This window comes from Spinacia oleracea, chromosome 3, assembly GCF_020520425.1.
Source record: "Spinacia oleracea cultivar Varoflay chromosome 3, BTI_SOV_V1, whole genome shotgun sequence".
NCBI lineage: Eukaryota > Viridiplantae > Streptophyta > Magnoliopsida > Caryophyllales > Amaranthaceae > Spinacia > Spinacia oleracea.
In genome coordinates, this window is record NC_079489.1 from 21,086,373 (window position 1) to 21,158,072 (window position 71,700).

The 71,700-nt window shown below is 35.3% G+C and overlaps 5 protein-coding genes and 1 long non-coding RNA gene across 11 annotated transcripts in view; 2 read left to right on the top strand and 4 right to left on the bottom strand.

Annotated features, from left to right (window-relative positions):
• Positions 1-476, bottom strand: part of LOC110792417 (aspartic proteinase) — a 4,340-nt gene extending 3,864 nt beyond the window's left edge. Inside the window, exon 1 of the mRNA XM_021997223.2 lies at positions 319-476. The gene's annotated coding sequence lies outside the window, so the exon portion shown is untranslated. The remainder of the gene's footprint in view (positions 1-318) is intronic.
• Positions 477-5,770: 5,294 nt separating this feature from the next.
• Positions 5,771-14,066, bottom strand: LOC110792416 (glutamine--tRNA ligase, cytoplasmic). The gene is made up of 24 exons (XM_021997222.2): positions 13,936-14,066; positions 13,082-13,239; positions 12,943-12,993; positions 12,564-12,635; positions 12,276-12,375; positions 12,071-12,166; positions 11,731-11,792; positions 11,522-11,623; positions 11,347-11,436; positions 10,601-10,753; positions 10,456-10,511; positions 9,997-10,087; positions 9,822-9,908; positions 9,415-9,612; positions 9,178-9,276; positions 8,196-8,327; positions 7,954-8,090; positions 7,574-7,673; positions 7,403-7,498; positions 7,165-7,265; positions 6,978-7,083; positions 6,789-6,878; positions 6,582-6,711; positions 5,771-6,144 (listed from the first exon to the last, which is right to left on the bottom strand). Exons 2-24 carry the CDS (start codon positions 13,214-13,216, stop codon positions 6,050-6,052), a joined length of 2,379 nt encoding a protein of 792 aa, XP_021852914.1. The 5' UTR covers positions 13,217-13,239; positions 13,936-14,066; the 3' UTR covers positions 5,771-6,049.
• Positions 14,067-20,239: 6,173 nt separating this feature from the next.
• LOC110792415 (uncharacterized) lies at positions 20,240-39,282 on the top strand. Of its 5 annotated transcripts, XM_056839860.1 has the most exons (24): positions 20,242-20,554; positions 22,839-22,896; positions 23,266-23,354; positions 23,437-23,492; positions 23,576-23,651; positions 23,907-23,973; positions 27,262-27,328; positions 27,505-27,571; positions 28,875-28,958; positions 29,283-29,324; positions 31,637-31,789; positions 35,419-35,496; positions 35,588-35,656; positions 35,753-35,818; positions 35,919-36,047; positions 36,604-36,660; positions 36,962-37,051; positions 37,174-37,239; positions 37,709-37,777; positions 38,031-38,135; positions 38,239-38,364; positions 38,533-38,591; positions 38,723-38,759; positions 38,875-39,282. In XM_056839860.1, the coding sequence occupies exons 1-24, from the start codon at positions 20,318-20,320 to the stop codon at positions 39,109-39,111; spliced, it is 2,184 nt and encodes a 727-aa protein (XP_056695838.1). In that variant the 5' UTR covers positions 20,242-20,317; the 3' UTR covers positions 39,112-39,282. The 5 variants fall into 5 exon arrangements, with proteins under 5 accessions (XP_056695839.1, XP_056695841.1, XP_056695840.1 ...); XM_056839861.1 differs by lacking the exon at positions 37,709-37,777 and having other exon boundaries at positions 20,240-20,554; XM_056839863.1 differs by lacking the exon at positions 31,637-31,789 and having other exon boundaries at positions 20,241-20,554.
• Positions 39,283-39,869: 587 nt separating this feature from the next.
• LOC110792414 (diacylglycerol O-acyltransferase 3-1) lies at positions 39,870-41,665 on the bottom strand. The gene is made up of 2 exons (XM_056839865.1): positions 41,149-41,665; positions 39,870-40,827 (listed from the first exon to the last, which is right to left on the bottom strand). The coding sequence occupies exons 1-2, from the start codon at positions 41,629-41,631 to the stop codon at positions 40,156-40,158; spliced, it is 1,155 nt and encodes a 384-aa protein (XP_056695843.1). The 5' UTR covers positions 41,632-41,665; the 3' UTR covers positions 39,870-40,155.
• A 12,536-nt stretch (positions 41,666-54,201) lies between these two features.
• LOC110792402 (uncharacterized) lies at positions 54,202-61,781 on the bottom strand. 2 transcript variants are annotated; one of them, XR_002534391.2, is made up of 10 exons: positions 61,508-61,781; positions 60,627-60,682; positions 59,624-59,726; positions 59,456-59,540; positions 58,668-58,781; positions 58,237-58,357; positions 57,963-58,026; positions 57,532-57,659; positions 57,202-57,306; positions 54,202-54,451 (listed from the first exon to the last, which is right to left on the bottom strand). It is a non-coding gene; the product is annotated as an uncharacterized lncRNA (long non-coding RNA). The 2 variants fall into 2 exon arrangements; XR_002534392.2 differs by lacking the exon at positions 60,627-60,682 and having other exon boundaries at positions 61,508-61,780.
• Positions 61,782-63,562: 1,781 nt separating this feature from the next.
• LOC110792412 (uncharacterized) overlaps positions 63,563-71,700 on the top strand; it is a 12,446-nt gene continuing 4,308 nt past the window's right edge. The window contains exons 1-8 of the mRNA XM_021997215.2: positions 63,563-64,290; positions 64,656-64,753; positions 66,125-66,244; positions 68,090-68,179; positions 68,301-68,416; positions 70,662-70,761; positions 71,422-71,493; positions 71,576-71,623. Coding sequence (XP_021852907.2) covers positions 64,035-64,290; positions 64,656-64,753; positions 66,125-66,244; positions 68,090-68,179; positions 68,301-68,416; positions 70,662-70,761; positions 71,422-71,493; positions 71,576-71,623 — 900 coding nt within the window. The 5' untranslated portion in view covers positions 63,563-64,034. The remainder of the gene's footprint in view (positions 64,291-64,655; positions 64,754-66,124; positions 66,245-68,089; positions 68,180-68,300; positions 68,417-70,661; positions 70,762-71,421; positions 71,494-71,575; positions 71,624-71,700) is intronic.

A 71,700-nucleotide genomic window follows, 5' to 3' on the forward strand; every position in this document is an offset into this window, starting at 1 on the left:
ATTTCTCCATTTCTACCGTTTCCCTTCCCATTTCCATTCTGCGCAAGATAGCATGGATTTCTTTTAAGGCTCCCACCTACGAGATTATTGTTTACGTACAGATGAAGCAAGTAATTTCTACTGAATGCAAGGGAAGAAATGACAATGGTAAGCTCGGAATTTATAACGAATTAGAAACACGTAAATTTGGCAATACATTTGATTATGAAAATTTGCCCAATAGTAGCAACATACTCAAATCAATTACAAACGGAGACTAACACTAACACAAACAACTAAAATTTGAGGAATAAAAAGAGATGGGGTTTAGTTACATACCTTCTAACCAGAAGCTAAAGGAATGGAAAGCTTTGAACTTGAAATACTGACCCATCAACTCTTTATACTGTCAACAAAACAGTACAGTTTATACTAAAATTTTGTTGTGTTGCTTCTCTAATTGAAGGTGATGAGCAAAAGAGTGAAGGTGAAGCCAATCTTTCATTTTCAGAAGATCTGTTGTGGAGAAATAACCAAGAAGTTTCCTTGGATTGTCTGAACTCTGAACTAAGCAGAGTACGAGTATCAGAAACTCCAAATTAGTACTTGTCAGAAAATTCAGATATCATCTACCAATCTGAGTTTCAGCTGTTACTGTCAGTCCTAAGTATCTGATATCCAATTAAATTTCCATGTGCTGCTGCTGGAACTACCGCTAATTCCAAAATGGTGATCACAACCAATTTAGTTCGTTAAACTGTTAAAAGTCTTGGTCGGAACAGAAGCCAACTTTAACTTGGGCCCCGATTGGTAGGGCGTAAAATATTTTCTCCTGGGAGTAAAATTGCTCTCCCAATGATGGAAAACCATTTTCCCTTCAAAATGAAGGGAATACTGTTTTCCTTCCTTTTCTTTATCTCTCTTGTACACTCCTCTCACTATCTGTTTCCTTTCCCTTTCATTTTCCTTTTTTTTCATCGTTTTTCTTACACAGAACCAAACAACTGTTTGAAATTTTATTTTCCATGAAAATTGTTTTACACCCAACCAAACGGCGCATTGATGTAAAATGTCGTCTACGTCATTTTTTGTTTTTTTTTTGGCTCTCTATAAAAACCAAAAAGATTTAGGAATATCATTGTGTCGATTCTCTAAAACGTTATGCATCTAAAACATCAAAGAAGAAAACAGAAGTTGTGTTAAGAGTATAATGCACATGTTAATATTGGACTAGCTAGTTATCTCACATTGGAGAAATAAAAAGAGATGACTAACATATAAGATAGGTAGGCTACTCCACCTACCACCAATTGATTTTAAGATAGAACCCCGTCCATCTATTTTTTTGTCCGAGCTTGTGTATGTATGGCCCAATGAGCTTTATCAAGCTGAGATAAACGAATCTTTGGGATACAATTCTATACGGGTAGGTTTGGTTCTAGTCATAATTTCTTTTTGGTGCAAGTAAGCCACAATGGCAACACAAATGAGGGTGGATGGATTCGAACTTGCACCCTCCATGCCAATATGCCACTAAGCCAAGACTAGCCATAATGACTGATGAGTCATTGGTTTAAAATTTAATATGCTTATGTCTTGACTAATGTCTTCTAAAAATTGAAATTTTATGAAAAATACTACTACTTCGTACTCTGTATTAGTCATCAAATGAAATTTCGGGTCATTATACTTCAAGTCAAGTTTCAAATAGTTCGAACAATCAGCCAAAAACCCATGTTACATGTGCTACTGTTGTCTTCTTTAGTCTCTCCTAGGAATCCACTCGAAAACAATTGTGACAAAAATTTTCATTGGAGGAGAGAGATTCAAATAAGAAACTTTCGTGATAAATAATCAAATTTAGGGGTTTAGGGAAGGGGATTCGATTATAGATAAGAACAGATTGAAGGTCGATAATGGAGGAGAGAGAAAACGATGGTGGGTGATGGCTCCTTGGAGGCGGCGGCGATGGCGGATCACCTTCGATTTTGCACGCATCACCGCCGTCGCCCGCCACCATCAGTCTGCTCGGCTTTTTCGTCGCTTCCCATCTCCGTGCGCTTCTGATCTCTGTCAATCATCGTCGTCGCCACCATCAGGTTTGCCCCTTTTCTTTTTCCTTTTTATTTCAATGTGTTTCATTCTTTTGGTTTTTTAATTATTGAATACTATAAGTTTGTGTTGCTGATTTGTTTCAATTTGGTGTTAATATTGATGACGAATATAAGTGTTTATTTTTTCTGTAATTGTAAACATGGTATATGGGTACGAAAATGAAAAATTACCTTCGGCTTCTCTTTAATTACTAAATTTTAATCACTTTATCTCTGAATTTTTGAATTAATTTGTGATTTTTTTGTGATTATTTTCTGAATTTATGAGTTAATTTCTGATTATTTGCTGAACTTATGAGTTAAATTGTAGTTATTTGATGAAGGTGGATCTGTAATGGGATGAGAATGGTGGAGAAATATGTAATAGTAAAAAATATTTTGAAATCTCAGGGCCTCTATTTGTGTTTTCTCTACTTATTCGAATTTAAGATGGATCTCAATCTATCTGATGTCTGCAGCCTCAAGCTTTTAATAGTTAGCCTGCTTTTCTATCGCCCTTACCACATCAGTGGCCGCCGCCACCACCACCAGTTTCGGTCAGTCTTTGTGTTTTACCATTCATCTTTAGTATGTTCTGAATTATTTTAATGTATCAATTTTTATTTTTGCATTTATCTTGCGTAAGAGGTGCTACTAACTGTTTACTATGTTGTTGTGATAGGAATTAATGTGGTTTAATCACTGAAATCAAATGTTGATTATTAGCCATAGACTGAATAAAATACACGGAAGAAAGAAAACAACTTTTTGAAACTCCCTAAGGGTATAAGAAGGGAGATGGAGGCTAGAGAATAGCTTCAATTCTGGCTTTGATCTGCAAAATGCTAGATAAGTGGTCATTCACTCATTGGTGTTTCACTCAAGTGTGTGTTAGGTCATTATTTCCCTTCGAATTGGATTCCAACTTGTGACCCTTTTTTTGAGATTTTAGTAATCGTACTGCTGTTTCCCTTAGTAAACATTTTTATTTATATTTTTTTCAATTGAAATGGGTTACAGGGGTGCAGAGCCTAAGCTACTGGCGTTTTCATCAGCTCTTATACTTACATTAGGAGTATTCCCAATATGTGGTATGTTGCATTCTTTGTCTGCATTTTTGTTGAGTTGATCATTTGAGTTGAAATTCTGCATTTTTGTTGCTGACTTGATAATTTGAGAAATTGGCATGAATGTTTTGTTGTAGGGTTATAACAATATCGAATTCGAGGGAGGTTAAAATTGATCAGCATTTATCTCAAGCATTTGTAGGTATCTCTTTTCTCTTTCTAATTTGTTGATTGATTTTATTGGTTGATTTTCTTATCCAAATGGTTAGTAAAATTTTGCAGCATTTCTTTTTTCCCTTTTAAAACGAACTATTTGAACTGTTTTCACCAAATTTCAGGAAAAAAGAGTTTTCAACCTTTAAGTGGGTTGGTTAAGGGCACTAAGATACAAATATCACTATGCTCTATTGCTTTTGGCTGTCAGTGAACTGACATTATTATTTATGTGATAACTTAGGCTAAATAATTAGTTTTCTCGCATGTGGCACAATCATTTGAATCCAAATACAAAGAACATGTGTCATTTAAGCATATGTTATGATTTTAAATATGACTTGATCTGACTCGCCAATGGCTATAATAGCTATTATACCTGAATTGGTTGTTTTATTTCAATTTTAGGGTTTTAATTCCAATTCCAATTAGTAATTATCTCTTATTTTTAGTTTTTTGGGTTTTATTTCAGTTTTTGGGTTTTATTTCTGTACGACCTCTCTGTGGATTAGTGAGCTATTTATATTCTGTATGTATCTCGATCATGTTTTATAGATGACTCATTCATTGAATTCAACATAAATGCATTATTTCTTTCAGTCCTATCATATACGGAGTATTATATATATATTTGTTTCAGTTAGTGTCAATGTCGTACACTTTGTTGCTGATGTATTGTAATTCTTTTACTATTGCAAAATTATTCATGTTGGTAATTTGATATTTAAGTTAAAAATGACTAAAAAATTCACTATTTTGTTGTAGAAATATGACAGGGGTGTTGTATTGATCGATATAAAGTTACCAATTTATTGGGTTTTTGGGGATTGAGCTTCGAAGCTGGTGGTGTTAAGGAGTATTTTCACTTTGTGTTTCTTTTAGTTAAGGAGTATTTCCATTTTGTGTTTCTTGAGCGAATGTGTTTCCGTAGACTTACAAAGATAGAAATGGAGTTTCCTGGGGAAAGAAAATTTGAAACAGGCTTCATTATCTGATTTCAATAGATATAACCAATAGGCTCCCTTAGTTCCATGTCCTATCATCCTTTGTTTGTTTTGGGATGGGGTGGGTGGGTGATGGAGCCATGGAGGTGTTGTTAAGATGGTTGTTGATGTTAGGTCTCGAAGCTATCATAAGGTTCATGTTGATGTTATTTCTATTTAAAAGACTTTTGATGTTGTCACCATCCACCAGTTGTCATGTATAAGCCGATACTTTGTGGATTTCTATGCATGAACCTTTTTTCATTTTCATCTTTATACAACCCAATTGTACATTCTTTGTTGGTGTACTCTGTGGTGTCCTCTGCAGTCCTGAATATCAGTTTTTTTATTTTTGCAGTATATTTAGCTAGAGCAGGCTGGGAGAGCACAGTCGCAAGCCTGGGATTTGGAGTAACATGCTTAACAACAGGGTTGGTAGTAATAGTATTTCAAACACCTCCAACTGCAGCAGGAGCAGGAGCTGAAGTTGGCACTCACTTTACTACTAGAAACTTATCTTCTAGCTGTTTTCGACACAAATAAAATGCAGCTTCAATCCACCTCGGGTGCACCAGAAACTTGCCTTCGTGGACTGCAAAAACAGATTTCTCCGTACTTGAACTTCAAAGCATTCACAAGTTTTTAAATCCCCAAGCAGTACTACCAGCGGTCTGAAATCCCCAAGCAAATTTGTCGCTTAAATATAATTCTTGGGATAGAACAATGTATGTGGAACGAACTTATCAGTTTGCTATCAAAAGGATCGGAGCTTCCTACAACTGATGAACCTTAATATTGGTTTATTCTGTGTATGATCCTCATTGCATTTCCTATTTGAATTCAAGGAATCCTTTAATTACCTTTTGTTGTCAGTAAACTGAATTATATCCCCTTTGCTTAGGTTTGCTTGATGGTTTGATTTGAGTGCTGAATGTTGCTAGAGATATTAAGTTACTAGATGATTTGGTGTGTTATTGTATAAAGATGATGTCCTAATTTTTCTTTACATGAACTTTACGGGATAAAAAATCTTGCCTTTTGTAGTGATTAGTTGCAGTCACTCAATTTTACGTTTTTTATATAACCCCGCACGCATCGCGTGCATATAAGACTAGTATGCCACTAAGCCAAGACTAGCCATAATGACTGATGAGTCATTGGTTTAAAATTTAATATGCTTATGTCTTGACTAATGTCTTCTAAAAATTGAAATTTTATGAAAAATACTACTACTTCGTACTCTGTATTAGTCATCAAATGAAATTTCGGGTCATTATACTTCAAGTCAAGTTTCAAATAGTTCGAACAATCAGCCAAAAACCCATGTTACATGTGCTACTGTTGTCTTCTTTAGTCTCTCCTAGGAATCCACTCGAAAACAATTGTGACAATCATGCTCTAACCATGCTTTGTAAAATATGAAACACAGCACGCATTCTGCTATAAAGACTCAAATTCAAATTTCCTCAAGTCAATCAATCCTCTTTACAGAACCTGTTCTTGCAACACAAAATCCACGAGTCGATTTTCGCGCATTATTCTTACAAGTTCCAAACGCTTAAAAAGTTTCAGGAGTCCACAAAATTTTTAAACAAAAATATCCCTTTCACTATCCTTGAACAGTCAGACATACACTCACATTACATCATCTACAAAATTTTAATCATATCAGATGTAAAATGTAAAGAAACACTCTCGCAGAGTCACGCATCGTCTACTTCCCACCCTTGGTATAGCTGTCTCTTAACGTGACTGTCCGGTTAAAAACCAATTTCTCAGGTGAAGAGTCCTTGTCTACAGCAAAGTAACCTAAACAGGAATCCAAAAGAACAATTAGATACAACAGGAAACAGATATATGAGAGACATATGAGCAAGAGAAAGGATTGTCGTTCAGAAAACGCAATATTTTGAAATTACATATTTATAATGTCATGGCTCAGTTGGGGGACAAATGTTGAGAATGATAGTGTTTTGCCAATACATTTAATGGATATTGTAAACAGAGTTGGGTAAACGAAGGGGAAGATGCTGCAGAAGACTCGAATTTCTGTTCTACAGGGAGAGATTTGTATGTGACAGATATGCCCAGCAACACCAAGTGACAAGTAAAAAACAAATAGCAGAAATAGTAATACTCATCATGAATGCAAAATGATACTTTTGGAATATAGAAAGATGGTCTTTTTGCCATTAGATTTCATTGTTTGCGCTAGATTTCAGCAACCCGGAAGTCATTAAACATACCTAAACGTTCAAACTGGAATCTGTCACTGAGTAGAGCATTTCGAAGTGAAGGAACTGCATATGCCTCAGGTATGACAACTTTTGAATTGGAGTTCAAATCACCAAGCCAATTATCAAGCTCAGCTGGGTTCTGAAATTTTTTTAAAATAATTAGTATTAATTATTGCTGGTTATTGTAATGAGGAAAAAAGTTCTGAATCTGCCTACCTCGGAAGAAAAAAGTCTGTCAAACAGCCTAACTTCCACTTTAAGTGGATCAACGCCCATAGAAGGCTCAGCAACCCAATGCAGGACACCCTGGAAAAGAAAGTACAAATTAATCAGCCTAATGCACTCATAAATTTGACATCAGAACAATATTTTCAAAACATGTAAATGTATAATGTGAGGACAAACCTTCGGTTTCAATTTCTTCTCAGGGTCATACTCAGCACGAATTTCAACAACCGTCTCATTGTCATCACCAAGTATTACGTCTGTGCACTTAATGGGATATGCATATCTGCATGTGGGCATAGACTTTAGAAATTTTGTCCTTTTGCAATAACACATTAACACTATAGATTCTTTCTCACAATCTTACCTCAGCAAGACAGACTTTCCAGGAGCAAGGCCATAATAATCTTTTGAGTCTTTCATCCGAAAATCAGATCTTTCAATGTACACAACATTAGAAAATGGCACCTGGGACGAAATCACAACACTTTCACTTGGGAACCAACCAGCAATAAGACATATAGAAAGACTTGAAGAGAGCTAAAAGAGGATATTATTTCCATATCAACGAAGGAAAAAATTTATGAAGAAAAATTAGGGCCGACCTTGTATAATGCTGAGGTGTCATCAGTTTGAGCATCTGGCCACTTCTTAGCATCGAGGTCAATTACTTTACCAGCTTCTAGATTGGTGATAACAACCTAAAATGGAGGTGCATATAAGACGCACAGACAGATATTTGGGCTTTAGGGAATTTATTGAATTAAAAATCATACCTTTAACGGATATAGGACCACCAATGTCCGAGCTGCAGTTCTATTTAGCTCTTCTCTGACATGATATTCAAAGCGATCTAAACGGATCAAACTACAATCACTGCAGCCAAAAAAACTGGGAGTCACGTAACAATGAAACAAAGTCGACATCTCTACCTCATATCTAAATGTCTTTCTCCTGTCCCCAAATGATTGCCCACATCCGTTGTCTAGAAAATACTTCCCTTTAAGTTATTTTAAAGTACACTAATAAACTGTGAGGGATTAATGTTGGCCAAAGTAGGAGTATGCACAACAAAATTCTGAATCCACAAAAAGAACAGATGCACAATCTCCAAGGGACAAAACAAGTACACACAAAGAAGCAGCAAAAGTCTCACCTTCTAGTGATTCCAATACCCCTAACAAAGGCATTAATTGCTGTTGGTGACACCCCCCTACGGCGCAAACCAGCAAGTGTCATCAATCGGGGATCATCCCACCCATCAACATACTTCTCAGTAACAAGACTATTAAGCTGTGGAACACATTTAAAATCAGTTTAATTCATGTGGCTAAAATTTTTTAGACATAAATCTGATGGATTGAATATATCAGGAATCACTAAATTGATTAACCATACTTTTCTCTTTGACATCACGGTGTTCGTTACATTCAACCTTGAATACTCCCACACATAAGGCATATACAGGTCAAGTGCATGCAATAACCAGTAATATGAAGCCCGCCGCGTCTCAAATTCCAATGTGCACAGCTGCATAATAAAAAAAATGAAGCTTATGTGAACTAAGTCATACCGTGCATTCAGGAAATAAATAAATAAGAGAGAGAGAGAGAGAGAGAGAGAGAGAGAGATAAGGTCAACATAATGTCCCGAAACGAATTCAAATGAAATTAAAGTAAATCACATATTGCATTTAAATTGAAGTTTACATACATTTAGCTACTTGAAAAAACAAACCTTGTGAAAAGGCCGAATTAGTAATGTAGATTTGCGCATAAGAGTTGTATTTAAAAGGGGAAAAAAAATATTTTTATCCAACATTGGTGATTTTCAGTGGCTATAAATTATAATCCAATTGTAAAGAACTAAAGATGAATAACAGAAGAGCTTTCATCTTCGTATCGATCTCGAGTGTTTTTCCTGTCATGATATTGTCTAATACTATATGCCAGATTGCCAGAAAATTAATTCATCACATATCCTCTAAGCAAAAAAAATTTAGAACCTCAACCTTTCTCTTCTTGCCTTCTACGATTAATTTAAATTAACTCTCTACATTCTACAATTTTATTAATATATCAGCTTTTCAGGTACAGTGATGCTTTTTGACTCTCTTCACTTTATATTGTGGGCCAAAAGAAGAATCAGGTTCTGGGTCCCACCAAAACAAAATCACAATGGCATAGAAAAGATGATAATAGGCAACTCAACAAGGTAATCCAGAGAGGGGGGGAGGAACCGCATGTGCATAAGAATATTATGGGAACAAATACTAACAGTTCTTAACAAATAGTCAATATACCAGATGTAATAGCAGATAAGTCTGATAACCTTGGACAGAAAGTATGAGAGAGATCATAAACAATAGAAAAGCACCTACCGAATGAGTTACATTTTCCAGAGAATCTACAATGCAGTGTGCAAAATCGTAGCTAGGATAAATACACCACTTATCTCCTGCTTTAGGATGATGAGCAAACTGTAGAAACCCCAAAAGAAAAAAAAAAAATTGAATTAAGAAAAGGGTGAGGAGAGTCTATTGGTAGTATCAGGCTGTATCACTGTACAAGGCAAGTAATAAACATCAGTATGTATATAAAAGTTACATAACACTTGCCTTGATACGGTATGCAATAAGATCATACATATTACAGTTATCACTCTGCATATCTTGCTTCATCCTAAGTGTTGCTTTTCCCTCTTCAATCATTCCCCTTCTCATTTCCTCAAAAAGTTTTAAGGATTCTTCTACTGGCCTGTCTCTCCAAGGACTGTTCAACTTTTTTTCTCTGTACTCCTTTACTTCATCAGGACCCTGCAACACAACAATCCGTTAGTGAATAATATTATCAAATCATTACCAAAAGAAGCTAAAAGAAGTTTGCCAAGCACAATAACCATTCATGGCCAACAAATGTAGTTTAAGAGAATAAAGAGTGAAGGTTGATCACGAAAAAGTAAGAAAGACCAAGTATTCATGAAGAATGATGGAAGCAAAGCTAGGGGGGAGATAATAAAGAAAACCTGATGGTCAACATATGCATGACCTCTCCTTATGAGCTCAACAGCTAGTTCATATAGATCTTGGAAATAATCACTGGTATAAGTTATCTGCAAAGTTTAAGGAGATAGCAAAATTATTTTTGTCCGGCTGGTTGGCACTGTTATAGAAGTAAAATGTATGGTCCAAATAATATACCTTAAACGGCTTCCATCCCATCCACCTGACTATCTCTTCAATATGATCAATGTACTCTTTCTTTTCAGCCTCAGGATTTGTATCATCATACCTAAAGTACACCTTAGATATTTCAGAGCTCACCAAAAAAAAGTCCAATATCCCAAAATATACGCTTTTCTGAACCTATAAACAGTTATAAAAGTGTTGGCACTATCCTAATCAGCAGTTCAACTCAAAAGAATTATCAATATATCATATCATATCCATACACATCCAAAAATGAAAAAATGATACTTCGCGTTGACATACAAAAAACCATGGGACACAGACCATGAACATTACGAACAAAGTACAAGAAACCAATGGAAAGTTATTATAAAATCTACATACTTCAAATTACTAAAGAAGTTAAGAGTCACAAAAAATGAATCAAACATAGTTATTCGTATTCACAAAAAAGGGGGAAAAAAAAATCACCTCAAATAGCAATGACCATCTTTTTCCTTTGCCAATCCAAAATCAACAAACATTGCCTATAACAAGAAAATAAAGGAAAAAATAATACTTCAGTTAAAGAGTTTCAAGATTCCAACTAAATTAACAGAACCAAGTTGCAAGCTACCTTAGCATGACCAATGTGAAGGTACCCATTTGGCTCAGGTGGGAAGCGGGTAAGAACTTTTCCCCCGGTTACCTTCAAGTGCTTTGCAAGAATTTCCCTGGTATTGCAAGCTCTTAAAACAGAGCTATCACTAAAGAAAACTTCAGTATGCACCTGAAATGTACAACTTACCCAATTAAATCCTAGTAGACAGTTAGACACCAGCCAGCACATTAAGAAGTCTTGAAAACTATGGAGATCAACATAAAGATCCTCATGCATGAACAAAACAAGCTAACAGTTTCAAATAAATAACAATGGCTAACGAAAAAGGTAAAAGAAATCTTAGGAGTTTCCTCAAAGAAAAGCAACATTTGCCTAGCACAGTCATGAGTCATCCACACAATTCGCATGCAGTAGACTTAACTTATCCAATGAATAAGAAATATTAAAAGCTTCAATATTTGATCTCAATACTCAATAAAAAATAGTACAATACCGAAAAAATACAAGGAAAAATTTAAAAAATCAAAAATAAAGAAAACTCTAGACCAAAAATATTATCCAGGTAAATACCCTTACGCGAGAAAAGCTTTTAGATAAATAGTGGGGAAAAAAATGAATTATGCACATGACCCTCTTCAGCTATTATATATGATAACAAGTAGCAAAGATATTGTATCATCACTAAGGTATAAATGAAAGCTCGGAGATGGTTAATTGTATAACAAAAACATAGTGATAGAACAGCACATGAAAAATTGTACCTTGAAATTTTCCTCCGGGGATGGGAAGATAGTAAATGGGTTAAGTTCTTCTTCAGATGGTGGAGCTGTAGCAGCAGCAACAGCTTTTTCCTACACAAGAAAGAAACAAAAGCAGGGTAAGCAATCACACAGTTAGAAACCTATTTTTCTCAGCATAAGTCAGAGAGGAACCAACCTCAACTTTAGCAGGCTTTTCTTTCTTCTTTTTGACTGGCTTTTCATCATCTGCTGCAGTCCTTTCACCCAGTAACTCACGAAGCTTTGTATCTACCACTTGCTGCAACATAAGAAACCATGATTGACAAATTTCATATAATTCACTCATTCAAGTCAACTTAAATTTATGTCATTTTCGGACAAAGCAAATATAGAACGAAATAGTACCTTGACGACCTTTGGATCAGCCCATGGCTGTCTCTCTCGAACACGTCTAAACAAGTCACCAACTGATAAAGCAAGCAAATTAAGCATCAGGAGAGGTGACATGATAGTAAAACAAGCTTTGTGAACAAAATATTTTGCTGATGAACTTTTACGCAGAACTAGCAATGGAAACATAAGCTGAGAACCAAAAGAGCCGCTAAGCCTTGAATGGCTAGTACGACTCCTAACCCCATTTTTGTATTAATTCTTAAAAACGAACTAAACTTAACCCTTGCATACAATACATATTAAACAAATGAGTTTATCAACCATCAAAATCATTACAAAATAAGATACCAACCATTTGTTTTATATCGCTGCTCCAAAATTGTTGTTTTAAGCTCTTCAAAAATTTCACCAACAGTACTTCCTATCTCTTCATTAGAAACTTCAACACCTGATCAACATATGAAGACGATATAGTAACACATATACATATAATGAAAGTAAACCCCGCTTTCTTAAACATTCAAGTAAATCAATCAAGAATCAATGAGCTGCATTACCAACTCCACAAGCTTTCTCGAAGTCACTTAAGCTGAATTTTTCAGGACCAGCGCTTGTGAAAAATGTGAAAGCAGCTTCTAGTTGAGCTGGTGTCTTAATCTACAACACCTTAGGTCGCATAAATATATCATTCCAAAAACAGGAGGCTTTACATTAACATAAAAGTACGAAAGAATACTTTCTTCATCCCATAATACATTGCCACTAAACAATAAAGGCTCTGGCCACCAGGTCCGCCCCAAAAATCCATAACACTAACAATAGTAGTTAAGAGATTCGTTGCTTACCTTCGAAGAAACAACATACTCACTGAGGGTCGGCCGATGCACAAGGGCATTGGCAGGGAATTTTGTAGCAACCTGTCATTCAAATGCAAAAACAAAGATAGAGAAGATTACTTCGTTACTTCTCAAATACTGAGTATATGAAATTAAAGATAAGCAAGGCAAGGGGAAACTTTTGACAGCATCTTTTCCGCATGATATTCGTAAGTAAGCTCCAAAATATTTTCAATCACCAATTCACCACAAAAGCAAGTTTCTTCAATTCAACAAATAAGGAAGAGACCTTGCAAAAGAATAATTTCTAGGTAGGCTACACTTGACTCAACATTAACTTACCCAATCCGATCTACATTCATTCTCCTCTTAAAATTAGGTAACTTACCGTGTAGAGAAGATTTCCAGTAGTCCGGTCACAACCTTCCGTAACACCTGCCTGATTTTCCAGAGAGATAAGGTCAAAAAAAACACACACACATTGACATTTGAAACAGAAACAAGTGTACAGAAAAACTAGTTACTACCTCATGAATCACTGCTAACAGATTACCGGTAACCTTGTTGTTAGCAATTGTGTTATTTGCCACTTTCTCATCTAACCCTATTTTAAGGAATAGCTCCACTGCATTTTCAGAGTTCTCCCCCGTTTTTGTAGGCATCTCGAAGAAACAACGATCAAGCACTGAACCAAGATAACACGCGTACATGAGATTTCATTTAGAAAAATTGGCAGCTAGAATCCATTCTTACGCTACTTTTCTCATACATATTTAAAAAAAATTTAAAAAAAAATCAATCAGCACCCGGACTTCCGAAAACCCAAATCCCAAAATCTCAATTACTTCCTCATTGGCAATGTACGAAATCAAACAAACCTCTTCCCTCGACCCAAGAAAAATAATACAAGTATTAAAAGCTCCAAATTTATTGAGTATCCACAAGACAACAGCATTTCATTCAAAGAATTGACTTTATAATTTAGCACAATAGTAACACAAAAAAATTAAAAAATGTTATTTTCATGTGATAGAAAATTCTCATTCTAATCCCAGAAACAAACAATATTGCACATAATAAACGAACAAAACAAACATTGTTCATTAGTGAAAATAAGCTAACGCCTAAAATCACCAATACACCCATTGGCGATTTCCCACATGCAATTCTAGAGAAATTCGTGAATCATCTGATCAATTTATGCAATATAAGAAGCATGTATTCACTGATTTTTGTAAAACTATGAAAAGGGAATTTCGAGATACCCACTTTCCCTTTTGTTTTGCATTGAAATCAGACAATTTACAGTAATTAAGCAATGGGGAAATGATGAAGGGACAAGAACTAAAACTGGGGAAAGGAGAAAGTATGGACGGAATACCTGGGTCGGAGTTCTTGAATGGATTTCAACTTGCGAGTGAGAAGAGGGAGAGTAGAGACCAGAGAGCAGCGATGAAGGCAAGACCGTCTCAAAGAATTTGGCCCTGTTCTACTTTAGAAAAATGATTAAATGAGGTCCTTAAAAATAACTTTAAACCATAAATATGTCTTGTACGAGGAAGTATTAACCCGGTCTGTAAAAACATAACAGCGAAAAAATTCAACGAAATGGTACATGTTTTAATCGAAATAGTACTTTGTTTTTAATGAAATAGTACTCTTTTTAACGAAATGATACGTGTTTTTATCGAAATGGTACTCTGTTTAACGAAATGGTACTCTTTTTTTAATGAATTGTACTTTTTTTAAAAGAAATGGTGCATGTATTGGCGTTCGAAAAGCATAATGAACATATTAAAATAAATTAGGAAACACAACCGCCCAAACCCATTCGCTCGATTAGACATCACCTTGAAGCACTGAATTGCCCTTTTGCATTTGATAAGATGTATCGCTGGGTAATAATTCATCCACTACTTTACATTCATGTTTCCGGTGAAATGGAAAGGCACAACTGAGCTCCATCACTTGATAGTAAAGTGCTCTAATATCTTCTTTAAATCCTTATATTGTACTACCTCCATTTTACAATACATGCGTCATATCTCATTTTCGCACTATTCATCAATCAACTTTGATATCTTTCTTTCACCATTATGTAAGAAAAAACACAGTCAAGTGAGATCTTGTTAAATTTGTATCAATGCAAGGATTCCAAATATTAATTTTTTATAATTTTTACTTATACATATTTAGCGATATAAATGGTTTGAAGCATGTTGAAATATGTGCAAAAAGGAATATTGCATGTATTGTGGAACGGGGGTAGTACAAGACAGAGGGCGGAGAGGCGGCATGCATGGGCTAATGTTGGGCACTCCCCGTATTAGTAATATCCCCCGAACTCTCAATCTCTGCTCCACTGGATGTACGTTGAGGGATCTCCATACTAGGGATCACAAGGGAATCTATGGTCGTCGTGAATCACACATGTTTGCACTCTAGGCATGTCACGATAAGCGGGTTTTGTCAGTTTATTAAAACTGAAGGGCGACTCCTAAAGACTAGTATAAAGAGGCTAACGCCCACAGTTAGTCCCTGTTTACTTAATATGCTAAGAGGGAAAAGTCGTGCGGGCCGTACACTCTTTCTTTTAAGAGGCGCCCCGTCGTGTTTTTTCGACCCCCCTAACAATTGATATTCCTAATTTTTCACTTAAGTGAAACCCCATAACTTAAAGTTAGTATTTTTGAGTAAAAAAAAAGTTGGATTTTTTGCATTAAAAGTTAGTCTTCATGTACTCCATCTGTTCTCGAATATTAGTCCCTTTTGGAATCTTGACACTATTCACAATTGAAGAGAATCTTCTCATTTCTTTTCAATACGTACTTCAAAACATATTCATGTGAGATATTATTTTGGTCGTCTTAATATGTAGTTTAACAATATCAAATTTTATATTTTTCTAACATACGTATATGGAGATATTTACGCTTAAATATTGAGTTGAAACGAGTTGAAAAGTCAAAACAGGACTAATATTTAAGAACGGATGGAGTAGTACAAGTTAGGTAAACTGATATAAAACTTTATTAACTTTTACTACATTAGGGCTAACTTTTATATTAATATTCTTAACTTTTACGTTGATATTCTTAACTTTATATTTAAGTGAAACTTCAAAAGTTAAAGTTAGCATTTTTGAGTAAAAAAGTTAAAGTTTGCCTTTTTGCTTTAAAAGTTAGGTTTTATGCAATAAAAGTTAGGTAAACTAATATGAAACTTTTCTTAACTTTTACTACACCAAGACTAACTTTTATGAGGGCGAAGAAGCCAATATCTGATATGTATTTCAAGATACATATCACCCCACTAACCGACAAAATAGAGATAAGACAAAAATGAAAGCAAGTGCCATTTTTCAAAGAACATATGTCATTTTGGAAAAATGAATGCCATTTTTCAAAATCCAATGCCATTTTCCAAAAAACGGATGCCATTTTCAAAAAAAAAAAAAATTGTCCTTTAGCGTTTGTCTCATCCCTATTTTGTCGTTTAGTGGGTGATATGTATTAGTGAAATACATATCAGATATTGATTTATACTTCCTCAACTTTTATATTGTTATTCATAAATTTTCACATAAGTGAAACCTCGGAAGTTAAAGTTAGTCTTATTGAGTGAAAAAATTAAAGTTAGCCCTTTTGTATTAAAAGTTAAGTTTCGTGTAGTAAAAGTTAGGTAAACTGATATAAAACTTTTCTTAACTTTTACTATACCAAGGCTAACTTTTATAATGATACTCTTAACTTTTTAGTTAAGAAAATCCTCGGAAGCTAAAGTTTGTCATATTGAGTGAAAAGATTAAAGTTAGTCTGTTTGCATTAAAAGTTAAGCTTCGTGTAGTAAAAGGTAGGCAAACTACTATAAAACTTTTATTAACTTTTACTACATCAGGGCTATCTTTTATATTGATATTCTTAACTTTTATGTTGATATTCCTAACTTTTATCTTAAGTGAAACCTCATAACTTAGTTCGCAACTTGGAAGCATATAGGCTATGCGGGATTTGAACCCACATCATGTAAATAATTGCACATTGCTCTGCCATTTGAGCTAATAGCCTTTTGTAGGAACATTAGAAAAAGCAATAGAATCGGACGGTGGGATGCCAATGCAAGCGTAAATTATATGTCTGCAGGGCAAGCTCAAGGTTACAGTTTACCTGTGCAACAACAACAACAACAACAACAACAACAACAACAACAACAACAACAACAACAACAACAACAACAACAACAACAACAACAACAACAACAACAACATCCTCCAAGTCTTGGTGAATCTTCAACTTCCAATCCTTCTAATCGCCCTCAACCCCACCAAACCCTTCTTTAATCACCTCAGCTTTAGCCTATAACCCTCCCATGAATGTTGTGCCCCCTCCAAAGCCTGAAATGGATCATGTTGTCTACAGAACAACCACTGTCACACAACTCCTTCAAGTCCCGCCAAGGCGTCAAGTCAACATCAACCCCCCTCGGTCACAACCTCAGCCTCAACAGCAACAACGATTTATGGGTTATTCACATTCAAAGATTCATCACCCATCGCAATCTATTGCTCCTAGTTCAGTTGCTGCTGCGGGTTTTGCATATGAGAGTTTTCAGATCCTGCTCATTCTCAAACAACTAGCGAGAATTTAAGTACAATATAAGTTATTTCCCCTGTTTAAACAATAACAACTCAAACTAGGGAAAACCAATCGTACCCAATGTTCAACACCCTACCAGTAAAAACCAATCGTACCCAATGAGACACAAGCTAAACCTAAAATGTTACACAGTTTACATATTATAAACAACTATTAGAGCATCTCCAATGGTTGTAGCTAGGGACTTGCTTGCAATTTTTAGAAATTCCAAGCTACTAGCTTAACCATTGGAGTTGAAATAATAAAGTAGCTTGGCCAAGCAAATTAGCTTATTTAAGCTAATTTGCTTGAAAAAACTTGGCCAATGAAATAATATTAAATTAATTAAATTAAAATATTGATTGATAAATATGACTACATTAAATATCAAGCTAGTAGCTAACCACTAGGGTACTAACTAGCTAGAAAGGGAAGTAGCTTGAAATATTATGTGGCATGACAAGCTAATTTAGAAATTAGTTTACCATTGTAGATGCTCTTAGCTAGCATATCTGATTCAACATCTCCAAATCATAAACTCCAACAATATTTGTTAAAAACGAGTAAAGAGCACAATAAGCTAACTGAATAAGGCCCTCAAAAACCACAGCACGGTAGCAGTAAAGTCAACTGTACTTACAAGAGGTATGCATCGTCAAGGTGACCATGTTCGGGAGTAAAACTTTGGAAACAGCCTATCACAAACATGAAAAATCGACAATCATCGATTTTTATAGCCCTCATTGTCAAAGAATGAAGATAGGCCTCATCTGATTTTTCATCATAGATCGCTGAATAAATCCTAAAAATCGCAGAATAAATCATAAAAATCGCAACAATAGATAAAACCTATTAAAAAACCTAAATCAAAGCATAATATTGAAAAATTATGCACAATGAAGAATAATCGCGGATAACCTAGTAGAAAACCGAAAATATAAAAACCTAAATATCAAAAAACGAAAAAAAAATCTAACCTTGAAGAACAATCAAGAGAACGTAGCCAAGTCGCAGAAGAAATCGCGGCCAAATCACAAAGAAATTACAAGAAAACCGCGATGAAATCGCAATAAGAGAGGGAGAGAGGAGAGAGAAAAGAGAGGAACACGATTGAAAAGAGAGAAAGAAAAAATGAGACAGGAAGCAAAATCCGCAATTTAGAAGGTGGACCATGGTGCACATAGAGCATGGTGCACCTTAAGAACATTAGTATATAATTAAAAGAACATCTGGTTACGTAAAAAGAACATGGACATATATTTTTTTTAATTTTTAATAAATTGTGATTTTTTATAATAAAAAAGAAAAATATGATATTGCATGTTCTTTTGCCGTAGTATCATGTTCTTTTGTTTATGCACATGTGTTCTTTTGGTGCACATGGTGCACCATGCTCTATGTGCACCATGATCCATAGTCCACGGATTGAGCAAAATCCCCTCTGAAATAAAAAAAAAAAGTCAAATCTAATGGACTCACACGTATGAGTCCATTGGACTTTGCTTAAATGGATTAGGTGTACAATAAATTATTGTACAAGTGTACAACCTTTATAAACAAGATTCTGTGCAACAAAAGAAGAAAAAGAGACATCACCGTTCACCGCAAATTTTTGGCTATACCCGGGTATAGCCAAAGCTGGCTGTACCCCTATCCAAAACGATGTCGTTTTGTGTTGTTTAAAATGAACATTAATATACTGGTACAAAAATGAACATTTACTATTCCGGAAATGAACATTTATTTATTTATTTGGAATAAACATTTACTATTTTGAAAATGAACATTTATTTATTTATTTGGAAATAAACTACAAAAATGAACATTTACTATTTCGGAAATGAACATTTATTTATTTATTTGGAATGAACATTTACTATTTTGGAAATGAACATCTATTTATTTATTTGGAAATAAACAATATAGGCGCTTGTAAAAACATAAAAAGACCAATGAAGTGAACAATTTCATTATGAACATTAACCATATATTTATTGTGAACAAACAAATAAACAAGAAAAAACAAATAATTCAACAAAAAAGAACAAACAATATAAAAAAGAACATAAAATTTCAGAAAAAAGAACAACCAATACAACAATTATGAACACTTTTATGATGAATTTTAAAGCCAACATGAAAGAACAAACAATACAACAAGAAAGAACAAATAATGGTACAAAAATGAACATTTACTATTTCGGAAATGAACATTTATTTATTTATTTGGAATGAACATTTACTATTTTGGAAATGAACATTTATTTATTTATTTGGAAATAAACTACAAAAATGAACATTTACTATTTCTGAAATGAACATTTACTATTTCGGAAATGAACATTTATTTGGAATGAACATTTACTATTTTGGAAATGAACATTTATTTGGAAATAAACAATATAGGCGCTTGTAAAAACATAAAAGACCAATGAAGTGAACAATTTCATTATGAACATTAACCATATATTTATTGTGAACAAACAAATAAACAAAAAAGAACAAATAATTCAACAAAAAAGAACAAACAATATAAAAAAGAACATAAAATTCCAGAAAAAAGAACAAACAATACAACAATTATGAACAATTTTATGATGAATTTTAAAGCCAACCTGAAAGAACAAACAATACAACAATAACTTTGATGAATGAATTTAAAAAACAACAAGAAAGAACAAACAGTACAACAAGAAAGAACAAGCAATACAAAAAGAAAGAATAAAAAGATTAATGAAGAGTTTAATTATGAACATTAACCATATGATTATTATAAACAAACAAATAAACAAGAAAGAACAAACAATATAAAAAAGAACATAAAATTCCAGAAGAAAGAACAAAAATTACAACAATTATGAAAATTTGATGATGAATTTAAAAAACAACAAGAAAGAACAAACAGTACAACAAGAAAGAACAAACAGTACAATAAGAATGAACAAACGGTACAATAAAAAAGAACAAACAATATGAGCGCGTCGTTTTAGGGGATACAGCCAGAGCTGGCTGTACCCGGGTACAGCAGTTAACGATTGACCGTTCACAACAGTTTCAACTTTCAAGTGTGGAGTTCTTTGAGTTGTTGGGCTTGTTGCTGTTGCAGCAGCAAATTGTCAGAGAGAAAGAATGGAGTTAGACGAATGGGAATTGAGTGCAGAAGAACTTGAATCCCTCGAAATCGACGCTCTTCGCCAAATTGCTCAACGAAACAATTCTACTCCTACAACTTCAGCATCTTCGACAAACCCTTGCATTTCCGGCGCCAATTCGCAGCTTCCGCCGCTCCGAAATTCTCTCTCTTCTACTACTTCGACATTCAGGGATTCTTCACGAACTCAAAATCAAAGCCAAACTCAAACTCAGGTCATTTTTTCATTCCCTAATTTCTTGTAATTTCAGGGTTTTAATTGTAGCTAAATTTGCTTATTTTTCTGCCCTTCTTTCAGTTTTGAAATTTGAACGTCTATGTTGAACGTCTATTTTTGAAATTCTTATGCTTCCCCAACAATTAGTTTAAATTTGCTGAATTCCCTTGAATTTTGTATTGAAATTTCTACTTTCTGGTACAAGGGGAATGTAGAAAAGATGAGTGAAGTCAGGGTATTTGAGTGACTATTATGTGCTTAAGCTCGTGATTGTTATGTCAATTGGCTATCACGCGCTTAAGTGAGCTCAGATCGTTTTAGGTGATGTTTGATTGCAAGCAATTAGAGAGGGAAGCGTGACTTCCTACCATGTTGTTTGATTGTCATGAAATAGGTGAAATGAGGGTATTGAAACTTCCTTGGGAATTTGGACTTCTGATATATGGGAATTGGCTTACCCACCCTCCCCTTGGTTATAATTCACATGTCAATTCCCAGGAAGAGTGAATGCCTTGTGTCAACCAAACAAGTGTAAGCAATTTACTGAGAATTTTACAAGGGAAGTAACTTCCAATGGAAATAGCTTCTCATGGAAATTTAGTTGTGAATTGAACGGGATGACCAATAAGTTTAGATAATAGTCAATAAGATCAGTTAAGGAATTTTATGTGAAAAGAATGAAACCTGGATTGCAGGTGCAGAAGACTTGTAAGTTGGACTATGAAAAAGAACTTGGACATTGTAGTCCATAACAAAGAGAAAATGCAACATCAAGGACCAAGTTAAGGACTGGTTAAATGATTAGATATTTCTGTCATATGAGGGTGCATCATACATACTTATAGTAACCAATATACTAATAAAATCATTGTAAAGGTTCCTAACCTTGGTGTATTATTGGGATGAGTTACCTAACCTCTTGGAGATTTCTGGGAAATATACAAATGTCAGGACAAGGCAAGTTGAAAAGACCGGGGTGTTCAGTGGATCAGTTAGGTGTTCTTACTGTTCTATGTATCAGTTATTCAGGAAGCTTTTTACAGTGACTTGGTATTAGTCCTCGGTTGACTCTGTTGAGGCTCTTTCACTCTTTTTAAATGGAGAGTTGCACAAAGTGTAGGAATGTAGACATGATTGTATAGATGCGTCGAAGAAAAGAGGGTTGGCTCTGGTAGAGATGTCATCTGTCATGTTTGATGGGGCTTCCATCAATATTAGATTCTTTTGGAGGGAAGAAGATTAGGGATGTCAATGGGGCGGGGCGGATGCGGATGTAGGTCCCTCCATCCCCATCCCCACCTAAAATTTTCATCCCCATCCCCGCCCCATCACCCATGGCGGGTACAAAATTCATCCCCATCCCCGCCCCAACGGGTGTAAGCTAAAATCCATCCCCGCCCCACCACCCAACTGGGTATCCATCCCCATCTTATCCCCGCTTCATACCCGCACTAATACCCGCCTAATTTTTCTTATTTAGCAACCATTTGCCATATATACGGAGTAATGAAAGTTAACTATTGAAAAAATACATTATGACTAAAGTTAACATATATAATCGAAAATAATACTCGTCATAACAAAAAAATTCAAACAAAAAACTTTGTCTCACCTAAATTCATATTACCACCTAAAGATGCAAATGAATCCAAACTCACCCATCACTCATGGTGGGTATGAAACGGGGCAAGTGGGGATGGGGCGGGGCGAGTGGGGATGGGGCGGGGCGGGCGGGGATGGGGCGGGTTCAACACAAAATCCACACCCGCCCCATCACCCATTGCGGGTACGATTTTTATACCCATCCCCGCCCCATCACCCGCCAAACCTACCTCCATCCCCGCCTACTTGGGGCGGATGCGGGGCGGGTCTCCCGCAAAACCCGCCCCACTGACATCCCTAAAGAAGATGTGGGATTGTTACTGTCATAATGTTAGTCTTGCTCTGTTTGTCTTCCCGATAGGCTGGATTTCGATACTGGTCCTGCTATCAAATATGCCTTGTTTGAATGTAAAATGTTCCCGGTAAACAAAACTTGAAGTATTGTGCGAAGGTAGTTAGAGAAGATTCTGGAATGAGAAGTCCACGAATTGTACTGAAATAGGATATTGGAAAAAGGAACATTACATAATATTTCTGTTTATATTGAGAATTTTTTGACTTAGATGAAGAAAAGGACAGAAGAATTAGTGTATGAACTGCTCCTATTTTGCTATATTTTGTTAGCTTTTCTCCCATTTGTTGCTTAAGATAATGTATGTTGACAATTGTCTGATATCCAGGTGGATGGTTCTTTAGGGTCCAGAGTCTTGCCACCGTCAGTTGCACCAAAAACAGCTGGTGAGTAGTTGTAAGTCATACACTTTTGACCATGCTAATGTATTTTTGGTACTCAAGTACATTTCACTTCTGTGATGATTTGCATGGACTGGAACCTGAAAAAAGTAGCAATGCTTCTGGTTCAGAGTTGTAGTCCTATGGTTACTAAAATGTTAATTGCCAGGTAGCAGACATATGTACACCAGGAAAGTGTGTAGTGTATACTGCCCAAAAAACACTCATAACGTGGTTGTGGTTCTCTGAAACTGATGTTCCGCGGCTGTTTTTTATGCGGCCATGCTACAAATTTTTGCTTCACAATCTATTTATGGGGGTTTTATGACTTAAGAGCACCCTTTAATGTTGTTTTAATTCTTGATGTCTATTTAGACGACTGTTCAAAGGAAAGACCAAAGCATTATGTCAAGTTCTTTCTTCATGCTAGTGGAAGTATAGCTGTAAGGTTTCCTTATGACCAGGTAAGTTGTCCATTATTTGTTCTGATTATCTGCTTCATTCTCAAGGTTGTTTCTGAATTCTGATACTTCTGTTGTTCACAAGGCTCTTGTAAATGCTGTCAAGAAGATTCCTAAAGCTACCTGGAATGCAAAAGAGAGGTTTGCTTTTCTTTCCATATGCATTTTGTTGTTTCTATAGAACCAGGTGCTTACTTACTGTATGATATGGTGTGACATGACAGGCTATGGATATTCCCAATGTCGTCTTTGCCATCTGCTGAAGACATTCTCAGGGAAACACCTGGGTTGAATATTGAGGTGAATCATATCCTTCATGTCTGATTTCCTAGGGTCTGGTATAAACTTAGAATTTCCAGTGATGTTGGCCCCTATCTTTTTTCTTTCTGGCTATATTAGTCAATAATTTTCCAATGTTTGTTTCTCTGAGGTAAGGATGTCCATCAACAATGTATATTTCACAATTTGGATATACCTTGTATGACATTATTATCCAGAAGTTCTATATTAGAGAATCAGCCCATATATGATGCACTTCCGTGTTGTAACTTCTAGGTGGAGAATCTGGATCCCTTAGTTCGGCGAGCTATAGCTGCTGCAGCAGCTGTTCCAGATCTTCAAGGTGAATCTTGATGGACATTGTACTGTAAAAATACTCTTTGTGCTATCTATCAGAATGTACTATCTGATTTGAAATTTGATTGCAGCAGGATAGGTTAAATTGTTTGTATGTATGTGTATGTCTATGCGTATGTATGTGTATGACCCTGTTTGGCAAGCTGTTGTTGTTGTTGCCTTGTTTGGTAATACTAGCAGTTTGTATTGGTTGTTTTAGTCAACTATTTTCATTTTATGTTAATATACATGTTTGGTCAATCCGTCAATTCAATTGGAAAAGCCTACATCCAATCACCTATTTGGCTGGAAAGCCAGATTTCCAGCCAATCAAAAATCAACCAGACAGATTAACACGGTAAAAACCTACCGAGTTGCTGGCTAAAAGGCACTTTCTAAACAAACCCTAAGTGTATTTGTTGCCGTATTCAAATTAGTGCTGAGTAGTTACTTTTTGGTTGGTGAATATGCATTTTAAAACTTGTAGCCTTTCTTTTATTAGAAAACATGTAGGGGGGAAATTTAAAAATTATACATCTATTCTAATACAATTTGCGATGTTGTTTAAACTTTGAAGAATCCTTTATATTTTGCACAGTTGCTGATTTTCTGTATTGCTTTGCAATCCTCTTATACTGTATTAGAACAGGAATAAATTTTGAACATAATAGGTTAAAGAATGTAACTAAAAGGTTTAAACTATGTTAAGTAGAGAATTAGGGTGAGGTAACCTTTTATTGCATATGTACGGTATAGCTTTTTTATTTTTTTATTACTTTTTTGCACTCTGTGTCTCATTAACTTTAGCATATCTAAAATAATACTCCCTCCACCCCTTAATACTCGCCCCACTTTCCCTATAAAGCCGTCCCTTAATACTCGCCCCACTTTTATAAATGACATACTTTTACCAGGGTCCTGACCATTTATGGGCCCTAGGCGAAACATGATAAAGGGGCCCTTTTTTCCTAAATATTTTACTCGAAAACTCTTAGAAGAGAACAACTTCGAGTAGCAACGGAAAAATATATTCGAACTACTAAAAATAACCATGTTTTTGGTTAAAATTTACTTTAAGAGAAGGTCACCCAAATAAGATAGAAAATAAGAACAAAGTATAATGATTTCATAATAAACTAAGACTAGAACTACATAATCACATAAGGAGTACTGAGTATAATTTTGCCTCCCTACGCACAATCAATATAAACCGAGGATGAATATAATCAAACATAATCACCCTCACAAGTCATAATGTTAATAGAAGTACAAAACGTAAATAAAACCCATTTATATTTATATCTAAAAGAGAAATAACCAATGTGAAAAGATTGTCAACTAAACATACTGGAGTAGAATGAAGCCATAACTACAATCATGAATTACGGGAAATGAAGGAAATGGAATGCACTAAGGTTACGACTTACGAGGGCCTTAAATTTATTTGTGGAACTCATAATACTGCCTCGAAAATTGATTTACTTGAAATTAAAATGGTAAGTGAAGAAAATGCATTTTGTTTCTTGTAACTCTACGTGAATTAAAGATGCTCACATTTATTTTACTTAATTTTTAAAACCTAGTTTAATTTTGACAATTTTGTTTTTGGGGCCCCCTTCAGACTCCGTGCCCTGGGCGGCCGCACCTCAGGCCTACCCCTAGGGCCGGGGCTGACTTTTATTATATTATATCATTTCTCTCACTTAACACAGACCGATATATATTCCTACTTCCTAAAAAAAATATTAAAAAATTCAACCCACCCCACCCCAACCCCTTTATTTGACACATTCTCCACTAACTACATTAAAAAAAATACCTCACTATCAACTAAGGAGTTCCACCTAATAAATTAATGAGTCAATTAAATTGTCTAAAACCCTGTTCCGATCAAACTGGAGCGAGTATTAAGGGGCGGGGGGAGTACTCAACTTCTACTAATACTTCCCTTGATGCTAGAACAATGTTTAAAAATGCGCGCTTGCTCAAAGCGCTAGAGCAAAGCACTTAATTAGGCCTAAGCGAATCGTTTGGGAAGAAGCGCGCGGAAGCGCATGAAGCACACGAAGCGTGCTTTTGTGCGCTTCATCGAAATTCTTTTCCTCTTTTCTTTTTTCTTTTTTTTTTTTAAGTTGTTATTATGTTTTGGACCATACCCTATTAATCATTAACAACATAAAGTGGGCCAAGAGTCCAAAGGAAAAGGAAAAAGATAAAGAAAACAAAATAAGAAGACAACAATCATAGCAACCGGCCCTAACTTCTTGGTAAACACTATGTTATATACTTTGTTTTTGTTAAAACAAAGAGTAATATATTCTTGGAAGCAAAGCTGATGTTTATATATTTTGTGGTTATTTTAGTAAGATATATATGCATAATAGTAAAAAAAAATCTTTATTTCTTAAAAAGTGCGCTTCACTTCGATGAAACGCGCGCCTTGTGCTTAGGCTCTAGGGCTCATATCTCTTCAGTGCGCTTTGCCCTTCTTTATACACTGTGCTAGAATTGACGGATTATGGTTGATGTGGTAACTTTGTTTAATTTTATTGACAATTTGACATAATATTATTACAAAGTTACAAAAATAAGGAGGAAAACTCTCGCCTACTGCGTGTTGGTGCCTATTGCTTAGTGGTACCTCACTATTGGATGTGGAGAGAGTTTTACGTTTACAGTAATCTCGCATCAGTAAAGGAGGCATGTGTCTTTTCTAAAAGAAGTGAATGGGTTTAATATTTTCAAATTTGGTGTATGCTAACCATTTTAAAAGGTTACTTGGTCACTTTAGCCCAAAGTTTCAAGGTTACGCAATATAATTTTGGTAGTTTATCTAAAGAAACAATGTTTCCCTACAAATTTAAGGACAAGGCGTGAAATTGTTGTGCTGGGGAAGAAGGTTAATTGGTTGACATATTTCAGGATTTTTGTGTGGATGTCATTGAAGGTTTCTTTAAGGAGGGCCTGTGATTTTGTTTAGATAATCTTGTTTGTCTACCGTCCTCGCATTTGGTAGGGAGGATAAAGGGTGCCAGTCTTCCCCTCTTTTGAAGAAAATTATTGATTTTTTCTTTGGCTAGTGTTTGCCTCTCTATCTTGCTCTATCGGGGGGGGGGGGGGGGGGTATGGTTGTTAATTCAGTGCCTCACTAATTTTTAGAGTGAAATTTTGTAGATTGGTTGTCTTTTATCTCTCCATGCCCTGGAAGGACCTTTCTTTTTTTACTTTACGGCCCATGTTACATGTGTCATTTGGTGTGCATCAATAGTAATATACTGAATGTTTTCTTTGCAAGATCGATATGACAAGATACCTAGCTATATAGAATCGAAGCTTCTACCATTTCAGCGGGAGGGTGTCAGGTATGTACAGCCTAGATGATATTATGAAGTTGTCTGAAGATTTTCTGTTCTTATAGTACTGCTTAGTGATGAGACTTTATTCCAACGAGTACAACTTTGTCATGTTTCTTGCTCTCAATTTAGACCCGCGCTGTAGAAAGAAGCTGGTTTCTGATGCACCTGTTGTAATTTATCAGGTTTGCGTTGCAGCAGGGAGGGCGTGCTCTTATAGCTGATGAAATGGGTCTGGGTAAGACTTTACAGGTAATTAACTGGATGCTACATGTAGTTTATGTCTGAAGTCCCGAACGCTTGTAAATTGTACACAAAATGTGTTTTGTGTCTCAATATACTACTCCATAAATTGGTGAAGGCAGGATTGTAGCAATTCCATTAATGGGCATTAGATGTCTCTAGGGAAGTTACTGCTTTGAAAAGATAACTAGAAGCGACATTTATTTTCAAGTCGTGATCACTTTTATGCTATGGGAACAATTTTGTAGGGCATCATGATAATTATTGTACTGATTTAATAGTGTGTTGTTCATTCTTCTCATTTTAACAAAATGTGTAATGCATACACGGCTATAGGTTGCATTACGATACTACAAAGCAGCCTGTCCTTTCCACTAGATTGCATTGTATAATGGTCCTTGGTCATATGCTTCGTTTCTAGTGGGTAAAAAAATGTAATGAATTGGGTTTTATTCATGAAGTTAATTGCTTCTCTCTCTTTACTTTCCTTCTTTCAAACCGGGTTTCCAACTACAAGGGAAGGATAGAAATAAGAATAACGTTCTTCTCAAAGGACAAAGTATATCACATTATCACATCACATTTATACTTTCCGAATATTTTTCAAAACCTTGGGATTTAAAAGGTGCTGAGACAAATGATTTCGTGATGATACCAAGAAAAATTATAATGTTGCCTGTCATTCACAATATGGTAAATTGAAAATCATGATTGAAATCTGATCAATTGTACAACTACCCAGCTTTATTTATTAACTCTATTATGGGCTCACTGTTTTATGGCCTTTTGTGTCTTTACACATCAACTACTTGAAATGGCTCACTGTTTTATGGCCTTTTGTGTCTTTACACATCAACTACTTGAAATGGTTCTTAAGCTGAAAGCTCTTATCTGAAAGTGCTGGACTGAGTACAAGTGTCCGTTATTGTGAGAAAATATTCTTTTATCCTTAATATTTCAGGGGTAAATTATTATGTAATCCACAATCCACTTTACAATGGCGGATACATGTTTGATACTTGTGTCAAAATTTTAATGAGTCTAACTAACATAGGTTGAGTAATGATTTGTCATTTACCTGAACATCAAGGTGCTTGTATGTATTCTTATTTTCCCGTGCTTCGTTAGTGTAGATGCTTTATTTATTTTTGAAGAAATAAGGAGAAAAAAATAATCAAACGGGCAGGAATATTGCTTACCACATAGTTTTGTTCTCCCTTTTATTGTACGGTAGTCAACTTCCAAGCTGTCTTAAAGTTGCAAAGATAGAGTCAAGTGGTTGTTAAATGTTTCGATGCCCCTTTTTCTGCAGGCAATTGCTGTAACCACATGTTTCCCTGAAGCGTGGCCGGTTTTGGTGCTTACGCCTTCTTCTTTGCGTTTGCATTGGGCTACTGTGAGTACTATCGTTGGTTTCTAGTGTTAACTGAAGAGTGTAATACACCGTATATGATAGCGTAGCATATACGTGATGGTAATCAAGAATAACTGCACTAGCTACTGTCTATACATTTGTATCTCTGTCTAAATGCAACAGCTTTTGCAGACATGGATAGCAGCTAATCAACTATGGCCTATTTACAGAATTTCTATTTGTGTGTCACAGTTTTACTGCAATAACCTGTTCTCAGTATATCTAATTTATCATAGTCTGACACCTGATGTAGGTGTATTCAGAACTGAAATCCTTTCTTCTATTCTGTGTTTTCTTATTTCACAGATGATACATGAATGGCTGAAGATTCCTCCGTCAGATATTGTTGTATGTATACTTCCTATATACTTCTCTGGATTGTCTTGTTAAAATCCCCTGTTTTCTGTTGGTGAGGGTGGTAGGGTATCCCACAGCTGGCTTCCCGATAACGTGTAAAGTTGGTGCATTGGTTGTTTCGGGTTTATTTTTTTATGGGATGCGACTTTTAAGGTTCCAGCGTAAGTTCTTGCTTCTGTGTGCACTTTTACATTGGGCATGCATGTATACTAGCTAGTCCTATGTTCCAGAAGAAATTGCCAATTGCTCAAATATGCTTCTAAATCTTGCATGTGTTTATTTCCCAGTGCCTTCTACTCTAAAATGGGTTGTATGGCAGATTTATCACACAGGTCTCAAAATGACTAGGCATATCTTTGACTGTACCTCATTCTCTCGGGATTGCACATAGTAGGTTCTCTTACTAATTGATGATCTGTGGAAAGAACCACCTACTTCAATAGTTCTATGGTATGGTTGCATATTTAAAAATCCCCATCCCAAAAACTTACAAAAACTAAATGTTGGTCAAATTACTTTGATTTAGGGGAGAGTAAAATAATACTCCGTAAAAAGTTGGTGAAAGGCTTAAATCTGGTTCAGGCATGAAACTAAAAGCTTCTGACGTGTTGTCATTCTCGAGTTGTTCTTTTATCTTTCGCTGATTCTTTCTCGTCTCTCTTTCTCTCTCGCACTCACTCTATCTGTGCGCTGAACCTTCCTCACTTTCTTTATTCTGCTGTCCACCAATTTCCTTCTTGCATTAACTGCAAGAATTTTGTTATGGGGGAACAGCTAATGCTAATAAATCTGTTCCAACTGATATGAAATATGCCCAGCCTTAATTTCGCGGAATGGAAAAAATTGTTGATTGTCAGAGAGGTTTGAGCTAAAGTTTAGAGTCAAAGACCTCTGAGCAGTATTGGCCAGCAATTTTAGGAGAGCTAAAGTTTGGAATAAGAGGCATTTGTAAATTTTCGCCACACCTCAAAAGCTGTTTAGGGTTGATGTATTGTTGTTGAATAATTTCAACTGTCAGTGTAAAAGGATATATGTGTTCACCAAAATTTTCAGAAGGTTAATGCCTACAATCTCCATGGAGGTAATTCCACCCGCACTGCCCCCGGCCCTCCAACCTCTCCATGAAAGCGAGAGAGAGGAAGAGGCTGCACGTAAGAATAAATGGCATTTGTGATGCCTGAATTTGCCTACTCCAATTTTGATTTTGATAAAGATAAATTAGTTCTTGGGATTGAAGGCTTCTTGTCCTCCATCTCCGTATCTATAACTTCATACTAAAACAGACATCAAGAATGATACATGTCACTTCTTGGTGCAAAATTTACCCGCCAAAAACATTTTTCCTAAAAAGATATATGAATTTTGGATATTTTAGTTAAATCGTATATTTAATAATGGGAAGTATATGTGCTCAATATTTTGGTCAAATTAGCATATTATTAAGCATATAAAACATGTAATACGCATGTACTACTCCCTCCATTCCCTTTTGTTGGTTACGTTTCCTTTTTAGGCGTTTCTTTTTGTTGGTTATGTTTCTATTTTTAGACACTTTTTTTTTCCCAAAACACCCTTATATCCTTTCTTATTTACCAAAATTACCAAAGATTTCTTTCAAATTTCCACCTAATTTTCCTAACCATCAATATTAAATTCATTTACCTTCCCCATACCCCTCCCATCTCCTCTTTTCCTATTTCTTTAATAGTTTCTCTCTCCTTACTTTATTCTTTAAATATAAAATCTCTTACACCCAATCATTATTCTTACACCCAATCATTACTCAAATCCTTATACAAAACAAGATTCTAATTTTCTTAAAAACCACCCCATTTCCCAAACGTAACCAACAAAAGGGAACGGAGGGAGTATATAGTAAGATGAAAATTGCATGTTATATAGTATTGTAATAATTTTCGGAGGAGAAATGTTTCAGCTTAATATTTTACAAAAAAAAATGATCAAATAATAATTTCATAATATCCGTGCATGCACGGCACCTAATCTAGTATATACACACATATATACACACACACACACACACATACACACACACACACATATATATATATATATACTTTAGAAATTTGCTTACTTATTCATTTGGTTTAGAAGAAGGTGAATTTCTTTGTCCTAGTGAAGACTTATTGTTTCATATCTTTTGTTTTCTCAATAAACTTGCATTTTTGTTTCATAAGATTTTGATTGTTCTTCATTTACCTGTCACTGTTTGTGAATACCCTTATCGGGGATGGGAAAATGAGTGCCTCCATGTTTCAGGATCTAATTAGAATGGTATGCAGGTGCTGTTATCTCAATGTACTGGATCAAATAGAGGGGGGTTTTCAGTTGTTTCCACAGCCAAAGGGACTGCTCGTCTTGATGGTGTGTTTAACATTGTTTCCTACGATTCTGTTCCCAAGCTACAGGGGACTCTTATGTCATCCGAATTTAAGGTGAATATATCTCTTTTTCATGCATAGGTTGAAATGACTCATGGAGCTTTATTTCATCTAGTATTCCCCTCAACCCCCACTATAGATGGCACTGAGTCGAGTCGGCCCGAGGCATGAAAAAAGCACGGCCCGGCACGAGCGCGAAGTCATTGGCCGTGGGCTGGGCCTGGGTCATTGTTTTTTGAAAAGAGCACAAGGCACACCACGGCCCGACACGACAAAGCACATTAAATTGAGTGAAATTAGGCTTAGGCACGCCAGCCTGACCCCGCCCGGCACGAGGGCACATGGACTTGAGCCGTACCTGGACCGTAATTTTGAAAATATCACTCCGGCCCATATGGGCCCATTCAGGCCCAAGACATGTGGACTCGACACAAAATCCGTTCCGACCCAAACAATCCTTACCCCCTATCCATCCCCACTCCATTCCATTATTATTATTTCCATCCCACTCCTTGAAGAAAATCTCACCTCTGGTGACTACTGTTCTGTGTTCTGTACTTTGCGCTTATTTTTAGCTGTTAACTCTTGTTGTTTGATGTACAGAACTTTGTTGAAGGAGATGGCTTTTAGTTTGTAGTCGTGTTCGTTTATCTTGTATCTTGTTTCTTAATATTTAGGTTTAGCCTTTTCAACAAGTCTCGTGTACGGGCGCTCCCTTTCCCTTTTTAACTAGAAATTGCAAAAGTGAGTTGAAGTCCCCACAAAACATAGCTGGCCAGAGTATTAAAGGCCAGTCCAAGTCGTGGCCCTGGCTCTGATACCATGATAACTGTTTCATTCCTATTTCACCAGTCAATTAGCAGGTTCAGGATAAACAGATTTTACAGTGAATAGCCTGTAGGTCATTTCTGGAACAAACTCTGCAACGCTATAGTGCCTATAGTAAGGCCACGAATTAAGTAAGGAGCAGACAAGAAAAACCAATTGTCAGTGCTGTACTTTGACAGCACTAATGTGCCTAGAAGCCTAGTTCATTATTATGACTATGAGTGGATAATACATGATTTTTGTTGGTGCCAAGCGAATGTTTATCAGCTTAACATTCCAGCATATCCGGAAGCCTTTGTGAGATTTTGAGTAGCAAATACCTAGTTTTCTATATGATAAATTTAGGTTTCAGTAAGGAAGTTTCTTGAAGGTCAAATTCCTTTAGCCTATTTTCTGGGCATGTTCATATTAGTTTGGCTATGTTATTTATGATTTTTTTGCATAAGTGATATTGTTTAGGGAAAGCTAGATATTGTATTCCATGCAGATCTTTTCGAGGCTGGAACACTATCAATTTAGGATGCTCGGACTCGCCCCACCACCCCTCCGTACCGGTGTCGACACGACACGACGCGGGTGTGGACACGGAATCCGGACCGGACTCACCATGGGGAAAATGGACTCGTCTTTTAGGGTTTTGTAAACCTAGATCTGAAAATAGAAGCCTCGAATCAGGGATATGGAGACCGAGACCTTAAGGCTTTTGGTCGCCTGAGAAATGCGAGCTCACTAGGATATTCGCCGGCTGGGTGATGCTCTTGGATGTTTTGCAGACAGACTCCATGGAAGTCGATAGCTTTAGGTTTTTGTAAAAGTAAGGAAGCAGGTGTGGACAACTGTCAGCCACTATCTCCTATTTAAAAGTGAATTAAAATAATAATAACATGGGATAATGGGCTTGCCAGCTGTTTTATTTATTTATTTTTATTAAATTTTGAGATTCTTTTTGACTTCTAACCCCCATTTTCTTTTGGGAATAGAGATCACGTGTATTAATATTTTACTGGTTTCAACTTTCAAAACATTTTTACTTTTAAAATTCTTTTATAATCTTACAAAAATACGTATTAATATTTATTTATACACTTATTATAAATATTGAAGTAAATAAGTTAATATTTTTTTAATAGTTGCCGGGTCCTCGAGTCCGTATCTGAATTTTGGACACTTCTAAAACGTGTCCCCGAGTCCTTAATTATTAAAAAGTTCGGGTCCGACCCTTAGACCCGTACCCGAGTCGGACACCCATACCCGAGTCCGAGCATCCTAGCAATGAATTGAGTGTATTAGTGATTGATTGTCCTATGTCCTATAATAGTTGTCTTTTTTATCCCTTTTTAGGTATCTTAAAATATTTTAAGTTTCTAACAATAATGCTACCTATTTTTTTTCGTTTTCTTTAGTTTAACAAAATTTTGAAAAAAGTGAATGGGTGTAATTAAAAGGTGGATAAAGTATGAATGAGTGAGGAGGAGGGTGTGTGTAAGAAAGTGGTGAGAGAGGGGGAATGTGTAAATATTGTTGGGTAAGAATGTAAGATAGTAAAGTGGGGTTTTGCCAAAAAGGAACAAAGTAAAAGTGAGTAGAACAAAATTTTAAAAAATTCTCAAAGGAAATTGAGTAGAACCAAAAAAACGGAGGCAGTGTTCATAGCATTTAATATGCCAGAAAACCAAATGCTCATTGGTTAAATGTGGGGAAAATAGGGGTGGAAGACATCACAATCAATGTTGTCCCTTGATATTTTTCATTCCCTAAATATGACCACTATCAATGGGTGGACTGTGGAGGGCATATTTTTGAGTAGATTTTCCCTCTAAACAATTGTCTTAATTCCCTACACTTGTTTGCTTTTGTAACTTTCATATGCTTGCCTCTGTGACTTGTAATATTGCTTCTTCTATCAAATCTCTGTGACTTGTCTAAAGGTATGATTGTATTCTAGGTGACTATTTGGTTTGGTTTCTTTCATTTCCGCCTATCAAAGCCCCCCTCCCCCAACACACACACACACGGCGCATTTTATGTTTCCACCTAAATTCTGTCATCCATGTCTGTCAACCAGTATCTGTACCCATAACACATTTTATTTTTGGTCAGAGCTATATTTTGCATGAGTTTTGACACATTCTGTTTTCTTAAGAACATGATCTCGGTTTCAAAAAAATGTTAATTCTGAGTTCAGCTTGACAAAGTTCAAATTCTAGGAAAAGTATGGATAGAAACAAAGAATGCTCTTGAAATCTGGTAGCACACCATTCAAAATTACCTCAAGACTTAGATCTCTTAGATTTGTAGGCTTAAGAAATATAAATATGAAGCATTATGTCACGTGTAATTTAGTTGAGAGTCCTAGTGGTGGATATTTTCCAGAGGATATCTCCACAAGAAAAGTTGTTTGTTTGATTCTCTTATTGAGCTTTATTTAGACTTGCTAGCTCGCTTCTTTAATTGTATTTTTTGATTTAGTGTCTTAGGAGGGTTCACTATCCCTTTTCTGTATTCAGTCTGTGAAAATTTGTTTTGGATTTGAACCGATATTTGTCTGTCTAAACCTGGTCCGTTGGCTGATCACTGGCCTGCTCCCTGTTCCCAAAATGCAACACTCTGTCTCACTGTTGGTCTGGATGCCTGGTATTGATTTCTTGGCTCCTTTCTTGCCTTGGCCTGCAAGAAAAAACATATTTTTGAGGAAATAGATAAAATACTGCTACTCTTGCAATTGGCTGAATTTTGTTAGTTTCTGTTTCTTCGGTTATAAGTGTGGTTGGTGAATTTAATTTAGTGATGGGTTTTACTTGAAATTGTAAATAAAAATTAAGGTAAAAGTCTTAGGAACTATTGTGTTTATGCAGGTCGTCATAGCAGATGAGTCACATTATTTGAAGAATGCTCAAGCAAAGAGGACATCTGCCTCTCTTCCGGTTATAGAGGTCCTCTCTCTCTCTGAGCTGCATCTTTTCTCCCTGGGTGTGTTCTCTTTCTACAGTTTTTGACCTGTAAAACTTCTCTGTGCAATTTCAGAAAGCGCAGTATGCAATTTTGCTTAGTGGAACTCCTGCACTGTCCAGGCCTATCGAGCTATTCAAGCAGGTGATTTTTGACCCATGATTGGTGCTTGACCTTAATTTGGTTCTCTTGTTCTATTGAGTTTTATTTTGATTTTATTCTTTTTAATTTTGGATTCAGCTAGAAGCACTATGTCCTGGTGTCTACAAGAATGTCCATGAATATGGCAACCGATATTGCAAGGGTGTAAGTGATTCACTTGCTTGCTCATATGCTTTAGTGTCCGAAATTGTGTTTACTTTTATTTTACGCTTACGAACCACATAAATTTGTTATGAATTTTCAGGGTGTATTTGGATTATATCAAGGTGCAAGTAACCATGAAGAATTGCACAATTTAATGAAAGCAACACTCGTGATACGTAGGCTCAAGAAGGATGTTCTTTATGAACTTCCTGTAAAACGCAGGCAGCAGGTAATGCTGTTGTCTAGGCTGCACCACATTGCTGCTGATGTTTTTTGTTTCTGATGGTTATAGCTTTTTATGGCTTCATTATATTGAAATTATTGATACCTTTTTCATTGGTTATTTGTCAAAAGAAAACTTTTTGAACAATTGTTCATCAAGACTTTTTTTATCTTTCCTTGTTACTGTGGACGTAGCTATTCGCTAATGTGATGGACATGATAAAATTTATCTGTGCTTGATGTTTGTTCTTTACCCAAGTTTCATTGAGGATGAATTTATTTGTTATGAGAGCTCTTAACGAGTTAACGAGGTAATTCTGTGATTTCTTATTATTCAGTAGATGCAGACATACTAAGGGTTTAGAGCACCCCTCCCCGTAGTTAGGTACAGGCAAAGAAAAAATGTCAAGTAACATAAAAGAGGGGTTGAAATGTTAAATAAGATTTTGTTAAATTAATTGTACATGGCAACATATTCCTTGCTACAATATAATTATATTAGCATATATACCATACTCATTTTTCTGATAAATGATCGAATGCCATTGATTGTTGATTATTAGGTCTTTCTGGATCTGGCTGAAAAAGACTTGAGACAAATTAAGGCTTTGTTTCTTGAGGTATGCATCCTTTCATATGTATAAATTAGCCTTCAAATATACGGTGATAAGTTATTGTTGATGCAGACTTTCTGCAAATGTTATTTTAAAAATCAGTAGTGTTTATGCACAAGGGCAAGTTAGCTTTCTTCAGAAAAGCCTCCATTCCCCCACCCACACAACCTTTTTTTTATCAGAGGAGGTGTTTTTTCCCCTTATCACTAGGTTACTGACTGTTCATGGCTGCATTTAATGCTTATGCCGCCAAGAAAAAGTTTCCGATATTCTGAACTGTGTAATATTTTCATGTCTGCTTTTGCAGCTGGGTATGGTGAAAGACAGAATTAAAGCTAGCCAGTCCAAGGAAGAACACGAGTCTCTCAAATTTACTGAAAAAGGTTTGATTAATAAGGTACATTTTCTGCTGTATTTCTGCTAAAATTAATGACACAGTCACACATTGCAGCATTTCTTTTAGCTCTATGAAGTATTAACTATATCAATGGTTTTCTGTCATGCCTTGCTATTCTACAGATATATACTGATTCTGCAGAAGCTAAGATTCCAGCAGTTAAAGAGTACTTGGGAACAGTCATTGAGGTGAGTTCATTACCCGGGATGAGAATAAAGGACGAAAACTGGGATCAGGGGAATCTATATACGAAGTATATCTTTGTTCTGTACGAAGTTATGATAATCTTATCCAGGGTATTTATACTCTGTATATTATAAATTAGGATAGGGAGAAGCTAGCAAGTTCGAATGATCTCTGCTGTCTTTGGATCTTGAACTCGTCATTTTACTTTTGTTTACACAATAAAAAGATGTGTTGCATAAAAAAAAAAGATGTGTTGTTCTTTAGTTTGTTTCGTCTTCTCTCTGCCATGAGGCTACAACCTCGAGTCGAAGGTCTGTATTTCCTACTGGCCTTCTTCGTAGTGTTTTTTTTGGTCCTTTTCTTTTAGTTTTCCTGATCCCTACCCCTTTGTCATATTATGGGGATGTTAGCTTATGTGATGGGTCGTTCATGTTGCTTACATATTTTTCCTTTGGACTTCAAACGAGGCAGGCTGGGTGTAAGTTTCTAATATTTGCTCACCATCAACCAATGATTGAAGCAATACACCAGTTCTTACTGGTGAGTCCTTTATACTTTTGTTTTTCTGTAACTCGGTAAATTAACTGTCCCAGATGACCCACCCCCTTGGAGACTAAGGGATGGCCCGGGTGGGAAATTTCCCTATGGAAACAAAACACGGGGTTGGGATTGCTGAGAATCAGACCCCAATCTATTTAGATCCCTTTTCATTCTTCTGTAGGCCGGTCAGACCATTATTACGCATTATATCTTTTCAGCTTGACATATTCTGACTTCATTATTGAATCTCCAGAAGAAGAAAGTTGGTTGCATCCGCATTGATGGTAGTACACCTGCAGCATCTAGACAAGCCCTGGTTACAGACTTTCAGGAAAAAGAAACAATTAAGGCTGCAGTTGTATGGAAATACTACCTTGACTTTTTTGTTGTTGTACTCCTCTATTGGGATTGCTAAATAAGTTTACTTCTAAGCTTTAATTTTCTTGACTTTCGTCTTTCAGCTGTCAATCAAAGCTGGAGGTGTTGGTTTAACTCTAACAGCCGCAAGCACAGTTATTTTTGCTGAGCTGTCCTGGACTCCTGGTGACTTGATACAAGCCGAAGATCGTGCTCATAGAATCGGTCAGGTATCTGATTTAGCAAGAAAACTTTGAATCCTCTGTATTAAATCAGTCTGATGTATTCCTACATCAGGCAATATTCAATCATTATTGCCTTATAGTCTGTATTATTAACGTACTTTAAGAGCTAGCCAAATCTTCCTAATCTCTAGTTTTTCTCCCTCATTTTGTTAGGTCTCTTCGGTTAATGTGTATTACCTTCTAGCAAATGACACAGTTGATGATATTATCTGGTATGGTGTGACTTACTCTATATTCTGTGTTTTGAGTTTTGTAATGTGCAAGAGTTAGGTTTAGATGTGATCAAAATGATGTCAATGAAAGTAACTAACAAAATACTATTTATTTTTTTCCTTCTTTGCAGGGATGTTGTTCAGCACAAATTAGAAAATCTGGGACAGGTTATAATTTTTTCCAAATTGCATGTTCCTTGGTTTTTCTTTAGTGTTTTTTGCGTCTTGTTGCTGAAATGAAAATCGAATCCTTAATTTTTTTATTTTTTTGTTATAATATTAGGTTCTTGACGGACAAGATAATACCATGGAAGTTTCACACAGCCAACTAAGAAGTAGCCCTGCAAAGCGAACACTCAACTCTTACAGCTCTCCTACTTGTAGCCCTAAGAAGCAAAAAACAGTTAACTCATACAGCTCGCCTACTTGTAGCCCTATGAAGCAGAAAACACTCGACTGTTACCTGAAACGATGTAGTTCAGATACAGCTGATGCCGAGCCTAACTCTAAACATCCGTAATTTTGACACATTTTATAACAAGGTCATAATGTACTACGTAGCTGTATAATTAGTTCTTTTGTAGATGTACATAAGTTCACAGCGGCTATGTAAATTGCAGAAGCCGTCTCCTGTTGATATCTGTATCATATTACAACCATGTACTTCTGAGAAATGAATTTTGATTCTTCCCTTGCTTATTGTCTAACGTGGAGGCGTTCCCTATTTATTACTATCACACTAATAACTAATCACAGTATTTGCAAGTTCTTGTATGCTACTCCCTTCGTTTCTTTTTGTTTGTTACGTATGGACTTTTGCACGTATATTAACGTATAATAAATATTTTTTTGTTTTTTTATTAAAAAAATAAACCCAAGTAAAACCTCAATCCATAATCATTACAATAACCAATAAGATTGTTTTATTTATCAAAATGAACCAATAATGGAAAAAGCACAAAGATTGCTTACTTAACATACTTGGAAAATTGTATGATAGTATAATAAGTTTATAAAAGAAAAGATTCTCTCATGTAACAAACATTGTGAAACACCCTGAAAGGAATACGTAACAAATAAAAAGAAACGGAGGGAGTACGATTTTAGCATTTTCTATTAACAAATTACCTCTTATCATCCGATTTAATGTTTTTTCCTCATCCTGAGATGACTACAAAATCGGAACTTAAATTGAATCAAATACTGTATTATCCAAGGGAATATCTTATGATAATTACCTGCATTAAGCATTATATTCAAATTTTGATCACAAAAAAATTTCAGCAAACATAACTTATATTGAATAACTACCCAATTAATAAGAGGGTTATGTACAACACAAAACAGAAGAAAATCTTATGGCAGATTTAAAGACTCTCCAAAGTAATGATTCTAACATTGACATTTGACAGGAATGCGTCAATTTCATGTTCTAATACTTGGGTAGTTTTCCTGCTTCAGTTCAGAACTTCAGACACTCTGAAATTGCACCTTGGATTTCTGAACTCTCAATCTTGATGTTTTCTTTCAACCTTCTTTATCAGCTACACAACTGATTTTAATACTAGTAATTGCACCAAGCAGCAACTCGCACCTGGTCCTTAGACACTCCTTCTCCAGCAAAGTGGTTCGCAACAATCAACTCTACATCTTCTAGACCAACTCCAATGCAGAGAGGATTACTAGCTTTCAAATAATCATTACCATTCAGAAGTCTGACATTAGGAGCAGTTTTACACTTGCCCATGCACTTGCACCCTTCAACAACTCCCTCATTACCCATCACTCTTTGAAACTCATTCATCAATGCTGGGGCACCTAATTTCTTGCACTTTCCGCCCATACAAACCTCTATCTTCTTCTTCCCCACTTTCGTCTGATTTACAGTAACAGTATCTGGGTTTAGTATTTGTATTCCTGCATCCTTATTTAAGGTCAAATCTAATATCATATTGCAGCAGTTTGATTCCAAATTTTGAGATGGTTGTTCCCTCGTAGATTGTTCTTGGAGTATGCTCGCTGTAGTTGATGGTTGCTCCTCGTTTTTGCTTTCAATTGGTCCAACAACGACTTTGTATTTCACAGTTTTCATGTCAATCACCTCATCATCACATTCGCTGTCACTTGACTCTGAGGAGGACGAGGATGATTCACAGTCCTCAGATTTACAATTCTTCATTTGTTCTTCTTCTGCTCTTAGAAGCTTCAATTGAGTTAACAGTGTCTCTGCTGCTTCCTAATTTATACAAAAAAATCAAACAAATAAGTACAACAAATAAAGAATTCATCACAGAAATATTTGCATTCCACAACATGAGCCCCAAAAAAGACATGAAAACATCAAGGATTCTGCACCTCACAACTTACTAAAAGTAAAACATTTTCATAAAACAACCCCAATTTAGAATCTAATTACAAATTCCAATTCAATTTCACAACACAATTTCCCACAGTAGGTCTAGTACACAAGTTTTCACGATCTCAGGTATCTTAAACATAAAATCAGTAAAACATTATTGGAAAAAAATAATGATAATCAGGAAGAAAGTGAACTTACAGAAATTATCCTGGATTTATCATCAGCAACAAAATCCAGATTATCTTTATTATCACAATCCAAACCCAACCCAAAACCTAAATCAGAAAAAGTTGATAAATCCTTAACCAAACCCTTCAACAATTTCATCCTCTTTTTCACTGGAATTCCATTCCACCCTTTCTTTCCCTTTTTCTCCCCACAAAAAGGGGAAACCCCTGAATAATACTCCATGTGCCCTTTATCTTCAAACCCATGATTCCCAACTCTTAATTTGAAGCCCCTGGAACTGAGAATCCGATTTCCTTTCCTGAAACAAACTTGTGAATTTGAAAAACATGAACTTTTTGAAGTTGCGACAAGTTTTCCTATGTGAGTAGTATAGCAACACGAAGAAGAAGGCTTCAGAACTACGCTGTTTAACACCTCCATTGATTTTATTGTTGTTTTCTGCGGATTTTCTCTCCTGAATTTTGATTGCTGAATTCTCAAACCCAGAGGCATATGCCGAGGGTAATGTTTTATAGAGGAACTTTTGGGGTACGTGGCAAGAACTGGTTGGTTGAAAGAGAGATAAAGGTTTCGTGGAGTCAAATTTGTGTAGCACCTGCTTGGTTATTGCCGTTTTCTGTTTAGCACGCGTTAGCTTGTTCCCGCCATGCGTAAGGGATAACTATTGGCCGTACGATGAGTTTGGTGGTGATGTTAACGGTATAGATCTTTTTGACGTGGATGCCATTAGATTGCCCTGCTGGATAATACAAATTGTTTTTTTTCCTTTTTGTTGGCATAAATATTTAATTCCTTTGTCTCTTTTATTCTTTACGTTTGTATTTTGCACGCATTTTAACGACTTATTAATGTGCATTAAAATTCCTCTATTTTTTTCATTTAAACAAGGAAAATTACGTTTATTTATAATATTTTCACATTTATCAAAATCTGATATTGGGAAAATGTGAAAAGTTTAATATCCAATGGAAAAGTCCGAGAGATTAAATTTAATTGTTTAAAATAATAATTGGACACAAATTTTGATAGAATATTAAAGTATTTATGTGATAATATAAAAAAAATGTAAATAACATTTTGGGATACCAAAAAAGAAAAACGTAAAGAACAAAAAGAGACGAAAGTAATATTATTGTTTAAGTAACCTAATGAGAGTTTGAATACCGAGTTTGAATAGCTTATATACTTTCCATCCTGAATGAAAGATCTCACTTTTCCAGTCAAAATTAATAAAAATAACAAGTTTATTATTTTTATTTTTTCTAGAAATCATAAGGATACAATGTCTCATAGTTTAGGATTTATTTCCGCAAGAAAACATTAAAAGCACCCGAATAATTTAAAATGTTACTCAAAAACACCAGAGACGATTATTAAAATCGCAATAGTATAGGCCCGTGTTGATGCACGGATTTCTATAAAATTAGAAAGTAAATAAAATAGTGAAATAGTTAGTCATTATATTTATGTTATTCAAATTTCCATTTTAAAGATATACAATATGTTTTTTTCCCCTTATTATTTGTATTTATATTCCATTCATTTAATACAAAATTTGCTATTTCCTTTTTTGTAAATGGTTATTTTTTCTTTTATTGCTAGCTTGAATTCTCCTTTTTTTTTTCTTGCTAATTGATTAGTGCTTGATTGAAGCATTAAAGTTGTGAATTGATCAGTTACCTTTTGAGTGGATGACGTGGTCGTTGATGTGGCATAGATTAGAAGGGAGTATTGGGGATTTGCTCACCTCTCATTAACCATCACTCTGCTTTAATTATATAGATGTTTGTAGCCATTTATATGCAATTCAATATTCTGTAACTAGAGTTTCTCGAGGTGGAAGCTTTCACACACACACAAAAAAAAAAGGTGCTTAATTAACTTATTTAAACAACTTTTTAGCCAGTTATATGTTTATGAGAATTGTTTTATCTAATTGAATCTTTATTGTCAGCTTTAATATTTGTGATTATTTATTTTCTAGTGATAATCTAATCTTCATCAAAAAAAATTGTTAGATCTCACGATTGAGAACCCTAATTACATAAAGTTAACTTTGTGATTTTGAATGAAGTTCTCTAGTTTTAATGTTGTGACTGTAGACTATCCAATAAACACACCCAAAAGAAAGAAAAAAGTTTTTTCAAAGTGTGGAATTTCTGAAATTTTGATCATTTAGGGCTTGTTCGGTATTATTTTATATTTTTGTATTCGGTTTTTTCATGAAATGCCCCTGAGGTTTGCAAAAACGCACCAAATACCCTCGCGTCTTTTGAATCACATAATATACTCCTATTTTTTTTTCCAAGTTTGCACTAATTACCCCTAAACCGACCTTCCGTTAGTCCTCCGTTAATTAAGTCATGTTTATAATTCACCAAATGCCCCTATTTATAAACTTATTGCACGATATACACCTATTGGTAAACTTATTTGCACCAAATACCCAAATTGCAGGAATTGAATTTAAGCCGCTCAAGTGTTGGATTGACTCATTGAATTATCAACCTTATGTGACTTTCCCAAACTTACCAAATCCTAATTACTCAGACCCAAAACTGAACCATACTTGAATTTACCCGAACTTCATGGCAAAATTCATTGAATAATCTTGATAAACTAAGTGACAATATATCCAAATATGGGTCAACGAGAATTCGACCAAACTCTAACCAAACCCAGAATCTGCATAGTAATTCTATCACATGAAATCTATGACCTAATCACCTACAGTAAACTGACTCAAAGGAACCCAATCTGATCGACTCCTTTTCCCTGTATATCCAAATTTAGTGTGCTCATTTATCATGATTAGTTGATTACTCCATCCAAATTCAGTGTGCTCGCTTCTAGGAGATAAATTGATGTTACAGAAGTACTTGTTTAGTCAAAATAATTTTCTGTTTTGGACCTGGAACTGAAACGGATTTGTCACCCTAGACTACCAACTCAAAGCTCACTACATTAGCTAGTTGGATAAATTGATGTTACATAAGTACTCGTTAATTAAGAAGACATACCCAGGGAACAGACTAGCTAGTACTAGAATGAATAAAATGAAATCGTATTACTATTTTTGCTACTCCAGAAAAAGAAAAACAACATTGGAGATTGAATTTTCACCATGAAAATGACTAATCAGTCCAGAGAAAGTTAATGATCGATCCAAAAACGAACAAACTGGATCACACTACTCCCTTTACCCACATTCAAATTCCTTCACCGTACAAGTTCAAGCAACCAATTAATGAATAATTAATACAAACAAATACCTAATTAACCCTCCAAGCCCAATTCCAACCACCAAATTATCGGCAGCGACGAAACATCCCCGAAGTCGGCATCGACGAAACAGAACTCACGCCAACCGGTGGAACAGCCGCTGGAGGTCCAGGCGGTATGGCGGATGTTGTTCCCAAAGGAGGTGTTGGCGGCGCATCCACTGTTGCGTCATCTGCCGAAATCAACGGCGAAATCTCCGGTGGCGGCGTAGCCATCGGCAAAACGTGCTTGTATGTCGACTTTTGGCTGCAAAGATAACCCTTGCAAAAAAAAAGTAGGAGACAGAAAGTCTAAAGTTGCGACTCTTGCAAATCTATCCAGATTTTTTAGGGTTCCAGTAGAATTCAAGGAGGAAGTAGAATTCAAGGAGGAGGAAGAACAGGGGAGAGGAGAGAGAAAGAAAAGAAGATGAGATTTTTTTTTTTTTGAATTTCTGTAAAACAATTACAGGTAAATCATGCCAAACCCAAATTAAGGGTAAAATGGTAAAATGCAATTAACGGCGGACTAACGTCCGTTACCTCCAAGTGCATCTCATGAACAATACGAAAAAAATAGGGGTATATTATGTGATTCAAAAGACGCGAGGGTATTTGGTGCGTTTTTGCAAACCTCAGGGGCATTTCATGAAAAAACCGTTTTGTATTTTTTGTTTTTTGGAAACTCAAAACCGACTTCATTAAATATGCTAGGAGGTTAAATATCCAAGTTTTGTTTTTATAATAAATATTTAAACTCCTAGCATAATATAAAGTAAAAACAAACTTGGATTTTTAGTCGCGCCCGTACCTCGTCTTCCTTAGTGAAGGCTTCTAGTTAGACATCTCGATCCATTGACTATTCCAATTAAAATAATATTAATGTTATAAAATTCTAGTCTAGTCCAGTCCAGTCAAATGTGGTCTTCAAGCTAATATGTTTTGGTTGTCCTTACTTATGTTTTATTAGTATCCTTTTAGGAATATTTATTTACTTATTTAGTATGTAGTACTCAGCTTTGCTGATTATGTGCTTTATTTGTGTGTGTTGATCATTGCTATGCCTTATTGATCATGTGATGACCCATTTTGGTGAGCAGTCTCTAAGGATCAATAAGCACTTTCCATCTACGGGTTTGAAGATGATGCATCATTGGGTTCAGGATTGGAGAGCTTGTAGTTTAGTGCTAACATTCTAAGTTGGATTTGGTTTGTTTTAAGTGGACTTTAAATTATGTTGAATTTGGTTACATTGACTTTGTTTTCGTTGGTTAGTTTTGGAGCTAATTCCACAGTTGACTATTTATAAACTTAGAGCTAATTATTATGTTTTCCGTTGCAAAATTCTGAATAAGCCGATACGTTTTCACACGTGCGATAATTCCTTGATAAATCTTTACGTTTTATATTAAAAAGGTTATTTTAGAAAAGAAAGAATTATCGGGGTGTTAAAAAGTGGTATCAGAGCTATAGGTTTTTGACCCTTCAATTTGTGTCTGTTTTAAGTTTTAGGCGCCTAACTAACTATTATTTACTTAAAACGAATTTTGTTGAATTAAGCTCCAAATAATTAAATTAAATAAATCAAAATATTTTCATTAATTTTCAATTTCGAATTAATTATTTTTCAAAAAGATTCCTAATTTTTATTTGGCCTAAAATCCTAAATTGTAGATGATTCGAAACTTTCTTTTTGGTTCGAATTAATTATTTTTCTTTGAATTTATTTTGAATTATTTTAAAATTTAATTCTCTTTGTTCGAGTTAATTAATTTCTTTTCTTCGAATATATTTATTTGAATTTATTCGGATTTTTTTTTTTAAAAAGGAAAAAGGGTTCAATTTTTTTTTTTTAGGAAACCTAAATTCTTTTGTTCGAATTAATCATGCATCTTCCTTTTCGAACTTATTTTAATTCTTATTTGAAAATTAACAAAGAATAATAATTTATTAAACTTTTATTTTTATTTTATTTTCTTATTTTTCTATTATTCTCGTTTTATTTATTATTTAAATTACTTCAATGCTTTAGTTTATTCTAATTATAGTATGAGAGATGGGTAGTATAGGAAGGGCATGTAGGATAGAATTCTATGTACATTAGTAGCTAGTTAATTCTAGCATAAGTAGTTAATTGTTATGTGCAAGTGTTAAATGTTTAAATGTTGCATTTAAATGTGCATAAGAGAAATTATTTTATTCCACCAAAATTGTTATTTTATCATACTTTGATTATGGTTTCACTGAAAAATCGTTAGTGAGACCTTAAGTTGTTTCTTTCCGGAATAAAATATTTCTTTCCAAGTACACCAACATAGGATCCCTTGAGAAGATCGATGTCGAGACCGCACATCTCTTTATGAAGAAAGTGGTGTTTGGATGTGAATATTTTGCTAAGATACAAGAGCAACCCATCTTAATGAGAGAAGATATCATAGCGCGCATCCACCATTGTTCATTGCTTACCTAACAAAATGTCATACCTAGAGCTCAAAAATAGGTTTAAAGACATGCATTCTGATGATGGAACACCAAATTTGGCTAAGTATGAGACTAGGGATGGTAGGTGGAGATATGACTCAGAGATCATGACCACCATTATTGAGGTAGCAGAAAGTGGGTTCAAGAAGGGTAGATACATAGGGAGTCATGCTTGGAATGCAGCTATAGAGGAACTTATGGGAGTTGGTGTAAATAACGATCTAGAAGGAAATGATGTAGTTGTGAAAGATGAGAATGTAGTGGTTGAGGTAGAGAACCCTAACCCAGTGGCCCATGAGCCTACCACTGAGATCTTTAGTGATTTAGATGTGGAGCCTGAAGGTGATGGTGAGGTGGCAAGCGAGCCTCATCAAAATGAAGACATGGAAGAAGACTTAGACCCGGAGGAAGAGTTCGACGATTCTGAAGATCTAGATTTCACTCTGCAAGTTTCCAAGGAAAGAACAGATAGGCAAGATGCGGCAAGCATTTGAAGTTGTAATAGTTAGTTAATTCTCTTATGTTTTAAAGAATAAATAGCAAATCTACAACGGTTAAAGTTAAAGCAATAGAAGTTTGAGTTGTTCTTTATTGTTTTCAAGGATGTAATAAACCTTTATAGAGTTAGAAATATAAGTTAAATTATTCTTTTGCCATTTTGAGAATTCCATAGTACTCCAAACTCTAAGTCGCACGCAAGGGATTAATTATTTTATTGTTTGCATACTCAATGTGAATTGTGGATCAATTTAGTTGCCACAAAACTAGAGGAAATGAGGGGCGATCTAGACCCTCATGACCAATATGATCCAAAATGTTATGCCTTATGTGCAGAATGTGGATATTCTTTACGGATGAGTGACGATGATTACTCTAATATTATTGTACCTTCTGGAATAAGTGTTTGTTGATGCAATCTCAATGATCAAATCAAAAATTTCCTTTATAGAGAATACGTATGAGTTATGTATCGAACCTAAAGTAGAATATATTAATGTCAGGTCGCACTGTAGAATGGCCAACAATAATGACCTAGCTGCTGCTATTCGGCTCTTGGCGGAAAAACTAACTCAGGATAGAACTGAGCGCCCCGATTCCGCTGGGGATATGTTTGAAAGGCTTGGTAAAGTTAAGCCACCATACTTCAAGGGGAAAGCATATCCTACCTTCCTAGAAAACTGGATTGGGGAGTTTGAAAAACTCTTTGGGGCGGTAAACTGTCCTGAAAACATGAGAGTAGGTCAAGATGCATGTCCTATACCTAAAAGATGAGGCCGATCTATGGTGGAGAGAGAATGGAGCTAGGCTTAGTGCTGCGGAGGGATTTAACTGTGACTCATTTGTCGTTGCATTGAGGGGGAAGTTTTACCCTCCTTTTATGAGAAAACAAAAATCACAGGAATTCATAAACCTTAGAATGGGGAGTATGACAATCGCTGACTATAGCAAATTTATAGCACTGTCGAGGTTTGCCCCTGAGGTTGTAGCCACGGAGGAGCTAAAGGCTCAAAGGTTTGAACAAGGGTTGACTGATGAGATCCAGCTGGGATTAGGTGGGGAAACCTTTACATCTTTAGATATTGTGCATGGGAGAGCTGCCCATATTTATGGCCTGCAGTCCAAAAGGGACAAGAAAAATGTTGCAGTTGGGGAGAAAACAAAAGACTTTAATACTGGGGGAAACCAAGAGAATATCAAAAGGAACAAGAATGGGAATGGAAATGGGAGTTTCGAAGGGAGAAACCGTCAGGGCAACAACAACTACAACAATATGAACCAGTATGAGAGAGTGTACCACAATAATATGTGCAGTAATAATCACCCTGGTAGAAACTGTAAGGGAGACTTAGTGACTTGCAACTACTGCCAGAAAAAAGGGCATAGAGAGTACGAGTGCTTCACTAAGAAGAAGAAGGGGCTGAATGGTAATGGGAGTGGTAACCAGGGGAAATCAGGGTTAACCATTTAGGGAACCAAGGTTCGAAGCCTGTAGGGGCACAGGACAACCAGGGAAACCACAATAAGTCTGCCAATGAGAACAACAACCATCATAAGGCTCCCGATAAACTGTTCGTGATGAGTAGAAATGAAGCTGAACGTTCTGCAGACGTAGTTTCTGGTACTTTCTCTATTAACTCCGTACTAGTTAAAACATTGTTTGATTCGGGGGAAACTTATTCTTTTGTTTCATCCTCTGTTGTTGAAAGTTTGAAGTTACTTGATTTTGAGGTGATTGCTCTACCTATTAGTATGCATTTCATATTTTTATCTCTATTATATAAGCCAAGAGCTGAGGGGTTTTTAGTAAATTAACTTTTCGTGTCCCCCATGAAATTTACTAAAATACCCTTCACAGTTTAATTCCGAAACCCTTCGCGTTCTCTCTCATCCGCCGCTTCACTCTCACTGATGTTCTCTTTCCTCCCTTCACTCAAACTCTCCTCGATCTCACTCCCAAACCCTTCGCGTTCTCTCCCTCGATCTCATCCTCGATCTCACCTCAATTCATTCAATCAATTTTTTAAATTTTTTTTTTAATCAAATGCGTTTCGTTGCTTCTCCTCTCAATCATCTGACTCCGACTTCTCACCAGCCCAACTCCTTCACTGAATCGGAGCTCCGTAATCTAGGGTTCATCGACGATTCTCAGGTTATGATTTTCAGATTTAATTTATTTCTAATATTTAGTTCTCAGGTTATGGTTTTCAGCTTTAATCTGGTTGATGTTGTTCAATTTGTAGAAAAATTAATGAAAATCATGTTATTTGTTTTTGTAAACGCCGGCTTCTCTTTAATTACTAAAATTCAGTCATTTTTTCTCTGAAAATTTGAATCAATTTGTGCTTTTTTTGATTTTTTCTGAATTTATGAGTTATTTGTGATTTCTTTTTTGCTGAAATTGGATCTGTGATGGGATGAGAATGATGGAGAAATATGTAATAGTCGAAAATATTTTGAAATCTCGGGGCCTCTATTTGTGTTTTCTCTACTTTTTCGAATTTAAGATGGATCTCAATCCATCTGATGTCTGCAAATAATTATCTGGATGGAAAATGCATGTTGGTTTGGCAAGAGTAGATCTTCTATTGATTGTTGCTGCTGCTATGTACTCTGTTTAATTCAACAATTGATTGATACAGAGTTGATTGATTTGGTTAATTGGTTTTGAATGATTTTTGAATTGTTCTAATGCAAATTCGTATTGGGTTGGACCTGATGGTATTGTTTGTTTCTTATGGTTGATTGATATGGATAATGCCATTAAATTTATTAAGAATTTAATAAATTCTATTGCAATGTTTGCTAAGAATGGTGCCGTGAAACAGATGTGACATCCTTTTGATGCCATCAAGATTTGAACCATGTGGACTAAATCAGCTTTATGCAATGAGATATGGAACAATACCAGTAGTTCACTCCACTGGAGGGCTTCAAGATTACGAATCAGAATTTTATGGATAGCTTATGCTGCTTCATTTCAGTTTCTCAGGTATGGGATTAATCTATTTGTGGTATTTGCTCTTAATTTCCGAGTTTTACGAGTTCTATTAATAGAGATATAAGCTGTTAAATTTTTTAGGCATCTTTAATTAATGATGGTTGATTATATATACTTCGTATGTTGTAATTGGTCAGCAATTGATGAAACACGTTGCATGGATCAGACTGTATTTTATACTTGAATCGTGATTGAATCTGAAGATTGACATGACTATTATTAATTTGATCAGACTGAATCACATAATGGTGAAAAGTGTCTCATTTGATTGTAGGTTGAGGACCAAATTTTGAAAATCGTCGATTTAATTTTAACCAGATGAAGCTGAAGATCAACAAAGCTTGCTATCTCAATTCCATATCTGTTCTTCCTCCTCACACCAGGTTTTTAACCTAAATTTCTTTCTTAAGTATTTGCTTAATTTTTCTGCAAATTTGTTTTTTCGATCTCTTGAAGCTTAATTTCTTCTTTATGGCGGTTTTTCGGCAATAATTGGAAGGAGATTGAGGTCGCAGCCGTCACATCAGTTCTCTCATGGATTTTCGTCACAGCAGATCGGGGTTTTCTCTCAAATCTCTCAGAACTCCATTGACGTGATCGGTGATCCTCGCTGAAAATCAGGTCGTCTTCTCTCTCCTCTTGATTTTCCTTGCTTAATTGCTCATATTATCTGGTAAAATTAATGTTACTTAGAAATTGATTGAAATTCTGGAAAGTTTTGAAATGATTTTATTATTCATTTCAATTTTTTGGTGAATTAATTTGTAAATCACGCAGCGACGAAGGTGAATAATAGTATTAAGCCGTTGAGTATTATTAGGTTGACCCTCCTGTGATTGCAAAGACTCAAGCCATTTTTTTATAAATTTTTTCCTCGCGTGGTGTTTTTTTATGACTTAGATTTTGAATATCTAGCTATATTGTTGTGAATTTGTGATTGCCGAAAATACTTATACTATTTTGATTTTTCACAATATCCGAAATACATGATATTCTGATTTGTTGCTGTTGTTTTAGGTTCATTTATGATTGCATTGCTAAAATATGTGCCTGGTTAGCTATATTTCCTATATATATGTAAATGTACTTCATACATGTTAGCTATATTACCGATTTGGTGGTTTCCTCTGTGTATTTGTTTGTCTTAGTTTACAGAAATTCATGATGCTCATATTCACCGTATTGAGTGGATTCATGATGTTCTTTCATATCCATATTTGTTTATCTTAACATGTGTTAGAGGTTTTAATAATCTATGTAGAATGCATATTCTACAGCAGTTTTGTATTGGTGGTTTACCTGATTCTTACTGTTTGTGCCACCTATTGACTTCATCCGGCTGTGTAGAATGCGTTAGGCCTGAATTTGTTTACTAAACACATCATTCATGGTTTTTGGTGTTGATTTATATGGACAATATTGGCATGATACCCTGTCAATGTTCAAATTTTTATAGAAATTATTAGTCAGTTCAAGTTTGAATAACCCTGCAGTTCACACATACACCAGTTGATTGAATAAGTCAGACCATGACTTACCGTTGAGCTGACTTGATTAAGACTACAGATCATGACTGTAACCGCGTAGAAAATTCTGTACTCCGGATTAAGCTACTATAACCGTAGAAATAGTCGTGAATTCTTTTTGATTAAGACTACAGAGCTGACTTGCTATTTCTTTGTTTCTAACTTGAAATTCTATTTTTTTTGAAAAATAGTTTTAAGGATGATGATGATGTTTTCGTTCTTGATCAGATCAGTCCAGAGATAGCGTCCAAGAATTTTAGCAAAGAGATATTGAATAAGTTTGTACAGGATCACAAGTCGTTTTTGGGGAACAGGCTTCCGGCATATGATGGCAATAAGAGCCTCTACACTGCAGGTCCTTTGCCTGGCCTTGCTGCAGGTAATAGGTTTATTCCTTATTGTCAGTTTGGTCAGCGCATCTGTTTTGGGTACAGAGGGAGATTAAGCATGTAAACAACCGAAAGCTTCGCTTAAGCGACCAATTTGGATCATACATCTACTAGAGATGTTTTTCGATTACTACTACCGATGTTTCACGAACCCAAGACTAAGATCGAATTCCGTATACATCATTGTCTTCGTGGCTTATGTTGTTAGTTGGATGTTGTTTACTATATTTAGTATGGTTAATTTATGTTGATGTGTCAATGTTTTGTATTCTATATTCTATGATTGATTGGAATCCCATTTGCTTGGGTTTAATTTTCAGCAATGGCTTGATGGTTTGATTTGAGTGATGATTGTTGCTGGAGATAGATATCAAGTTACTGGATGATTTAGTGAGTAATTGGATTTTGCAGGAAAGCAGTGATGCTCTAGACTGATTTGGTGTGTTATCGGATTTCGTGTTTATTTTACAGGATGCATGTGTTTGTGATGACTAATTAGTTCAAAAGAAACTAATTTCTTTGATTGATTAAGTGTTTCTAGGGTTTAATTCAGTTAGTTTGTTATGAATTATGTTTCTTCTGTGCAGACATAGCACCAGTAAAAAAAAAACCCTGCCTAACTACAAAAAAAAGAGGCCACCTGCAGACATAGCATAGCACGCAGCAGAGACAGCAACAGAGAATAGAGAACGGCAACAGAGTGATTTTTCAAGGGATTTTGACTTTTCAGTAGTACTGTATTGACTTTTACTTTATTTAAACGGAACAGTTGTTTGTTTTTCTTAGTTTGATTACGAATTAATTATGAATATTGAATTATGAGTGTTATGGAATTAACTATTTAGATCCCGTGAAAATGCACACGGTGTATAATTTTTCGTTAGATGAAATCTGTGAACAAATTTTGTGGCATGCTATTTTTGGTGATTAGTTGCAATAAAACAATTTAAAGTTCTGAAATATGTCGCATGCATCGCATGCATATAAGACTAGTAGCTTTCCATAACTTTAGCAGTGACGCTTAGTTTAGCTCTAGTCTTAGTAGCCTAGCAGTAGTTTGTAGTCTTCCTCATGTATTGAAGAACTTCCAGTGGTTAGCGTCAGTGTATTTTCCACGCATTCAACCATGTAGGTACATTTATTCATGATTTAATATTTTTCCAGTTTTTATTACGCACATATCAATAAATGATATTTATTTGCCTTGTATGATGTTATCTTAAACATTTTATTTCACATTAACTCTCTTAAAAACGAGTTTTAATTTGGTGATTTCTTAAGAAATTACTCGTTCACGAGCGAGATCTCTACATAAAAAGGTTAACCGTCCCTAAGGGCTATACCCAGGGCCGACCCTGGGGCAGGGCATAAGGGGTCGTCGCCCTAGGCCCCAGGGGAAAAGGCCTAGCTAATATCTCTTAAGCTAATTAGATTTGAGATATATAATATATCATGCAAACTTGTATCAATTAGACACCGCAGCCCAGTGGTTATTTGCATGAAAAACACTAGAGGAAAAAACATCATAAGTTGCCCTTAAAATAGGCTTATAAGTTGCCAATTGCAAGGGCAACATATGGGGGGGTCACTTTTGTGAAATTATCAAAGGTTGCCCTTAACAAGGGCAACTTATAATCTTATAAGTTGCCCTTGTTTGCAACAAGGGCAACTTATGTTAAACTTATAAGTTGCCCTTGTCGCATACAAGGGCAACTTATAAGCTTCACATAAGTTGCTCTTGTTTGAAACAAGGGCAACTTATAAGCTTCACATAAGTTGCTCTTGTTGCAAACAAGGGCAACTTTTGAGTTTTTTTTTTTTTTTTTTTTTAAAAAAAATCTGCAATATAATTCCTGATATTTTGCAATATAAAATTCTGCATTATAATTTATAGAATACTGTTTCACCAAACATCATCTTGACATTCCTCAAAAATAATATAAATTTCAAATTTCCAACAATATTTCCGAATTAATTCAAATATAATTAATTAAATCAATAAATAACAAAATAATGTAAGAGTCACGGATAACTATAAGCCTGCTCTAATTATTACACTGAGGGTAATTCACAATCGTTGAAGTAAGTAGCCCACTTGTCTCGAACTTCATCCAACTCCTCTTTGGTGAAGGGTCCCTCCCTTGCAGTTGTGAAAACCTTTAAAAGAACAACGTACATGCAAACCAATAAATTAAATTAAGTTTCATATGCGAAAACAGAAATTATATTGGTCACGAAAACAACTTTCTGAGTGTACTAAGATTCATTTCAAGTTCTTTATGCACATCTAAGGCTCACTTAGCTCGATATAGATCATATTTAGCCAAAAATGGCATTTTCGATCCCAAATATCAAAAAATGAACCTAAGTACACTGTCTAAATCTTTTCCATGATTTATATGATTTGTTATATGTTTATAAGACTCATTTCAAGTTCGTTATGCACGCTTATGGGTCATTTGGGTCGATATAGGTCATTTATGGCCAAAAATGGCATTTTCGATCCCAACTACCAACAAACGAACCTATTTCCACATTCTAACCCTTTTTAATGAATCATATGATTAGTTATATGTTTATGAAACTCATTTCAAGTTCGTTATGCAAGCCTAAGGGTCATTTGGATGGATATAGGCCATTTATGGCAAAAAATGGCATTTTCGATACCAACTACCAACAAACGAACCTATTTCCACATTATAACCCTTTTTCATGATTCATATGATTAGTTATATGTTTATGAAACTCCTTTCAAGTTCGTTATGCAAGCCTAAGGGTCCTTTGGGTCGATATAGGCCATTTTGGCCAAAAATGGCATTTTCGATCCCAACTACCAACAAACGAACCTATTTTCATATTTTAAACGTTTTTCATGATTCATATGATTAGTTAAATGTTTATAAGACTCATTTTAAGTTAATTATGCACGCCTATGGGTCATTTGGGTCGATATAGATCATTTACGGCCAAAAATGAAATTTTCGAACCCAACTACCAACAAATGAACCTATTTCCATATTTTAAATGTTTTTCATGATTTATATGATTAGTCATATGATTATAAGACTCATTTCAAGTTCGTTATGCACGCCGATTGGTCATTTGGGTCGATATAGGTCATTTACGGCCAAAAATGGCATTTTCGATCCCAACTACCAACAGACGAACTTATATCCACATTCTAAACCTTTTTCATGAGTTATATGATTAGTTATATGATTAGTTATATGATTATAAGACTCATTTCAAATTCGTTATGCACGCCTATGGTTCATTTGGGTCGATATAGGCCATTTATGGCCAAAAATGGCATTTTCGATCCCAACTATCAACAACCGAACTTATATTCAAGTTCTAAACCTTTTTCATGATTCATATGATTAGTTATATGTTTATAAGACTCATTTCAAGTTCTTTATACACATCTAAGGCTCATTTGGCTCGATATAGATCATATTTGGCCAAAAATGGCATGCTCGATCTCAAATATCAACAAATGAACCTAAGGACACTTTCTAAATCATTTTCATGATTCCTATGATTGGTTATATGTTTATAAGACTCATTTCAAGTTCGTTATTCACGCCTATCAGTCATTTGGGTCGGTATAGGTCATTTATGGCCAAAAATGGCATTTTCGATCCCAACTACCAACAAACGAACCTATTTCCATATTCTAAACGTTTTTCATGATTCATACGATTAATTATATGTTTATAAGACTCATTTTAAGTTCGTTATGCACGCCTATGGGTTATTTGGGTTGATATAGGTAATTTATGGCCAAAAATGGCATTTTCGAACCCAACTACCAACAAACGAACCTCTTTCCACATTCTAACCCTTTTTCATGATTTATATGATTAGTCAGATGATTATAAGACTCATTACAAGTTCGTTATGCACGCCTATTGGTCATTTGGGTCGATATAGGTCATTTATGGCCAAAAATGGCATTTTCGATCCCAACTACCAACAAACGAACTTATATCCACATTCTAAACCTTTTTCATGATTCAAATGATTAGTTATATGATTATAAGACTCATTTCAAGTTCGTTATGCACGCCTATGGTTCATTTGGGTCGATATAGGTCATTTATGGTAAAAAATGGCATTTTCGATCCAAACTACCAACAAATGAACTTATATTCAAATTCTAAACCTTTTTAATGATTCATATGATTAGTTATATGTTTATGAAACTCATTTCAAGTTCGTTATGCACGCCTAAGGGTCATTTGGGTCGATATAGATCATTTATGGCCAAAAGTTGGCATTTTTGATCCCAACTACCAACAAACGAACCTATTTCCATATTTTAAACGTTTTTCATGATTCATATGATTATTTATATGATTATAAGACCCATTTCATGTTCGTTATGAACGCCTATGGGTCATTTGGGTCGATATAGGCCATTTATGGCCAAAAATGGCATTTTCGATCCCAACTACTAACAAACGAACCTATTTCCACATTCTAAACCTTTTTGATGATTCATATGATTAGTTATATGTTTATGAAACTCATTTCGAGTTCGTTATGCACGCCTATGGGTCATTTGGGTCGATATAGGTCATTTATTGCCAAAAATGTCATTTTCGATCCTAACCACCAACAAATGAACCTATTTCCACATTCTAAACGTTTTTCATGATTCATATGATTAGTTATATATTTATAAGACTCATTTCAAGTTCGTTATGTACGCCTATTGGTCATTTGGGTCGATATAGGTGTTCCACCTTAAGTAAGTTGTTTTCCACATCCATGAACAAAAGAAAGAAAGGAAAATGGGAAAATCATTTTCGGGAAAAGTGTTTTTTGTCAAATCAAACAGAACCTATATATAATTTAAGTATAAATCCCGAAATAACCATAACATATTAAATTAGCAGACGTACCAGTATTTTTCCAGGCCATAAAGATTGCCTTTCTTGTAGAAATTGAGAGAGAGCTGCTCAAAATCCCCATATAGGTCATCTCTTAATTCCTTCTCCAATCCATAGCTGGAATTAAAAGAAAGGTCAAACATCACTGGCATACTTATAATACCAAGACCACTGTAACGGAAATAGACAAGACCAAAGATGCATATTGGCATACAAACATATGAGAACTCTGCCGCAACTTTATTATTGTTATCAACCTTGTTTTAAAAAAGAGATGGACTTCCTACTTTCAGGTCAAAAACTAAACAAACTAGCAAAATCAATAGGAAATTATTAACATACCTATAGAACCTGAACAAACATTCCAGTCCATAATGGTAATTAGCAGCTTTCCGGAACTCGTTGTACATTGATGGAACAAATACATCTCGAAGGAAATATGACCAGAATCTATATAGAGTATTCATTTCCTGCAGGAAAGCAAGTCAGGCAACACGCATATAAATGTGTCCCCCACTAAATGCCTACAAATTTTAAAATTCTGAAAACTAATATGTTGATAGTATGATACATGTGAGTCTGTGACTTGCCAACTGATAAGTTATAGCAAGCTACACGTGGAAAGACCTAAAACATATATGAACATCAAGCACTTTAATTTTTAAATCTTATCCACACGGAATTATAGTGTGCTCAACAGTACAGATGAATGAAATGCAAGAGAGAGAGGAAATATATATTTAACGAGTTACTCTATATAATAGAAGCCTTACCTCACTGCAACCTGTTCCTAACTTCTTTCGGTCATTCAGACAATTCTTTTGGTACTTCAGGTACCTAGGGGAAATAGAAAGGTATGAGTGAATGCTTAACTTCATAAGCCGAAATTTCACAATCTGTCACTGCCTTCACAATGCCATGAAATTTATACAATTTAATAATTCACAGATCCAGAAAATTCAACTGGAATTTGATTCAACCAATATAAACTAGAATACAACAGAGAAGTTTGCTAAATACATGGACAAAGCACTGAACAAATCTTACTTCTGCTGTTTGAAGCCATTTTCCTCAAGTAACTGATGACTTGGATGCTGAAATGGAGGGAAGGACTTTGGCAAGGAGCCAACTGGAGGACTACTTCCTAAATCACTCTCAATCCCAGTTCCTAATGGATATGCAAATGGTGTTAGTCTTGGGGGCTAAAGAAAGAATTGAACAACAATGGAAACATCTCTTCATCAATTCCGGTTTCGGTGACTATAAAATATTACTGATTCTAGGGTCCCGGTCTGTTATCGGGGTATACCCTGCATGAACCTTAAACCCAGCAACACAGCAAGCAACAATGGAGTGCTCAACATTTCAAGAAACTTAACTTTTGTGTTCTAAACCACATATCTTTTGTTTGGAAATTCATACAAAATTAGCACGGACGTAGTTGACATTCAGATTGGAAATACTCTCAGAAATATTACCTGCTTAATACAGTATGTCAAGGCCAGAACTGCCCAAGACATCATCCCAAATCGGCAGTTCGTGAAAACTTTTATGTCGAAGTTCTTACCAATTCTTGGATATAACTCCATGCCCTAGAAAATTGCAATCACAAAAATCAGTGAGGCATACATCTTGCTAAAGAGGATTTTTTTTTTTTTTTTTTTGTAATAAAGAGTGACTAGATTAATAGCATCTTCCTAAACAGGATAACCTTTCCAATTTTGCTCACCAAGGATAAAATTCAAAGCATCATGTAAAACACACATGAAAAGTGGATACTGAGATGTAAGAAAGTAGAGCATGCATAAAAAATTACTTTTTCTCTTTTTAATTCTGAGATTCTTCTTAATTTTGTTCAACAGAGTATCCTCTAGGTTATGTCAGAAATCAAAATTACTTTTTCTCTTTTTATATAGGGGTATGGGGTAAAATAGCAATGTCCCTATATTTAAATCCGTCTACAATTCCATACTAATAGCCCATAGACATGGAATTTCTCAGTAAGGAACGTTAAGTTTATAGTCCTTGTCAGATTAATCCTGGAATGGAGTTTTCTAAGGGAGCTAAGGTTCCTTAGCGTTATTAGTTTCAACATTCAATTTCAAGATAATAGTAAAGATACATTTATGTGTATAACGAATATTATCCGCTCCAATGGCATTTATAATGTGTTTCCAGTCATCACATCAAGTGAACCATGATTATACAAGAACAGGAAAAGATGCGAAAACAACAACAGATGTCATAATAGATCAGTGAAGCTCACCCAATAGAAATCAATTATGAAGTTTCCACAAGAACTGGAATCAGATGAAGATGGTGCAACATGCCCTTACATGTGAACCAGCAATCTGTTATTAAAGAGTAAAGACCATGTATAATCAGAAAACAGAAAAATGTCAATTGGATACTTTAAGAGTTTAAGATATCATACTTTTATGTACAATAAGATGCAAAAGATGAAGCTTCCAAATATCAATGTTGAATATATCTCTCCCAAATGATCATAAACAATCGCTGGATTGAAGATACCAGACCTGAAAGCAAATCAAGAAAACGAACAGGTGGATAAAATGTGATGCATATTACTGCCATGCATTAATAGCTATCCAAACAAGCAGCTAAGAGAAATACCATACACAAACTACATACTGAGTCAGATGGCATAAGAAGTTCCCTTTCTAAACCAGTCATATTACGCATCCAACTTAAGAGAGCAGCAGAACAAACAAGGAATAATATATCTTCCAAGTAAAACACGAAGTATAATTTAATTATGACATGTCAAACCTTTTATAAGTTCCAATAATAAAGACAACATTTTCTTAATATTTCCCTATCTCTTAGCAAAATGAACATACATACAAGTAAGTTACCAAGAAATATAGCAAACAACAAAACAAGTGACATACAAACAAAATCTCTAGACAACATGGACAAGATTGCGAGAATAAACTTTATTAGTCTACTGTTGTTGTGAGGAAGCCCTAGCTTGCGTAGAAAATTTCAAACATTGCACATTGATGCGCCCAAACGTGAACTACTGAAATAATAGAGCCACTAACTGCAAACAAAATTAAATGAAGAAGTTTGAACACCATTTGTGTTAGGCAGTATAATTATATAATATATGACCAACGTTTTTTCCTTTGTTTAAACATTAAAGAAAAAGTTTTCTTTACTCTTCGGTACTTTATAGAAACCATCAAAATACAGGATTTGAATACAAATCAATATGACTTGCATCTCAACTTACAACAAAAGTTAGATATAAAGTTATCTACTTGTTTGAAACAGAATTTTTAAAGTGGTAGATTTTAAGCCACTCGTTGCTGGGAGATATAACGGGCAATTCGGGAGAGCAAGAGTAGGTAGTATCAACTCTGAACTGCTGATTTGAGAAGCTTGAAAAAGTGAGATCGGAAAAAATTACTCACCACCAAAGCCCAAGATAAGTGATCAAAGTGACAAAATATGCTTGCATGCCATTTGCCTGCAATAGACTCAACAGGAAGGCCGTGCTTTTAGTGAGAAAATGTCCAGCTAATCAGAGTCCAATAATGATAGTTCTAGTAGCATTCTCAGAGTCCAACTCTTTAAGCCACAGCTCATCTGGCTAAAAATATAGGATCTGAGCATGGATAATTGATAACTAGATGGACTTTGCCATTTACCATAATATATGATGTAGAAGGATGAAGTTCAATAACGATAAGGCCAGACTGAGTACAGTTAATACATTGTTCAAGCAAGATGGTTAATCATATTACAGATTCCTCCATATTGAAGCTTTTTCCCGCATTATCAGATCGTGCTGTCAATTCATCTAAGATTGACCTGTTAATTTAGGACTTGAAATGCAAGGCATACAAATCACATCAGAGTTATAAAATAACCAAAATTTTCACTTCACTCGTGTGCATCAGAGCTTCACTTTCTAAAACAGCTTGTTTATTGGGTTGCATCTCATTAAGTACAATAAATGCTCTAAAAGAAGCAACGAACAATTCCATTGAAAAATGACAACAAATCACAATCAATTCCATTGAAAAACAAGAAAAACACACGATATCATCAAGTTTATGAATGCAAGAGCTAATTCAGCACATTGTAATAGCTTAGTGATTGCTTGCAATAATTACTCACCGCATAATGAGATTGCTCTACTCATTTCAGAAATTTTATAATACAATCAAGAGTTTGAGCTAAACTAATCTAGTATTAAAATGGAGCCAAAACCCTAAAATTTGGGGGAAAATAGTTAATTCAATTTTACAAAAATTGAATAAGCCGAATCTTAAATTGAATAGAGATATACCTCCGGAGTGCATAAATTCACTTAAATTCGAAGAAAAACGGACAGTGGTGGTGGTGGTGAGAAACGCGATTGCTATTTGGTGATAGTTGAACCCAAGTGGATCTCCATTGGAAGATAGTGGGACGGTGGTGAACGCGGGCTGAATTCCGAGATTTCAAAGCCATCTTATCCTCGCCGGTGGTTTCGCCGGTGGCCTGAGAAGGAGGGGAGAGCTGTGAAGTTTGCAGGGAGAGAGTTTACACGGTACTATGTTTTTGTTAGTTCCTATTAAAGGATGCACGTGTTTGGAGGGAAAGATTTGAGATTTTAATTATTATTATTTTTTTAATTTTTTATTTCTTAAAGGTTGCACTTGTTTTTATAAGAGCAACCTTTGATAAGCCACCTATAAGGATTTTTCCTCTAGTGAAACCAGAGTCTCCACTCAGGTTCAGACTCTGGTTCGATGCCCTACCAAGGGCAGTTTTCTTTGATTTTTTTCCCCATTTTTGTTATTTCTCATTTGCTAACTATGCAATAATATTCTATTACCCAATTTGAATCCAAATGAAAACAGAAAATAAAACCATGTACAATCCTTATAATTGTAATGGTTTCTTCTTCTTTTGTTAATCTAATCACACTACTTGTTTTAATTTGGAGTTTAGAAAAAAAAATTGATTTTAGTTTATTGTACTACAAAAAATTAATACCTCCTTGCTAAATGGCCCGCTACTACATCATTGTCGTTTTCAATTTGAAGGTTCATTCTCCTTCAATAATTAAAATATTTATTTCATCCAATTTTGAGATATGAAGAGGTCCATTTGTTGTATTCTTTGTCTTATGTTAGCTTAATGATTAATGTTTGAAATATTAGAATTTAATTCATGTTTAATGGTACAAGGTCGAAATATTCAAGCCTTCATATTTTGTAATAGAGTTAATTTTTCTTGGCTAGTTTAATTAGATAAAGAGTAGTCTTAAGTCTTAAGAAGTGAAATGCCAATTATTTAAATACATTTTTCCAATAAAAAATACACCACATCTATTCACAATTTTTTTTGTCCATGCACCTTTAAAAGTAAGGGCCTCAATTTTTTGTTCGCCCATAGGCCACCAAAAATTCAAGACCGGCCCTGGCTATACCCCTAGGCCCTAGCCCTAGACACCTTATCTTACAAGATAAGGTCCTAGTGTTTTTTTTTTTTTTTTGACGGGATAAGGTCCTAGTGCTTGTTCGTGTTTAGCGTCAACATCTGTATATTAAATGTAAACAAATCTTGCTTCCTCGTCACTTAAATATAACAAGAAATATCCAAGAAATCTATGTGGAAATGTATGTATAACTCTGAATAAATAATCTGATTTATGTTCCTTGTCAATACGGAGTATATATATTAGGTGTTTAACACAAGGTAATTGAAACAAATAAGCCAACCCCTTCCCCAAGCTTGTTTTTCTATTGTTCAACGTTGGACAATGGAGGTTATGAAGCCTTTTTATGGAATAATGGAGTTTTGTTAATGGATTACCTTTGTACATTGACTTCTTTTCGTATTTTATCAATAAATTTCATGTTAAGTGGGGTTGTACGTTGGAGGAGGGTTATTAATTGTAGCTTCGTAATTGTTAAGAATTTTGGAATCTATACTAATATATTAAACGACGTTTATGAAAACGTACATGTGTCACGTATACCATGGATCGAACGTCAAATCTCATGGATTAAAGTTTCACTTCTTACCATTAATTTTAACTAGCTACAATGTATGTTATACTTTCCCATATAAATGTAAGATACAATCTTTTATAAATGGGCACGTTTTTACAAAAAGTAAACTCTACTAAAAGTAAATCTCGCAGCAACGCCCTGACCACACACTAGTTATAACTTTTAAATGTAGAAGATATGAGAAACCATTTGAAAAAAGGGAATAATTTTTTTTTTTGTTTTTTTTTGTTGGTAATGTTTTTGGTCACTCAACATAAAGAACAATTCCAATTCCATAAAGTAATTAGGGGTGTAGATTTTGTTCTTATAATAGCTTTATTTTCATTAGGATGGATTAGAATGAGAAACGAGAAAAACCCAACAAAACTATGCCACCACATGACATATTTATACATCCCAAAAAAACTCCTAATTTTTATTTTTTCCCATAACATGTTTTTATTGTTTTTTTTCTTCTCATTTCTCATTTCTCATTTCTCATTTCTTTTCTAGCAAATCTCTAATACTATGAGTAATATCCTATGTAGAGACTTATCTATATCTATGAACCAAGAGATTCTCACATGATAAACGCTGAATTTCGTGTGACATGTGGCGGAATACTTGATTATATTTTTCTATTTCCACTAGTCCACCACCATCCTCATGCCTGAATTGGTAGTGTCACATCACCCCAGATATTTATCTTCTCCAACCAGTCCAAAGCATATGTAAACTGTAACATATGCAACATCTTCCTCAAATCCCAAGTCAAAATTCTTCCTCTTACTACACACTCCGACTTTCTCGCATTCACCAATAATTCCGAAGATAATGCAACTGCCATTGCAGTGGCAAGCTGCCACACTCTCAACAATGGCGGCTTCACCATCCTTGACTCCTACCTTTTACCCGCTTTACTCATTTCCTGTCACCTCACGCAAGCCGGCGGCGTGTCGATGCGTTTCCGGTGAGAAGGCGGCTGTTGCAGCGGGGCCGGCGTTTTCTGTCACGCCGAAGAATAAATCTGACGTTGATTATTTGGGGGAGAGCACTAAGGGCGACTTCAATGTCAATTTTGACGGTTTTGGTATGTAATTTTAAGTACTAAGTACTTTCTTAATTTCTAGGGCATTGAAATTGGAAATTTGTTAGAGATATGGGATGTTAGAGTTATAGGAGTAGGAAATTATGTTAGTGTGATACTGTATATATTTTCCAGATTGATATTAGGAATATAGAATATATATGCAAATTATGTATCTTTTGGGTAGTTAGATTATGTTAAGTATTGATATTAGAATACTATGGAAGTTTCGGGTATTGCCTATTAGGATGCTAGGTTGCTATTGTATAAATAGCCTGCTAAGCTTGTCAAATTGCCTGTGTTTTTTTTTATTGGTTTTGTTGAATTATTGTTGATTTGGAAATCTGGGATTGTGGTTTTGATGGTAGTTGGTGAAAGGCATGTTGGTATGGACCGTCCAATTGAGGAGCTGGCTACATTGGAAGCTGATGAAGCTGAGAAGTTGCTTCGTGACTTGGGAATGCCGGTAACTTTTTCGCTCTCCTAGTGCGTGTGTCGTATTAATTATTTGCATACTGTTATATAGTCTTCGTCTGTGGGGAGGTGAGTGAATTGTGTATTTTTATGTTGATTAGTTTAATTGGTGAAGTGATGGTTGGAGGAAGTCCAAATACATGCCTGACATGTATTTGCAAAAACATGCCAACCCCAAATAAAAAGATAAATGTAAATGTTAAATATTTTTGGGGGGAAATGTATAACGGAATTGTAAATTTGTAAAACGGGGTGGTGATTTGGCATTGCTGAGTTGGTATTGGTATTACAAAAATGGTATTGGTATTACAAAAATGGTACTAAACTTTTTTTTAAATGGTACTCGTTTTGTACTAAATTTTATAAAGTGGTATTAATATCACAAAAATGGTGCTAAATATTTTAAAATTGTATTCATAGGATCCAAGTTGGCAAACGGGGTTGACTATTCAACAATTTCAAAATGGCTGGGAAATTACAAACAAGCCCATGGCATGTATTTCATAATACATGCCTGGCTGCGATTTTGACGCCCTCGTGATGGTTGTGCTAGAAACATGGGGTTTAAAGGGCGAAGACGCATTCACATTCTCTTGAAATTTAGAAAGAAAAGCAGAATAGTAATGTTTGTAATGGTTTTGGGAACGGGTACTTACTACATACTACCTCCGTTTCACAATAGATGCATCATTTCTTTTTTCACGTATCCCAACATGCTTCTTTGAACATTAATATCTCTAATTGCGTGTAAGTAAAAATTATAAAATATTGATATTTGAAATTCTCACATTGATACGAATTTAACAAGATCTCACTTGACTATGTTTGTTTTTACATAATGTGAAAGAATAATTGTCAAAGTTAGTTAATAAATAGTGTCCAAAAGAGAAATGATGCATCTATTGTGGAACGGAGGAAGTAGGTATGAATATGAATTGTAACCTGGCATAATGGTATTTCCCTGAATTGAGGGCTGTCGAGTTCATAACAGGTGTGGACATTTTATCATTCATGAAACAGACTTTTTAGGGGTTTGACTAAAAGTGTTTTAGGAGGTTTTGAATAATATGAACAAAACTGTTAGGAGGCCCGTCATTTCTCTGAATTTCATAGAGGTTAACTTTAGCAAGAACTGGAAAGAGGGCAGGTAATCAATTCTTAAACTTATTTGTTCTTTTCCCGGGGGGTGGGGGTTGGGGGGCGGGCTGTTTCTTCAGACTTGTAGACACTACTAATTGCTGAGATGCCTTAGTTACCCATTTGTTGTATTATGATGATGCTTGGAGGCATTTCCTACTGCCATTGGGCTTGGTGCCTATCGAATTCTGCTTGCTCATAATATTTGTCTGTGGTTAATTTTCAGGCTCCCTTTTCTGCTACACGTTCCCCTCGTGGAATATTTTGCACTCGTACCCTGAATCTCCGGTCAATTAGCGCTATTGGATATGATATGGACTACACATTGATACATTATAACGTCATGGTAATCTGTACTCATCTATTTCATCTTCTGAGCTCTTAGTAAAATAGGCATATCAATTCTGAGTGAGTTGCTTTGCCTGCCTCAGACTCAGTAGTGTCATAAATTTGCTCTTTGCTGCAAATTACTTGTTTATTTCGCATGAGCTGCATCATAAATAGCTCTTCTAGCTGTTAATACTTCCTCACCCCTGGTTGTTCTGTTACAGCTATTAGGAGTGATTACTACATCTAGTACCTTAACTTAGCTACTTTCTCTTTCTTGAAGCTTTCTTCAGGCCTAGATTTCGTAAATGGAATTATTCTTAACTGATTTTATTCAAGCATGTGTTGTGAGTCACTTTCTATCAACCATATTACGTGAAATGGGATTTAGGGAAAGTAGGTTTGAGCAAGTTTAGACGTGAGCAAGTTTAGATGACATATGGGAAATGATTGATCTGACTTCCTAAAATATTTGTATTATTTCCATTTGAAGTGACTAGCCTTTCTCTAGTAGCAAATCAAGTTTTTCCCATTTGGTAGATTTTTGAGCTTTATATTAGGAAGTGCTTACTTCGATTCGTTTGGGGCATGGATCTATGCTCTGGCCTTGAAACTCTTTTGGTGCTACGTTCTTAATCACATCCAAGCTCTTGTTATTTCTTTTGCTAGCTTACGTATAATTGGTGATCAGCACTCACATTTCTGATAGTGGTGAGGCTCGTCACTCGTGAGGGTTGGGGAAAAGGGACATAAGTATCTCTCCAAATTTTGCACAGTATACGTAGTTATGTTCTATTTTTCTTGCTATCCTCACACCCTCTGCTTGTGCCTCCCTTTCCCTCTCTCTCCATTCCCCCCCTCTGTTTTTGCCCTTTCTTCATTTCGTCATTTTCTTTTTCATCTCATTGGACTACCATTTCTTCGTCTCCTTCCATGTTCAATATGTACGGTATAAAAAAACATCTCTCATTCCTTCTCAGAGGAAGAACCAGTTTTCTACTTTTGAAAGGAATATGTTAATATGTTTCAGCTGAATTGCATTATTACTCCCTTGCGGATTATCCTTGAGAATCAAGCTATGGTCTTAACTGCATACAGGAAACTACAATTGTCAAAATGGAAATATATTAAAAGAAAAACGTGTGTTGATTTGAATGATCGTATTTTTTATGGATTTTTTCCCAACATAATCAAGCTAAATCCCAATTATAAGGTTTTTCCTTTTTCTTCCATAGTAAAAATTTCATCTTTATCTTCTCCATGTTAAAATCAGATTCTTTAGCTTTACATATATTTATGCCCCTCTTCTGTAAAAGGAGGTTTTTGTCTTTGATTTTGTCTTTGATTCTGATTAACGGAGTATGATGAACAACAATGTACAATAATATTTTGAAACCAATTACTGCCTAATGAACACATGTTAGCACATGGACAAATAGTACTCCCACAGACTTACATGCTCACCTGCCCACCCGCAAAGGGCGCACAATTAGAAACATACATGCATACACATACATATGTCAAAAGTGGAATAAGTGAGTGTGGTTGGTAAGGATTGCTGATCTAGGCAGCAGATTCTGGGGTTTCTGTGGAATATGAAATATGATGAAGCGACTCTTTAAGTCCTTGTGGTTGGTAAGGATTACTGATCAAGGCAGTAATATGGTGAAGCCACTCTTTGAGTTCTTGAGGTGTTCTATTATGCTTCAAAATTAGGTGTTTGGATGTGGAGCTTTCTCTGATAGGGTGGGTATGGAGTAGTATATATATTTGGTATCTAGTTATGTTTAACACATTTTGGCTTGTCTTTCTTCTTTCTACCTATTTTATGTGTTTTAACCTACTTTTTGGATTTTTGCTCTAGGCCTGGGAAGGACGAGCATATGATTATTGCATGGAGAACTTGAGGAATGTGGGGTTTCCTGTTGATGGCCTTGCTTTCGATCCGAACTTGGTGAGGTTTTTTTGTTGCTTCTGTTATGCAGAATTGCAGACAAGCTATTATGTCCGACACTAATCAAGTAGCATCTATGGATTGTTTGCTTTGGTTTACATCAACTTGTCACTCTTGCTAGGTTATCAGAGGTCTTGTGATAGATAAAGAGAAAGGCAACCTAGTTAAGGCAGATCGATTTGGTTATATAAAGAGGGCCATGCATGGAACGACAATGCTATCGACAAAAGCCGTGAGGTAATCATGAACTTTCCTGTCTGTTTAAAATTAAATGGTTTTGATCTCTGTCATTATCCACTTGATTAGGAGATATTGAGAAGGTGTGGACCTTTGTTTCCTTTTTTGTTTTTTAATATATTTTACTCCATTTTAGTATTTTTTTATGGGGGTGGGAGGGGAAGAGCGGGAGTGGTTTCTCTACATATTTCAATAATTATCTAATAAAACTTCAGTTTGTCGATCTTTAGGAAGCTAATAGAGTCTTGATCTTTTCAAGACGGAGTATTTTTTATCTTACATCATGCTCCTAAAATTATACTTAACTGTGTTCCTTAAATATTGCACCATGGTTGACTTTACGCTTCCAAACGCATACTTTGACTCTTAATATCTCGAACTATGTATAAGTAAAAATTATAAAATTTTATATTTAGAAAATATATCGATACGAATCTAACAATATCTCACATTACTACAATTTTTCTTAGGTAGAAATGACAAGATGAACAAAGGTCTAATGTGAATAGTGTAAAAAACAAGATGGTGCGATATTTATTGAACGGAGGAAGTATACAATTCATTGTAAAAGACACAAAAAGTTTAAAGTAAAAGAACATATCTCAACTTCATTCATAAAAGAACAATATTTCATCCTTATATTACATGCAGTAGAAAGAACAGACAGTTCAATATGCAAGTACAATAAAAGGACATACAAGTATAACTGGGCTCATAATGCACATAATGCTCCCGGGTGAACAGAATAACAATCGAAAATCCCCTTGTCATCATGGGGTTTAATCCAGAAACTCCTTTAAATTACTTTCATTTAATTAAAAATTTCCCGTTTCTCCTTAAAGTAATGTACTAATATTTATCTCAAGTGAAAGAGCTACACGTTTTCTTTTAGTACTATGTCTTGCCCTTCAACTTGTCTCCTTTCAACCTATGCATTTGTTCTCATCTTCTTGTTCCTTTATTTTCTGACATTAAAATTACCCCAATGCCTCTAAAGAGATTTTTCCTTGCCGAGTGTGGTGTTTGCTGCCTTACCCCCTCCAAGAATAAAGAGGCTCTTTCTGATTGATCCTGAAATCATTAGGTTAATGACTCTGTCAGTTGTCCAATGAGTCATATTGATTTATTATAATGGAATCCCCAAATCAAAGAAAGTGAATCTTTGTCTCTGACTCTCTGTTGGAAATGAACATTTAAGAAAAAAGTTCCTTCTATTTAAAAAAGAAAAACTCTTTCAGAACACTTTTTTTGTTGTTGAAAATGAAGCACAACTTGATAACGTTTTCTTAAGAAATTTCAGTTATCACTTGTATCTAATAATTTTTACAAATAATAGATGTCCCATCTTCCGATAAATACCTGAATCCTTATTTTTTTTAAATAATATTTGTACTATAGTTGTGCCCTTCGGCTGTGGAAGTCAAGCAAAAGCATCAAAATGAGTATAAAGTCCCAGACTTTAGATAAAGTATCCTTGACTAGGGTTCTTGGTTGCATTGTATGAAAGAAGTGTTGCTGATTAGTTTGATTCAAGACCGTATCATATAGCGAGAATAGAGATGTTTCTAGTAGCTTTTACCTTCTTGTATAATTCATGGCATAATTGGCTGGTTCTACAATTTTGCAATCCTGTTAGATTCACCATCTTTGCCACCATTTCCATCTGCCAACTAAAATTTGTGGGCTTGTGGCTGGCCAAGTGGCTAAGCTGAGTTACTTTTAGAAGCCACAGATCCATCTTTGGTCCTAGCATCTTCTGTTCTACTTAGAATTCTAAAATCAAGAGTTGGTGCTGGGGATTTCCTCTGCGGGTTGGACTACTAGGCGTCTCTTCTTTAATGATTGTTTGAGATTATGTTGGACTACTAGCCGTTTTTTGGCATCAGTTCTTTTATGACTGCATTTGAAGTTGCTTGTTATTAATTAGGAACGGCTGCTTTTTATTACAGAGACCATGTATAAAGTGCAAGCTGATGTATTTACATAGAATTGTATCCCAGATACTAGTAGGTAGCTGGTTATGGTTGATTACTTTGATTTGTGACCGACTTGGATTTTTTGTATCTAGTTCTTATTGTGATTTGTGACACATGAACTAGCTTCCCCGAAGTTGAGGTAGAGCTTATACTGGCAAGTGCAGTTGTATACTGAATCAGTACATATCCCCTATTGCGTTTTTGTTCACATTATGCGTAATTATACAATGTTCTTTATTTGATGGTTTTAATTCTTCCATGCAAGGAAGTGAAATATATGGGAGGGAACTGGTGGATCTAAGGAAGGAGAGTAGATGGGAGTTCCTTAATACGCTCTTCTCTGTTTCAGAAGCAGTAGCTTATATGCAGGTTTTCAACTCTCTCTGATTTCATCTGTTACTTGGGAATATTTTTGGTTTTGGTTGGCTCCTGCCAAGTCATAATACTGTTAAGGCCAATATGGTGTTCGCAGTAATTAGTTTTTCCTCTACTTTGCCTCCTGGTTTATGCCGCTTGGTTTAATATTTCAGCTTTCTCTGTTTGTTTTATTTGATTAATTTGCTAATAATGTGTGAGCATGTTGCTTGTTGGATACTGTCGGGCGTGAGAATATGGTTTTTCCTTATAATCTTTTGGACAATATGGAAATGAGCAATACACCAATAGAAAGTAGATGTATGTAATAGACTGGAAAATCAGATGTGTGGAAATGAGGAAGAAAAATAGAATTTGAGGCAAAATTAGATAACTGGTCATGGTGGACAGTCCCTAAACTACAAGCTAAAACAAAGTAAAAAAACTCAACCAATTTCTTCTTACCCCCTCCGTAGCTGATCACCTCTATATATAGCCTTCTTATATCCTTTCCCTCTAACAAAGTATCTACCTCTTCCCACAAGCTAAATCTAACAGACTAGTTTGCATTACCCAAAAGTGCCCCATTCCCGTAGGCTAGTCAATTACAGTGTACACTACCTGCATAGAATTATTAGTTTTCATTTTTGTTAATTGATTCTTTTTATGTTGCAGCTGGTTGATAGGCTAGATAACGGAGCAGTTGAAGCTGAAGTTGGCACACTTGATTATAAGGGGCTTTACAAGGCAATGCTAAATCTTTTATTTATTAAGAAGCGGTTTATTATAATTTTATTAATTTGTTTGACACTGAAATGTAATTTTTCAGGCCGTTGGAAAGGCCTTGTTCAGAGCACATGTCGAAGGACAGCTTAAGGTGCCTCATGTTTTGGTTCATTTTTTTTAAGTTTTCTGAAAATGGTTGTAGAATTTTTAGCTGAATTTTCAAATTTG

Excerpts from the sequence above, each read along its gene's own strand:
- LOC110792416 (XM_021997222.2), bottom strand. The coding sequence starts at position 13,216 with ATGCCTACAAAAACGGGGGAGAACTCTGAAAATGCAGTGGAGCTATTC. Across the intron at positions 9,613-9,821 it reads ATGCATATGTTGACCATCAG|GGTCCTGATGAAGTAAAGGA; the intron begins GTTTTCTTTATT and ends GTTGTGTTGCAG. Across the intron at positions 7,266-7,402 it reads ACACCTCAGCATTATACAAG|GTGCCATTTTCTAATGTTGT; the intron begins GTCGGCCCTAAT and ends ATTTCGTCCCAG.
- LOC110792415 (XM_056839860.1), top strand. The coding sequence starts at position 20,318 with ATGGAGTTAGACGAATGGGAATTGAGTGCAGAAGAACTTGAATCCCTC. Across the intron at positions 37,778-38,030 it reads CAATACACCAGTTCTTACTG|AAGAAGAAAGTTGGTTGCAT; the intron begins GTGAGTCCTTTA and ends TTGAATCTCCAG. Across the intron at positions 38,592-38,722 it reads ACAGTTGATGATATTATCTG|GGATGTTGTTCAGCACAAAT; the intron begins GTATGGTGTGAC and ends CCTTCTTTGCAG.
- LOC110792414 (XM_056839865.1), bottom strand. The coding sequence starts at position 41,631 with ATGCCTCTGGGTTTGAGAATTCAGCAATCAAAATTCAGGAGAGAAAAT. Across the intron at positions 40,828-41,148 it reads ATAAATCCAGGATAATTTCT|GAAGCAGCAGAGACACTGTT; the intron begins GTAAGTTCACTT and ends TGTATAAATTAG.